The 71,053-nt window shown below is 46.9% G+C and overlaps 1 protein-coding gene across 8 annotated transcripts; it reads left to right on the forward strand.

The window, feature by feature from the left end:
- Nucleotides 1–12,290: 12,290 nt before the first annotated feature.
- LOC103009780 (myosin-3) lies at nt 12,291–34,782 on the forward strand. 8 transcript variants are annotated; one of them, XM_057535995.1, is made up of 42 exons: nt 12,291–12,433; nt 13,022–13,077; nt 13,433–13,461; nt 13,715–13,926; nt 15,673–15,816; nt 16,263–16,419; nt 17,473–17,500; nt 17,867–17,975; nt 18,569–18,661; nt 19,364–19,427; nt 19,510–19,608; nt 20,452–20,555; nt 21,004–21,142; nt 21,568–21,686; nt 21,770–21,919; nt 22,632–22,802; nt 22,898–23,204; nt 23,320–23,390; nt 23,968–24,055; nt 24,130–24,247; nt 24,636–24,759; nt 24,848–24,984; nt 25,070–25,325; nt 25,519–25,761; nt 25,854–26,030; nt 26,140–26,285; nt 26,365–26,455; nt 26,851–27,240; nt 27,339–27,465; nt 28,779–28,897; nt 29,069–29,265; nt 29,636–29,819; nt 30,446–30,611; nt 30,899–31,023; nt 31,534–31,842; nt 31,960–32,163; nt 32,254–32,379; nt 33,255–33,425; nt 33,518–33,622; nt 33,784–33,879; nt 33,980–34,117; nt 34,634–34,782. In XM_057535995.1, exons 4-42 carry the CDS (start codon nt 13,723–13,725, stop codon nt 34,658–34,660), a joined length of 5,823 nt encoding a protein of 1,940 aa, XP_057391978.1. In that variant the 5' UTR covers nt 12,291–12,433; nt 13,022–13,077; nt 13,433–13,461; nt 13,715–13,722; the 3' UTR covers nt 34,661–34,782. The 8 variants fall into 8 exon arrangements, with proteins under 8 accessions (XP_057391978.1, XP_057391976.1, XP_057391981.1 ...); XM_057535998.1 differs by having other exon boundaries at nt 12,315–12,428; XM_057535999.1 differs by lacking the exon at nt 12,291–12,433 and adding an exon at nt 12,741–12,894.
- The last annotated feature ends 36,271 nt before the right edge of the window (nt 34,783–71,053 follow it).

The raw sequence follows: 71,053 nt of genomic DNA on the forward strand, positions 1-71,053 counted from the left end.
AGGCCCCTCTCCCATCCCCCCAGGATGAAACATAAAATGTCCCCCTCCCTGAGTCTAGGGCAGGTTTGAGGATATAGGAAGAAGGGGCAACAGGCAGAATCCTGAGTTGACTATTTACCAAACAACACTAAAAAATTCTGGAAGCTGCTCAGTTACTATGCAGTGACAAATTTAGTTTTCTCCTCTTTGGTGGAAGTGGAGGTTTGTAAATGAAGATAAAATCTGTTAAAGAGAAATAATGGCAATTACATCTTTTCTTTCTCCTGTAGTCTGGGAAGTCGGTACCTGCTTTACAAGGGCAGTCTTGCAGGCGAACAGCGTTGGCTAAGGGCTGCCACAAAGTGGGTGTGCCCGGCGTCCACATCCCTCCCACCCACGTTACTGTGAGGGTAGAATAAATATTGTGACACATCGCAGCCCAGTTCATCCTTTTTAGGGAATGTTGGTGTGTCCTCCTGATGAGAATGGTAAAATCAGAGAAAGGAGGGACCCAAGGGGACCTAGGAGATCAGAGAGACCCATTTCTCAGATGAGGAGACTGAGGCCTTGTGGAGGGAAAAGATGAGCCGAAGTCTCAGGTCAAGGCCTCCCGACTCGCTCCCTCTTACCCCCTGCCCCCTCGGAGAGCGGTAGACACCACTTCTGGCCCTGGCAGCTCAAATGTTTGGCAGAAACTGTTTGCGTTCTTTTTTCTGCCCCCTGTACCTCCCCTCCCCTTCCCCTGCCCATGTTAGAGTAGTCACAATGTTGGGGACAACCCTGCCACCCGCTTTTCCCCAAGGCCTCTGGGTTCCCTCAGGGAAGGTGTCTACCTCCTAAGGAAGGGGCTGGTCAGTTAGGGGCGAGGACGCCCCAGCCCTCTTAGACTTGGGAATAAGGTCTCTAAGTGTGGAGTCGCATAGCGTCAGGGTCGGAAGGAACTGAAGGGATGGTCTAACAGTAGTTCCTAATCAGGGGCCTTCCTCAAAATGACCTGGAGAGCCTTTGGAAAGCCCACACACCCAAGTCTAGCCCCCAGAGATTCTGACTTCACGGGGTTTGGGTCAGGAAACCTCATCTAGTTCAATGACTTTAATTTACGAGAAGTGTCTGAGCATCGCTGGCCCCGAGGCTTCAGCTTCAGTCACTGCTATTTGAGATTCTCCTTAATGCTCGTTCCCTCCAGAACCACCCCACACACACACCCCCACCCCAGCCCTGCTAACTGCGTCCTCTTCCTGCCCTTTTCAGTCACTACCTGGGGAGTATCTGTGCGCTTTCAAATCCATCTCTTCACTACAGAATTCTATCGTTCTTTTTTTTTTTTGCCCACACCCCCTGGAACTCTGAATGGTTAGTTCTCAGCTGCGGGTGTACATAAGTATCCGGGGTGCACTAGATGGGGGAGCCTCACGGACGGCACCCAAACCTAGAGATTCCATTGGTCTGGGGCAGGGGCGGGACTAGGCCCTTTTTTTTTTTCATTCTCCCCCCAGCTTTTTTTTTTTTTTTTTTAAACTTTGGGTTTATTTATTTTATTTATTTATTTTTATGGCTGTGTTGGGTCTTCGTTTCTGTGCGAGGGCTTTCTCTAGTTGTGGCAAGCGGGGGCCACTCTTCATCGCGGTGCGCGGGCCTCTCACTGTCGCAGCCTCTCGTTGCGGAGCACAGACTCCAGACGCGCAGGCTCAGTAATTGTGGCTCACGGACCCAGTTGCTCCGCGGCATGTGGGATCTTCCCAGACCAGGGCTCGAACCCGTGTCCCCTGCATTGGCAGGCAGATTCTCAACCACTGCGCCACTAGGGAAGCGCCCCCCCCCCCCACCAGCTTTTTATTTGAACATTTTCAAACCTACTGAACACAGATTTACCCTTTCCCTAGGGTCACCTATTGTTACATTTTGCTGTATTTGCTTATCTGTGTGTATACATTTCATTTTTTTTGTTTTTTGGCTATACCATTTGAAATTCATTGTATAAGATGCTATCTCCCTAAATATTTCAGTATGAAACATCTAGAAATAAGGTCAATTTTCTACATAGCTACAATTCCCTTTTTACACCTAAGAAAAATAACAGTAATTCTGTCCTTGATTTGTCCCCTTTTCAGGTTTGTTCTTTCTTGTTTCCCTCCCTTCTGTTCTCTTTTCCAATCTAGGATCTAACCAAGGTTCATGTGTTCCACTTGGTTCTATCTTTGTCATCTCTTTTCACCTAAAACATTTTTTAAAAATAACATTGATTCATTTTGAACTATCTAGGCCAGTTTTCTTACAGAATGTCCTACATTCTAGATTTGACTGATGGCTTCTTCATGGTGTCACTGACTTGTTCTTCTCTCTACTTTCTGAGGTTGTGGACAAGGGCTTGAATAGACACAGGTTAAACATCTGGCAAGACTATTTCCCAGGGAATGTTGTGTAGTGCATCCTGCATCATCCTTGTCCATTATTGGTGGTGCTGTTTCCTCACCTGGTTAAAATAGTGAATATCTTCCTCCCTAAAACCCTTTCACCCAGTGGTTTTAGCATCGTTGATGATCCTTGCCTGGATCATCGATTATATCAGGGGTGGCAAAATGATAATGTTCATTTTCTCATTCTGTCTACACTTATTAGTGGCGTTCTTCTATAAAGAGGAAGAGCTTTCCTTCCTCGCTGCCCCACCCCCCGACCCTGTCTCACCTTAGGACTCACAGATTATTTCTTATTCAATGTGTTGATATTTAAATACAGTCATTCTTTCAGATGCTCAAATTGATTCAGATAAACAGGTCCAGTTCAAATTAACATTATGAGGTTTTTCTAACCTTTTATTTTATACTTGTGTCTTTTTTTTTCTCTTAGAGTGAAAATCTTGGTTCTTGTAAGATGAATATATTTATTTATTTGCACTATCTAAAAATATATAAGTTGTTTCACATTTTAATCCAGATTACAACTAATAATTAACCTACTGGGAAAGGTTCCCAATTTCTTTGTACTTCTCTCTCCTCTTTGAATACACCTCATGAAGAATGTACAGGCTACTTTTCAAAATTCACAAGAATTAACTCTTTTCTAAGTGTTGTTATATTATTAATTTGATATGCATTAGGTTTATTTGTGCTTTTTTAAATTTAATTTTAGGAATTGCTTTTTTCCTTCCTTTTTCTTAAAATTTATTTTTGAATAAGCCATTTACATGGTTCAAAAGTCAAAACCATGTAAGAAGGCATTCACTCTCTATGGGGACCCATTTGCTTAGTTTCTGGTTTACCTTTCTTATGTTTCTTTTTTCAAAAATGAGCAAATATGTATAGATATTCTTATATCTTCTTTCTTACACGGAAGTTAGCATTCTGTATACACTGTTCTGGGCCTTTCTTTTTTCACAAACAATATATCCTAGAAATGACTCCCATCTCAGCTTTTAGAGATCATTCTAATTCTTTTTCATGGCAGGCTCACCATATAGCCACATATTCTGTCATGCGGGTAGAGCATAATGTATTCAATAAGTTTTCTACTGCTCAATACTTGGGCTACTTTCAATCTTTTGCTATTATGATAGTGCCACTATAAATAACCTGGCACTTACAACGTTTTAGTATTTGTGGACTTACATCTTAGGGGTTGACTCCTAGAAGCGGTTTTGCTGGGTCAAAGGGAAATTGCATATTTAGTTAGTTTAGTTAGTTTTTTTCTAAATTCCCCTCCATAGCAGTTGCTATGCAATTTTTAACCCACTAGAAAAGTATGAGAGTGTGTATTTCATCACAGCTTGCCAACAGAATGTTTTGTCCAGCATTTGGATTTGTTCCATTCTAATTAGCGAGAAAGTGTGGTTTCAATATGCATTTCTCTTAAAATAATGATGAGCATTTTTTCACATGTTTAAAGACCACCTGTGTATCTTTTTGTGTGAATTTTCTGCTTGTTTATTTGCCACTTGTTTCCATCTGAGGGTTTTTTTAAAAATCCTTCTCAATGTATAAGAATTATTTATATATTAAAGACATTGGCCCTTTGTGATGCAAATTACAGATATTTTCTCCCAATTTGCCATTTTGTCTTTTGCTTTTTTTTTTTTTTTTTTTTGCCATGAAGTTCTTTTTAATTGCTATGATGTTGTCTTAATTTTTTTACAGTTCTGAATTTTGAGTCATAGTTGGCCTCTCCCACTCCCAGATTGGAAAGGAATTCACCCATGTTTTCTTTTAGTACTTATTTCTTTACATTTGGGCCTGATACATTTGTTATTTAATGTGTGGTATGTGTGTGGTATGAGGCATGGATCCAAATTTATCTTTTTCCAAATGGCCATCCAGTTGTCACTCTACCACTTATTAGAGTCTATCTTTGCCCTGATGACTTGAGATGCCCCCTTCATTTTTAATCAAATTTCCATATGTATTTGGGCCTTTTCCTGGCCTTTCTAGTATGTTCCTTTGGTGAGTCTGTCTCTTCATGCATCAGTACAACATCCTGCATTATGTAGATTTTACTGTGTATGTTTTAATATCTGGTAGGATGTCCTGCCTGTGACTTTCCTTTTTTCTGGGTTTTCTTTATTGTGCATGCATGAAATTTAGAATTAACTATTTAGCTCCAGATAAAAAAAAGTTGGTATTTTTATTGAGATTACATTAAATTCATATATTAATCTGGGTATAATTGGCATCTTTATGATGTTAAATCATCCTATCCAATAGCAAGGAAAACCTGTTTTTGTCTTTCAGTATTATTTTAAGGTTTTGCACATATCTTAAGTTTATTCTTTAGTATTTTATCTTATTTGTTGCTAATGGAGTCTTTTCTTCCATAGAAGATCATATCTTTCAGTTGGTTATGCAAATTTTTGTAAACAGCCCCTCGGGTGATTCTAAGGTACAGCCAGATTTGAAAAGCACAACTTTATTTATTTTTTTATTGAGGTATAGTTGATTTATTGTGTTAGTTTCAGATGTATAGCAAAGTGATTCAGATATACACACACACATGTATATATATACTTTTTCAGATTCTTTTCCATTGTAGGTTATTACAAGATATTGAATATAGTTCCCTGTACTATACTGTAGGACCTTGTTGTTTATCTATTTTATATAGAGTGGTGTGTATCTGTTCATCCCAAACGCCTAATTTATCCCTCCCCACCCTTCCCTTTTAGTAATCATAGGTTTGTTTTCTATGTATGTGAGTCTTTTTCTGTTTTGTCAATAAGTTCATTGGTATTATCATTTTTTTAGATTCCACACATAAGTGATATATGATATTTGTCTTTATCTGACTTACTTCACTTAATATGATAATCTCTAGGTCCATCCATTTTGATGCAAATGGCATTATTTCATTCTTTTCTATGGCTAATGGTCCATTGTGCGTATATATACCACATCTTTATTCATTCATCTGTCTTTGGACATTTAGGTTGCTTCCATGTCTTGGCTATTGTAAATAGTGCTGCTATGAACACTGGGGTGCATGTATCTTTTTGAACTAGAGTTTTTGTCTTTTCTGGATATATGTCCAGAAGTGGGGTTGCTGGATCATATGGTAACTCTATTTTTAGTTTTTTAAGGAACCTCCATACTGTTCTCCATAGTGGCTGCACCAATTTACATTCCTACCAACAATGTAAGAGGGTTCTCTTTTCTCCACACCCTCTCCAGCATTTGTTATTTGAAGACTTTTTGATGATGGCGGTTCTGACTGGTACAAGGTGATACCTTATTGTAGTTCTGATTTGCATTTCTCTAATAGTTAGTGATGTTGAGCATCTTTTCATGTGCCTGTTGGCCATCTTCGTGTCTTTTTTGGAGAAATGTCTATTTAGCTTTTCTGCCTGTTTTTTGATTGGGTGGGTTGTTTGTTTGGTATTTTATTTTTGGCTGCGTTGGGTCTTCGTTGCTGCACTCAGGCTTTCTCGAGTTGCAGGGAGTGGAGGCTGCTCTTCGTTGTGGTGCGCGGGCTTCTCATTGCGGTGGCTTCTCTCATCGAGGAGCACGGGCTCTAGGCACTTGGGCTCAGTAGTTGTGGCACACAGGCTCAGTAGTTGTGGCACATGGGCTTAGTTGGTCCGCAGCATGTGGGATCTTCCCGGACCAGGGATCGAACCCATGTCCCCTGCACTGGCAGGCAGATTCTTAACCACTGCCCCCCAAGGAAGTCCCCAGTTGTTTGTTTTCTTGATATTGAGCTGTATGAGCTGTTTGTATATTTTGGACATTAAGCTCTTGTCAGTTGCATTGTTTGCAAATATTTTCTCCCATTCTGTAGGTTGTATTTCTATTTATGGTTTCCTTTGCTGTGCAAAAGCTTGTAAGTTTGATTAGGTCCCATTTGTTTATTTTTGCTTTTATTTCTTTTGCCTTGGGAGACTGACCTAAGAAAACATTGCTACAGTTTATGTCAGAATGTTTTGCCTATGTTCTCTTCTAGGAATTTTATGGTGTCATGTCTTATATTTAAGTCTTTAAGCCATTCTGAGTTTATTTTTGTATATGGTGTGAGGCAGTGTTCTAACTTCATTGATTTATATGTGGCTGTCCAGCTTTCCCAGCATCACTTGCTGAAGAGACTGTCTTTTCTCCATTACGTATTCTTGTCTCCTTTGTCGAAGATTAATCGACTCTAGGTATGTGGGTTTATTTCTGGGCTCTCTGTTCTGTTCTATTGATCCAAATGTCTGTTTTTGTGCCAGTATCACACTGTTTTGATTACTGTAGCTTTGTAGTATTGTCTGAAGTCTGGGAGGGTTACGCCTCCAGCTTTTTTTTTTTTTCCTCAGGATTTCCTTGGCAATTCTGGATCTTTTGTGGTTCCATATAAATTAGGATTATTTGTTCTAGTTCTGTGAAAAATGTCATGGGTAATTTGATAGGGATCACAATAAATCCATAGATTGCTTTGTGTAGTATGGCCATTTTAACAATATTAATTCTTCCAATCCAAGAGCATGGGATAGCTTTCCATTTCTTTGAATCATCTTCAGTTTCCTTTATTAATGTTTTATAGTTCTCAGCGTATAAGCCTTTCACCTCCTTGGTCAGGTTTATTCCCAGGTATTTTTTTTTTGGATGAAATTTTAAAAGGGATTGTTTTTTCATGTTCTCTTTCTGATATTTCATTGTTAGTGTAAAGAAATGCAACAGATTTCTGTATGTTAATCTTGTATTCTGCTACCTTGCTGAATTCGTTTATCAGTTCTGATAGTTTTGTGTGGAGTCTTTAGGGTTTTCTATATAGAGTTACCATGTCATCTCTATGTTTTACCTCTTCCCTTCCAATTTGGATACCTTTTATTTCTTTTTCTTGTTTAATTGCTGTAGCTAGGACTTCCAATACTATGTTAAATAGAAGTGGTCAGAGTGGGCATCCTTGTCTTGTTCCAGATTTTAGCAGGAAGGCTTTCAGCTTTTCACTATTGAGTATTACTTCTGTTTGATGGGTATTCTGTTAGATACCCACAGTATCGGCTGTGGGTTTGTCATAAATAGTTTTTATTATGTTGAGATTTGTTCCCTCTATAACCACTTTGGTGAGAGTTTTTATCATGAATGGATGTTGAATTTTATCAAATGCTTTTTCTGCATCTATTGAGATGATCAGGTGGCTTTTGTCTTTTTTTTTTTTTTGGTTGACATGGTGTATCACATTGATTTGTGTATATTGAGCCATCCTTGCGACCCTAGGATGAATCCAACTTTATCATGGTGCGTGATCACTTCTATGTGTTGTTGGATTCAGTTTGCTAATATTTTGTTGAGGATTTTTGCGTCGATTTTCATCAAAGAATTGTCCTGTAATTTTCTTTTTTGGTAGTGTCTTTGTCTGGTTTTGTATCAGGGTGATGGTGGCTTCATAAAATGACTTTGGGAGTGTTCCCTCCTCTTCAGTCTTCTGGAAGAGTTTGAGAAGGATCGATATAAGTTCTTCCTTGTATGTTTGGTAGAATTCCCCAGTGAAGCCGTACAGTCCTAGACTTTTGTTTGCAGGGAGTTTTTTAAATTACAGATTCTATTTCACTTCTGGTGGTTGGTCTGTTCAATTTCTCCTTGATTCGGTTTTGGCAGCCTGTATGTTTCTAGAAACTTACCCATTTCTAGGTTGTCCAATTTGTTGGCACATAATTGTTCATAGTATTCTCTTACTTTTTTTTTTTTTTTTTTTGGTATTTCTGCCGTATTGGTCGTTATTTCTCCTCTTTCTTATTTTATTTGGGTCATTTCTCTCTAAAAGCATGACTTTAAATGAAAATTCAGTGTCATCCTTCAATTTAAAAGTTATGGCTTAAATATTAATCAACTACCACACCACAAATTGGCCACCTTTCTTCCAAGTTCTCTATTATTATGGAGCCATTTGTTCTCTACTTCCTCCCACTGGTGACCTCCTGGTGATCATTGATTTTTACCTTCCACATCCACATGCACCTGGTGGACTAGTTTGCTTGCCTCCTTCTCCGTGGCATTGTTCAGATACATGCGTTATTCTTCGTTCCTGTCCTCAAATACCCTGGCAAAGCCCTGGGTCATGCCTGCTGTTTATAAACTCCTTTCCTTGGAACGCCCGTCTTCTCCTGTCCCTCTCAAAGCATTCTTCCCGGCTTCAATCATGTTGCTCCAAGCTCCCAACCACACGGGCCCATCAATCTTCTTAATCATCTGCAGACTTAGGACAGCAGCCGCAGCTGCCCCATCTCAGGTATGGGACTCATCTCTTCTTTGCCAGCGACTGTCTCTCAAACCTTCTCTCACTCTCACCTTTAGTCTTCTCCTCTGACTCTCTGTGTGTGGAATCCTCCCTTTTCCTGGTCACCTTTTAGCACCAGCTGTCCCTTTCACTCACAGATTGAGGTTTGACCTTTTTAAAACGTTTGCTCTGATTGACTTCACAAACTTCTGGCTCAGGTCATAATTCTGGAAGCATCCATTCCCAAACTCCTCTCATACGATTAGCGAGGTGGTTGGTAGCATGGCTTTGACATCAAATCCAACTGCATTATAATCCTGGATGTTCAGTGCTGCACTTTGTACTTATCTAGAGGTTTGACATTGTTCATAATGGAAAGGTGGGGAAAGTAGGTGTTTGTCGAATTGAATTAAAGGAGAGTTATGGGCCCTCTCGGCTTTATTTATTACCTAGGGCTCTGGACACCGGTTCAGGACCTCCACCCTTCACCTCACGGGCAGGGAATGGTCTTAGCTCAGAATAACCAAGTTCCCTGCTTCCACTGACACCAAATCCCCCTCAAGCGGGACATGGAGAAGGCACTTGATCCTGGAGGCATCTGCTCCTGAGGCTGACTTCATGCTCTGACAGAGTGCTGTCCTGAGGGCTCCATGTGCACATGTTGAGCAGACATCAAACAGAAATAGAGGAAAATAGCTCAGGAGGAAGCTGTCGGCTCTGACGAGGGGACTCAGTGCTCTCCAAATAGCGCCTCCGGAGCTGCCTGCATTCTTGAGACACTATACATTTTCTTCCAGCGCATCCAGGAATAAACGCAGCTCTCTGTCCAGGCTGTGGGGATTAGTTCTCGCTGGGTGATGGCTGAAAGAACAAGGGCTCCTCCTGTTCCCATAAAGCTGGCTAATAATACACTGGTAAGTCATCTGTCCCCCTGCTGATCAGAGGAGGAATTCCACACCAGCCGAGGGTCCAGTTAGCCCTGAAAGCTGCCTATTTAAGCACCAAGAGGTCTTCTTCTTTAAGATTTCTCCCTCTTTGGATGGAAATCTTTTAAAAACACACACACACATATATATATGCCCCTTCTCCCTCCTCATGTCGATAAAACAAATATCCAATATGATCTGCTCAATGTCATCAGGATAACCAGTCGTACTGTGTGTAACACATGGAAACCTTCAGACAGGGAAGAAAACTTCAAATCTACAGTGTGCTATAAACAGCACTGGGCAGGGCGTGCCTGACATTTTAATATCCTATCAAGTGCACATAAGTAGTCTGTGAGGCAGCTATATCATCCCCATTTTACAGATGAGAAAACAGAGGCTCAGAGAAGTTAGGCACAATGCCTGCCATCACACAGTAAATGAGCGGGCAAGCGGTGGGATTCACACCCAGGCCCGTCCGACTCCAAAGCTCTACAACCCACAGCTGCTGCTGCACGTGCAGTTCTTCCCTCCTGCAGATAATTTTCCAGACAGCCGTACTTTTTGATTCCTGGTATCTAGTTTTAAAACTTTTCTCTGTGGCGGTTATTGTTGTCATTTCTGTCCTCAGAGTTTCTTCTGGAGAGTGGAGCACCCTGCCTAGCTCTGATCCTCCTCCTCTGGCCTTGGGCAAGCTTCCTACCCCTCCTGCCTTCCAGCTCCTCCTATGCAAAAGCAGGCTGACCAGCAAACGACCTCTGAGATCCCCCAGCTGAACACTCTATACCTGCAGGAGGAAGAAGCGTGATGGGAAGAAGGACGACAGGCTGCGTGATTTGGAAAAGCTGGGGTGGAAGGCTGTCGGCATTTCAGAGCTGGGGCTGGGCTCAGTAATGTGACCTGGGGCTGTTCTACAACGAACTCAGAGAAGACCTGTATGGAAAACATCCTTTCAGCTTCCTGGAGGTGGGTATGGATATGGTTATACAGAGAGATGGGTAAACTGGTGACAACAGAAGGTAAAGAGCAAACTGACCCTTTTTCCGTTGCCCACAAAGCCCCTCCCAGCCGTAACTCCAGGTGTTTAAGAAGGAACTGCCAGCACCTCTCCCTGTCCCGTGGCCACCCTGCTACGTCACTGCCCAAGGTGTGGTCAGGGCCCCTCGCACTGTCCCTCAGCCCCATGGGGCTTGCTAACACCTCTGCTCCCACAGGTGACATGTCCCTGTCCTGACCAGGCCTCCAAGGAGATGCCTGGCCAATGGCACAGAGACTTGGACTGATGTCACTGGGCAGGCAGGACAGGACCTCAGGCAGACCACTCCCCTTCAGAACACGGATGCACCCTTTAGGAGGGTCGGGCTCTCTTCTTGGATGAGGAGGGGCTCTAGGGATGGGGGTTTCCGCCCCAGCTGGAGCAGGGAGGTGGCGCGGGGGGGTGTGGCAGGCTGCTGGGGCAAGCGAGCGGGCTCCGCACTTCCTGACTCCCCCGCTGGTGGCCACGCCCCTGCCTGGCCTCCACAGAGCAGGCACGTCATAATGTGCGCTTTGGCCTAAAATCCCCTAAATGTCAAAAACGATTGAGTCACCGTTTATCCTAGAAACCATTAAGGGTCAAGGCTGCATCTTCCGTTTCTTGTGTACCTTCTTGAAGTGCTCTGCATTGGGGCCAGCATACAGTGGGTGCTTAATTAACGTCCCTGCATCTTGGGGACCACAGTCCTGCTCCCCTTGCCCTACCCACACCTCTTCGCGTGGCCTCCGTATCCGTGCCTGTTGTGGGTGCGTTGGGAGGGGCAGCTCTTATTCTCAAGTGGGAACTGCTGACAGGCTTTAAAATTAATGACCATAGGATGCCCGCTGGCCACCCTCCCAAAGATTTGTCAGGAAAAATAGGGAAAAAACAGACATAAAGTAGAAGGGGAAGAAGCTTCATTCTTCTCCGGAAGCTTCATTTTTCCAACCCTGACTTAGAAACAACCACACGTGTTAGACAGCCCCCTCCCATCACCCCGTTTCTCTGCAGGCCATGCCATCCCCCACCCCCCACCCAGGCCAGCAGCTGGTCTTTCCTAATTGGTAACATATCTCAATAACAACAGGTCCTTAAAGCAGCTGTTGCTGTGGATACTGTCTGGCCGGGTAGCTCCCCCATTATTAATTTACTTGTTGGTCTTACTGGCACTTAAGAAAGGATTAAGTTCATAATGATACTAATGAGATAGAAAGTTACACAGTGAAAGGAGGAGGAGGAAGAGGGTCGATGATGTTGTTGTTGTTTCTGGCACGAGTTTTACAATCGCACAGCCCTGTGTTGTGACAAAAGTCTTGCTCAGAACTCCAAGAGGATTGTAATTGTTTTGCCCTTGGCTTCCTCCCTTTTCCCACAGGACAAGATTTCTAAGTACCCGCTGCCCAGGGCTGCACACTGATTTCTGAGCCCGTGGCGCCTGCAGGATGGAGTTAGGCAGGAGCCCCAGCGAGGCTGTCCCATCACACTGAGTGAAGACACCCCGGCCCCAAGTTCAAAGGAAGGCATCTCAAACTTCCAGCTTTCTCCAGTGGGAAAACGGTTATGGGTCCTGCCCGTTTCTATATATACCTCTCCCTTGGCAACGACAAAAAAAGAGTGAGGAAGGAGCTGGTGCTCAGCTTGTGGTGTCGGTCATTCTCTTTCCAAATATAGAGAAGGAATGAGCGGTGGCGTTAGCGGGGGGTATAAAAGCCCGCGGGCAGCAGCCCCTCTGTAGCTGCTCTGTGGGTGGAGGAGAGTCGCAGCGCCCCTCGCTGGCTCTTTTCCGAGTGCGGCTTGGAGGACGCCACCTGGTGCGGGCCTGCCTGGCTTTGGTAAGGTTAGTTAGAGGCGGAGCTGAGCCTCGGGCCCCAACGCCCACCCCGCTGCCTGCAGCACCCGCGTCCTCCTGCCCGCTCTCCCCTCGACGCTCCGTGGGCCACGGCCTGTCACCGCGGCCTGCCCTTCGCCTCTCTGATCTGTGCAGAGGCCAGCGGGGTCGCCGCCTCCCCTGCCCTCACCTTCTCCACCTGCGCTGCATGCCTGGCGGGTGTCCGGCGGCCCCTTTGAGATTTCTCCCTGTTCACAGAAGACAGGGGGCCTGATCCTGGCTTGGAACCACTGGCCTTTTTAACAGGGATTCTGTCCTTCCTGCCCAGTTCTGAATGGGAGGCGCTGCAGACTGAGGAGGGTACCGTGCTGGGCTGGTAGGAGCCAGGTTTGGGGCGGTTGGGGGCTTTTCCTACCTCCGTGGCTCACCTGTGGGTCACGTCCCATCTGCTCCTCCAGCTTGTCTCTGGGGTAAGACTCTTTCTAAGTTATTAGTCCTTTATCCTTATTTGGTTAGTTCATCAGGACCCGATTCAGAACCGACCCAGACACCAGACACTCCCGTGTCCTGAGCTTGCTTTCTGCGTATTTATTGCAGGTCTGATTGCCCACGACTGCTGTTGTCCGCTGTCCTCCCGTGGGTGTGACCCTCAGGTGAGTAAGCAGGTCGGGTCCCTTGGCTCAGAAGTCACCAGGGTACCAGTTCCTCCCACCTCTGATGGCCTGGAGGGTGAGAGCCCTGTAGAGCTTAGACCAGGACAGGTTAGGCTGGAGCAGAGCGGAGAGGAGGCAGCACCTGGGGAGATGCTCTGAGTAGATGCTGATGTCAGATGCTGCTTCTGTTCTCAAAACAGAACGAAAGGAAGCAAAAGCCGGTTTCCTCCTGTGAGGAGGTAGCCACCTTGAGTCAAAAAGGTCCCCAAACTCCTCAGCTATTTGCCATTTAGCACACTCTCTTTGAAGAATGGCGTTTATTTCTGATGGTGTTTATTTTTAAATCTTCCCTCAGCAACAGCTGGGTTTTTGCAGAAGAGGAAAGTGAGTCCTGAGAACTGCACCTGCCTCTAGGGTCCCTTCGCCCGTCCGAGCCCCGGCTAATGGGGGAGCTTGGATTGCATATGCTCCGTGCCCTTTGCACAGAGTAGCTGCTCAATAAATACGTGTGCCTTTGATTTTCCTGGGGGTCGATGGAGGGCAGCCTTGCTCCCGGGGCTCCGCCTTGAAGGGCTCCCTCGGGGGCAGGGCTGGAGCCTGGGGGCAGCAGGGCTCACCTGGTGGGTTCGCCTTCCAGCCGACACCATGAGCAGCGACACCGAAATGGAAGTGTTCGGCATAGCCGCTCCCTTCCTCCGGAAGTCAGAAAAGGAGAGGATCGAGGCTCAGAACCAGCCTTTTGATGCCAAAACCTACTGCTTTGTGGTCGACTCGAAGGAAGAATACACCAAGGGGAAAATTAAGAGTACCCAGGATGGGAAGGTCACGGTGGAAACCGAAGACAACAGGGTAAGCCCCGTCCACACCCTCTGCAGGCCGGCCAGGCCTCTATCTGCTCCCCATGGCTGCCCAGTCTGTGCGTCCGGTCCATACCTGGCCATCTCCAGACGTGGCTCTGGCACCGTAATGCCTCACCTAGCATCACTGCCTTAGCGTCCCAGGTGTCCTCGGAGGAAGCAGAGTGAATACTGGCCTCAGGTTGCACGGTGGGAGAACCACCTGGTTGTGGCTGGCCAAAACAATCCATGTTCGGGTGCTTTTGTTAATGTTCGTGTCACTCTAGGTCAGAGGGGACCAGCCCTGTGCATCCCAGGGGTGTGGAATTGGGAGTCCAACAGTAAGAGGACCTTTGTTAGAACACTCTCCTTTGGTAGCCTAGGTTTCCCCCTAATTCTTCTAGCAATAGCCATCTAACTAAGGAAGTAAGGAAAGCGAGTAAAGGATCCTAGTGGACCACAAGCTCGATGTGACGTAGCAGCCTTCCCATATCATGAAGGCAATGAGCAGTGTAGCCCACTACATTCTGGCCCAGGTACTGTGGGCATGCTGGGAGGAATTGTGGACTTCACTACTCTCTGGAATCTAGACCAGAAGAATCTGGAAATGTTCTAAGAAAAGTTAAAAAAAAAAAAAAAAAAAAAAAAAGCGGGGAGGGATCCAAAAGAGAAGTGTAAAGGAAATAGCGTCATTGGGTTGGATGTGAAGGAAAAAGGCACTGAAATTGTCCTGTGATGCTTGCAAGCACTGAAGCTCCAGATGGCAGCTCTCTGTACATTTCAGATGATGGAGTTAAGAACGGGCTTATGAAGCCACACGGAAACACGGAAGGTAGACCTGATGAATGACAACCTAAGACGTCTAGACCCTCACAGGGAGGGCTGATGGCATGGATGGCTTAAGTGAATCTCTGCTTAAAGGCAGGTTTCCCACCGCCTTGCCCAGAGGCGAGATGGGGAAAATGACCATCTTCAAAGAAGGCCTCAGACAGGAAGGAGGTGAAGGCAGAGCAGGGGAGAGGAAGCTGAGCTCCACGCCCACTATGCCAGGGTCCTCCAGCCCCGCTGGGCACTGGGGCAGGGGGCTTCTCCTCTCGAGGGGAGCACAAAGGCGCCTGCCAGCGCCTGGGACCACCGCTCTGCCTCGTGGTTCCTTCTCCTGGCTTGTAACACTCCAGCCCCAGAGAGGGAGCGGGGCTGGTTCTCTTTCACCAGCAAGGGCCAGAGGGGGTGAACGGGCAAGATGCAGGGTGGGGGCTTGGCAGCTGCTTTTGGAGAGCTCAGAATGCCGGCTTACTCTGGGCACCGGCCTGGTGACCCAAGGCCACCGGCCTCCTCTTCGGTACCTGCCTCAGGAACACCAGTGGACCTGCCGTGTTCCCTGAGTAGACAGCAGAAACCCATGAGCTGCTGGAGCTGGGTTTCGGCCCAGCCGGCATCACGGAGCTGAGAGGTTCCCGCTGGCACCCGCGCCTGCATCATCCCCGCATCCACCCACAGAGACCCTCTTCTCATTTCTGTCATCCTTCCCTCACCTCAGGCCCACCGGAGATGGAAAAAAAAAAAAAAGCCCAAGTAACAGAAACAAATCCCAATCCGTCACCACCACTGCAAGCCGCCCCCAGCCCCGTCTCCCTCCCTGTCAAATGGGCGTTTTCTCCAGCGCCTGCTTCTTCTGATCTGGGCGTGGCAGACAGATAGCTGCAGGGGCAAAACGCACAGAGAAGCCCAGGTGTGCACTGTACCCCTTCCCTTTCAGACCCTGGTGGTGAAGCCAGAGGACGTGTACGCGATGAACCCCCCCAAGTTCGACCGGATCGAGGACATGGCCATGCTGACACACCTGAACGAACCGGCCGTGCTGTACAACCTCAAGGACCGCTACACCTCCTGGATGATCTACGTCAGTGCCCGCGTTTGCTGGGTTCCCGGGACCTCTGCCGGGGCGGGGTGGGGCTGAGCTGCTTGTGGGGGGATGGGCTCTAGGAGGACTGGTGCTGGCTGAGCTGCTCCGCCAAAGAGGGGGAACGAAAAGGAGAAAGGGCAGCGAGAGTGACGCAAGATGAGAAGGTGAGAGAGGAACGGGGCGGGAGGAGAGCAGCTGGAAGGGGGGGCGGGGCAGGCGAGGTGGGTCCGAGGCTGGGGTCCTGGCGCCGGCAACCCCCAGTGGCAGGAGGTCGCTTACAGCCCTCTTGAGTCTCAGCTGCCTCATCTATAAAGAGAAGTCGTATCTTGCCTCCTTTACAAGTTTCTTGTAAAGAAAAGTGAAATAACAAAAAGGCAGAGGGTTTTATGTGTACAGGCACACACCCATGTATACATACATATGTATTTTTTACGCTCCCCCAGACCTACTCGGGCCTCTTCTGTGTCACCGTCAACCCCTACAAGTGGCTGCCGGTGTACAACCCCGAGGTGGTGGAGGGCTACCGGGGCAAAAAGCGCCAGGAGGCCCCGCCCCACATCTTCTCCATCTCTGACAACGCCTATCAGTTCATGCTCACAGGTAGGTTTCCAAGGAGGAAGGCTGGAGGCGGGGGGAGGGCTCAGGGAAGCTGCCACATGATCCTGCACCGCGCCGTCCAGAGTGCAGCCTCCACACAAAGGACAGGAGGGTAGAGGTGCTTAAAAAAGACGAAAGAGGCCACATATTTTAGGGCCTTGCAGGCCCTGGTGAGAAGTTTGGATTTATTGCAAGCATGGGTTACCTCATACGAAACTGACATTTCTGTGGGCCCAAAACAAAGACTGACAATTTCATATGGTTCAGCCTAATCCCGTGAGAAGCCCGTGGCTGGTTGTGAGCGGGGGCTTAACCTCTCTGAGCCTCGTTCTCAAAGAGGGGTCTCTTCAAGCTCCCACGTAGGACCAAACCGGGTATTAGCGGGAAAGGGAACTGTGCAGTGAACTCTGACTGCTGGAGACATGGCGGAAAACTGAGAAGCTCTTTTTATTTTTGTTACAAATTTTTTTCTTGGACTATAGTTGATTTACAGTGTTGTGTTAGTTTCTGGTGTACAGCAAAGTGATTCAGTTATATATATATATTCTTTTTCAGATTCTTTTCCACTATGGTTTATTATAGGATACTGAATATAGCTCCCTGTGCTATACAGTAGGACCTTGTTGTTTATTTTATATACAGTCGTTTGCATCTGCTAATCCCGAACTCCTAATTTATCCCTCCTCCACCCCCTTTCCCCTTTGGTAACCATAGGTTTGTTTTCTACCTATGTGAGTCTGTTTTTGTTTTGTACAGAAGTTCATTTGTGTCACATAATCACACATAGGTGATATCATATGGCATTGGTCTTTGTCTGTCTGACTTCTCACTTAGTATGATAATCTCTAGGTCCATCCACGTTGCTGCAAATTACACTATTTCATTCTTTTTTATGGCTGAGTAGTATTCCTGTGTGTGTGTGTGTATGTATGTGTGTATACACACACACACCCCCCCCACACACCTTCTTTACCCATTCCTCTGTCAATGGACATTTAGGTTGAGGAAGCTCTTTTTATATTGCTATCAACTCTATTTTATTTTTCCCTTTGGCAGATCGTGAAAACCAGTCTATTCTGATCACGTAAGTATCCAAGGTGTAGAGTGTTTTCATAGCTGTGGCCCTTTGTCCCCAGTGCAGAAGGGGAAGATGCCACTCCCTCTGTTTTGTTAATGAGAAAGTACCGAGAACGAAGTCTGTGATGCAAAGATGTGGGGCTGGGCACTGGGGAGAGATGGGCAGGAAGGCCTGTGAGGCCTCAGGAAGCTGGAGCTCCCCATCCAGCCCGCTCAGCCGTGCCGTTCTCCCCCGGGGCCCCTGCCTCTCCGAGTGGTCTCACATTTGTTGGGAGGTGTGTGTCTGCTGTGGCTCAGGTGACATCTTAGGGGGCCAGTTTACACTCACGGGACTTGTTTCTCTGTCTCTCTCTCTTTCGACTGCTCTGAATAGCGGAGAATCCGGGGCAGGAAAGACTGTGAACACCAAAAGGGTCATCCAGTACTTTGCAACAATTGCAGCAACTGGAGACCTTGCCAAGAAGAAGGACTCCAAAATGAGGGTATGGAGAGGAGAAAGGCTTGCTCTGCTTCCACTGCCAACCTTTGTCTTAACTTCAGAACGAGGGGGCACGGGGAGGTGACACCCCACCTCCGCAAGGAAGGGAGAGCAGGCCAGGATTTAAAGTCTCGCAGGACAGCCAGTTCTCCTAGACGACCCAGCGTGTGGTTGATGTTACAGGACCAGATCCTGTGATCGCCTAGAAAACAAGCCTCTAAGCCTCCACTAAGAAAAGTCAGTATGGGAGCAGCTCACATACACCAGAATCACACATACCAATTGGAGAGAACTGTAGTGTCTACTTGCCTTTCAAAACGAATATATTATAACAGTATGAAATGAACACCGATGACCTAACTACCTGGAGAATCAAGGAACTGAAGGGTTAAATTAGGAGGTTTAGGTCAAGACACCCAGCTTGAGCCAAATCTAACAGAATGGCAAGAGTGAGGCGTGCTGATGGTTTGGTTGGGCCCCAGGTTGGAAAGCAGGGCAGGGAGGATCTGGCGACCTGGGGCTGCAGGAGCAAAGGCAGCAGGGGCCGCGGAGCTCACTGTCGCATGTGGCTCTTCCCGCCCCGACTCCCTGCTCCAGGGGACTCTGGAAGACCAGATCATCAGCGCCAACCCACTGCTGGAGGCCTTCGGGAATGCCAAGACCGTGAGGAACGACAACTCGTCCCGCTTTGTGAGTCTGCACCGGCTCAAGCTGGGATCTCCTCTGAGGCCCGCAAGTCGGCGAGGGCCCTGCTTCCGGGAGGCTGCAGTCTTGGGGGTGGACGGTGAAAGAAGGAAACAAATCAACAAGACAGTCTGGGACAAGGATTCCTTGGTAGACAGTGCAGTAAAGAGGGCGTGTGGTAGTGTAACTGTGGGCCGGGTCTCCTTTAGACAGGGCTGGCAGGGAAGCCCTCTTGGTTGGTGGGGGGGCTGGCCTGTGAACCCCAAGATCCACAGGACGAGGACAGGGGACCTCAGTGGGTCCGAGGGGCTGCAGCGAGGCAGGCACCATGAGGGGAGGTGGGGAGCGGTGGTAGGGAGGGACCTGGAGCCTCGGAGTCTGTAGGCCCGGAGAAGGGGTTTGGGTTTCATTCAGGAAGCTACTGAGGGATCCTTTAAGAGGGAAGTGATATGGTGTGATTTGCGTCTTGAACAGAATCTCTCTTACTTTGTTGACCATCTTGGGGGTGGGAGGGTGGGGGAGTGGCGTTTGGAGGCAGTGTGGAACAAGGGGATGGAGAAAGGAGACACAGCCAACCGGAAAGAGGAGAGGGAGAGGAGGACATGCTTCACTTCAAATTACCGGGGAATAAGGTTCCCGTTCACATTCCCCAGGAGATGGGTAGGAACACCTGGAGTCACGGTACACCTGGTCTCCCTTCCCCCACAGGGCAAGTTCATCCGAATCCATTTTGGTACCACGGGCAAGCTGGCCTCTGCAGATATTGAAACCTGTAAGTAGATCCCTGGGATGAGATGATGTCTCGGGACATCAGGGGAGCAGTTTGGAAAACAGTCCTGTGTTTGTGTTCCTAGATCTGCTGGAAAAATCGAGAGTAACCTTCCAGCTGAAGGCTGAGAGGAGCTACCACATCTTCTACCAGATTCTTTCCAACAAGAAGCCCGAGCTCATAGGTGAGGACGTCCCCAGAGGGGCTGGTCTGAGGCATTTCGGCTTTTGGGTGAGTGGACCAAAGAGAGTTGTGTGTATGCACAGGTGACTCAGCAGCCAGCAGAGGAAGCTTGTTTTAGAAATGGGATGCGGCTGTTTTGACAGTGGCATGCCAATTTGAAAAACGCAATCCAATGGACAGTAAAAGACTGAGGCACAATTGCCTTCAGCTCCCGTTTATAGAAACTGGCTGAATGACCAAGCATTTAGTGGTCCTCTAGCGCCCCCCTGGTGTTCTGGCACAGAAACCAACATTTCACCAAATGCTGTGAGGCCAACGCAAAATCAGATGAACAACCAGCTGGCGGATATGCACCCTGCCCTTAGTCCCGCACCTAACAGGGGCCTCGTGCCCTTCTTTGCTCCCTGGCTGTTTGCTCAGCCTTCTGGGCCCAAGCCTGGAAATAGGCTGCAGCTCTTCAACAGGTTTTGGAAAAGACTATGATTCTACCAAATGATCTGTGCTTCCCTCCCCATGGCTCTGTCCTGGCCCACACTCGGCCAGTTTTCCCGATTAACCTTTCCCAACTGACATGGATCTGCGCCCTTTGCACGCAAAGCAAGAGAATTTAAATATTCTGTCTGTGGTTCTTACCCTACATGGCCTGGGCGGGCTGCAGAGTCTTCCCTGGACTTTATATTCAGCCACAGCCTGAGTATCGAGAGACTGTTTAAGAGATTTCTAACTCTACACTCAGCCTGGGCCCCAGCGGCAAAAGTTTCAGCTGAGGACACAGAAGCTGAAAGCCCCTAGTGGATGTTTTCTTTGCATCCATGTGACCTCCTCTAAATGGTCATCATTGCAGAACTGCTGCTTATTACAACCAACCCCTATGACTACCCGTTCATCAGCCAGGGTGAGATCCTGGTGGCCAGCATTGACGATGCCGAGGAGCTGCTGGCTACGGACGTAAGCAGAACGGGGAGAAAGCGGTGGGCGCGGGGCTCCTCGTGAGCAGAACGGGGAGAACGGGGTGGGCGCGGGGCTCCTCGTGAGCAGAACGGGGAGAAAGCGGTGGGCGCGGGGCTCCTCGTGAGCAGAACGGGGAGAAAGCGGTGGGCGCGGGGCTCCTCGTGAGCAGAACGGGGAGAACGGGGTGGGCGCGGGGCTCCTCGTGAGCAGAACGGGGAGAACGGGGTGGGCGCGGGGCTCCTCGTGAGCAGAACGGGGAGAACGGGGTGGGCGCGGGGCTCCTCGTGAGCAGAACGGGGAGAAAGCGGTGGGCGCGGGGCTCCTCGTGAGCAGAACGGGGTGGGCGCGGGGCTCCTCGTGAGCAGAACGGGGAGAAAGCGGTGGGCGCGGGGCTCCTCCTCCATCACTGGGGTCAACCGGCTGACGTGCTGTCCTCCGATGCCAGAGCGCCATTGACATCCTGGGCTTCACCCCAGAGGAGAAATCTGGGCTCTACAAGCTGACAGGCGCCGTGATGCACTACGGGAACATGAAGTTCAAGCAGAAGCAACGGGAGGAGCAGGCAGAGCCAGATGGAACTGAAGGTACCACGTCACCGCGTCGGCCGTGCGCCAGGGCTAGGGGGCGTCCAGCTGAGATCACTCGGGGCCTCTTTTGAAAGCGGTTACTCCTTCTTCTGCCTAGAGAGGTGAACCTCTTCGGGGCTCAGATGCCTACAGGCACAGTTACTGCCCCGTCTGCTGAATCACTAGAATGGTCCTGCTTCAGATACAGTAAGGAGTGACCAGGGTTTTCTGGAACCCAGTGCCCCCTTTTCATAAAATCTATCATATTCTCTGAGTGACTCAGCTCCCACTGGCCATAGGTAAGCAGTTTAGAGACACGGAATGTAAACACACAAAGATGGGCTGAGCTGAGCGTGGAAACATCCGGATGATTTTCAGAGTGGTTCTTCCACTTTGCCAAGCATCAGGGGTTTCCCTTGTAATCAGCCTTCTTTTCCTGCCAGTGGCTGACAAGACAGCCTATCTGATGGGCCTGAACTCTTCGGACCTCCTGAAAGCTTTGTGCTTCCCCAGAGTGAAAGTTGGGAACGAGTATGTTACCAAGGGCCAGACTGTGGACCAGGTAAGTGGCTGCCGCAGGTTGGGAAAGGACGCAGCACCCGACGGCCGCTGCCTCCAGACTCACTGGCTGGTCCCTCCGCACAGGTGCACCATGCCGTGAACGCCCTCTCCAAATCCGTCTACGAGAAGCTGTTCCTGTGGATGGTCACCCGCATCAACCAGCAGCTGGACACCAAACTGCCAAGACAGCACTTCATTGGCGTCCTGGACATCGCGGGCTTTGAGATCTTTGAGGTTTGTGTTACACTCATTTGGCTTTGTGTTGGGGGCTGGTTTTTGTGATCCTATAGGCAAGATGTCAAGGCAGCCCACACGTCACCCAGCATCACATCTTGGAGGAAAACTAGATGGAGGGTGGATCCAGGTAGAAGAGAACGTGGAAGGGTTTGTATTATTTTAAGAGGGAGGAAGGCTTGTGTCAAGTGGAATTTTAAAGACATCCTCAAATGGATAAAAGAAAAAAAAATCAAATGCAATTACTGACAATAGGGAGAGCCAGAAACAGAGAAGAAGTTGACAATAAGCCAACCATGCGATATTTTACATAAATATCCTACTGGCTCTGGGTTAGAAGCATATAGCCATTCATCAAAGCATATATTTGATGTCTGCCAGGTATAAGACTTGCATGTGAAAAAAAGATGAGCTTGTAGTTTGTAGAGGACAACAAGAAGTATGTAAGGCACACAGAAGACCAGCTACAGATAAGGCAGCCCGTGGCCAGCGCCCGGAGAGGCCCAGACCGTGGACTCAGGAGAAGCATCTTCCAGCTGGAGATCAGAGAAGACTCCAAGGACACGTGATCTCAGCTGAGCCCAAGAATGTGCCCGTACCTGAAAGCATAAATGAGCTGGCGAGAGCCCGAGACCATGAGGAGGAAGGCTGATGGGTCTTTGGTTTTGAAAGAAGTCTAACTTTTCATGTGAACATTATGTTTTGGTGTTAGTATAACAGCCTGGAGCAGCTGTGCATCAACTTCACCAACGAGAAACTGCAACAGTTTTTCAACCACCACATGTTCGTGCTGGAGCAGGAGGAGTACAAGAAGGAGGGCATCGAGTGGACGTTCATCGACTTCGGGATGGACCTGGCCGCCTGCATTGAGCTCATCGAGAAGGTACCTGCTGTGTGCACTCAGTAACCGCCCCTCGCCGACCTGCTGCTTGACACTGCAGCTCATACTCACCCCGTATGCACCCTGCCTTGGTCCAGCCGATGGGCATCTTCTCCATCCTGGAAGAGGAGTGCATGTTCCCCAAGGCCACAGACACCTCCTTCAAGAACAAGCTGTATGACCAGCACCTGGGCAAGTCCAGCAACTTCCAGAAGCCCAAGGTGGTCAAGGGCAGGGCCGAGGCCCACTTCTCGCTGATCCACTACGCGGGCACCGTGGACTACAGCGTCTCGGGCTGGCTGGAGAAGAACAAGGACCCCCTGAACGAGACGGTGGTCGGCCTGTACCAGAAGTCCTCCAACAGGCTCCTGGCACACCTCTACGCCACCTTCGCCACGGCAGACGGTAACAGACTGCGCGGGGTGCCTTGGACCCGCACTTTTTCCCTCCACTCAGCCCACGGGACTGGAACAGCTCTGTAGGTCTGCTAACAGCACATGCCGTCTTTTCTTTCTTTCAGCTGACAGCGGAAAGAAGAAAGTTGCCAAGAAAAAGGGTTCTTCCTTCCAAACCGTCTCTGCCCTTTTCAGGGTAAGAAAGATACCAATTTATTTGCTTGTAATTGGTTTAAGTCATCTCAAAATGAGCAACGTAGAGATGCTAAACTTGATTTACTCGAGAATAGTGATGTGGTCTTAATCTGGTTACTGCCACTTAGGGAGGGTGAGTGGCAGTATGATGATACACAGGCAAGGTCTAATGAATGGAGGACCAGAACTGAACTAGCACTTTAAACGGCATCAGCTGGGTGTGCTGGCTGGCCTGGGAGGCGAGTCCTCAGTACAAACTTCCCGACTTGCCTGAAGGACACAGGCAGTAGCATGTCAGGTGCCCAGTGGGGCTGGATACTTCTCTTGAGTTGATTTCAGAGGGCATTTTGTACTTGGTTAGTCTCTGGTGGTTCACTGTGAAGCAAAAGTCTGTTATATCAGTTAGTTGCCTACACTTCTAGCCAAAGGATTATTAAAAGAAAGAGTTTAATATCTTTATTCCTTAGAATTTATGATAAATTTAAAATACATACCTTATTTTTTGGTTACAATATATCTCCGTGTTTGTAAAAGCCTATATAGTAGGCTCACTATCAAATGTAATCTTTTTCTTTTAGGAAAACCTGAACAAGCTGATGTCAAATTTAAGAACAACCCACCCTCACTTTGTGCGCTGTATAATTCCCAACGAAACCAAAACCCCAGGTAAGACACCCGCTGGCTCTGAAGGTGGCACTCAGGTTCTGTGTGAAGCTGACGTTTGTTGCTTCTCTTCTCAGGGGCGATGGAGCACAGCCTTGTCCTGCACCAGCTGCGCTGTAATGGCGTCCTGGAGGGTATCCGCATCTGCAGGAAGGGGTTCCCAAACAGGATTCTCTATGGGGATTTTAAACAAAGGTGTGTAATAAAAATGTTCTATTTGCTTCTTGAGAAGATGTGTAAATGCTGGAACTTGAGAGGGAGAAATACTGGTATGAAAAGACCCGTTTCAAAAGAACAGCTATGGACTCCGTGTAGAATGATTAACCTACCACTCGGCCAAGGTATACAGTTTTCTCCCACATTTTCTCAGGAGCTTATCTGATATACAACACGTCAGAAAAACACCTGGCCTAAGAGTCAGTAGGCCTAGATTCTAGGCCACTATCTGGCCTGTGACCAAGAGCAAGCTTCCTTCCCTCTCTGGACCTTGGCCTTCTTGCCTCTTGGAAGAGAGGCCTGAACTGGTTTCCAAAGTTCATGTCTTTGCTAATAGTCCACGATGTTTCTGTGTCCACAACGGCAGATACCGAGTGCTGAATGCCAGCGCCATCCCTGAGGGGCAGTTCATCGACAGCAAGAAGGCGTGTGAAAAGCTGCTGGCATCCATCGACATTGACCACACTCAGTACAAGTTTGGACACACCAAGGTACTGCATCAGCTCTGACAGATGTTGGCGTGTGGTCCCCGTTAGACTTCTCCAGAAAACTGACTCAAGTCATCCTTCTCCCCTCAAGGTGTTCTTCAAGGCTGGCTTGCTGGGAACCCTGGAGGAAATGCGGGATGACCGCCTGGCCAAGCTGATCACCCGGACGCAAGCCGTGTGCAGAGGGTTCCTCATGCGCGTGGAATTCCAGAAGATGGTGCAGAGAAGGTCGAGCGGGGTCTGTGCTCAGACCTGAGCTCTTTGGGAGAAGTGGAGAGTCTCTCTTAGAAAAAAACTGATGTTTTGTTTTTAGGGAGTCCATCTTCTGCATCCAGTACAACATCCGAGCCTTCATGAATGTCAAGCACTGGCCCTGGATGAAACTATTCTTCAAGATCAAGCCCCTGCTGAAGAGTGCGGAGACGGAGAAGGAGATGGCCACCATGAAGGAAGAGTTCCAGAAAACCAAAGATGAACTCGCCAAGTCAGAGGCAAAAAGGAAGGAACTGGAGGAAAAATTGGTGACTCTAGTACAAGAGAAGAATGACCTGCAGCTCCAAGTACAAGCTGTAGGTGTTTAGGAATTTTTTTAAACTTTCCTTCTAGATTTGATTATTTAAGAAAACGATTTTTGGTGGGAGTTTTGCTTTTTAGTTGCGATGCTTCATAAAGGACTTCATATATAACAAAATACTGGAATGTCACAAATCTTATCTTTTAACCATTAAAGTAAATCGTGATTTTTTTTTTTTTTTTTTTAAGGAAAGTGAAAACTTGTTGGATGCAGAGGAAAGATGTGATCAACTGATCAAAGCCAAGCTCCAGCTGGAGGCAAAGATCAAGGAAGTGACTGAGAGAGCTGAGGATGAGGAAGAGATCAATGCTGAGCTGACGGCCAAGAAGAGGAAACTGGAGGACGAATGTTCGGAACTGAAGAAAGACATAGATGACCTTGAGCTGACACTGGCCAAGGTTGAGAAGGAGAAACATGCCACAGAGAACAAGGTGGTACACTCTTTGTGGGCCCTTCCAGCTTGATGTGGTCAGTGCAAACCCGACTTGATCTCTTCTTATAATTGCCTGTGGCTTCTTCTTAGGTCAAAAACCTTACTGAGGAACTCGCTGGTTTGGATGAAACCATTGCAAAGTTAACCAGGGAGAAGAAAGCCCTCCAGGAGGCCCACCAGCAGACCCTGGATGACCTGCAGGCAGAAGAGGACAAAGTCAGTTCTTTGAGCAAAATCAAGAGTAAACTGGAACAGCAGGTGGATGATGTGAGTAGAGGGTGAGAACCGGGAGGCCGGGGCTCCGGGGCGGGAAGAGCCCCCGAGAATCCTCTGGTGCAAAGCGTTCGTTCTCAAAAGGAAATGGTGCCTTTTGCAGCTGGAGAGCTCCCTAGAACAAGAAAAGAAGCTTCGTGTAGACCTGGAAAGGAACAAAAGGAAGCTTGAGGGAGACTTGAAGCTTGCCCACGAGTCCATATTGGATCTGGAGAATGACAAGCAACAGCTGGATGAAAGGCTCAAGAAGTGCGCCCCGAAACCACCAAGTTCAGATTTCCAGTTCCCAGGTATTTGGTCTTCACACGTTCCGCATTTCCCTTCACAGGAAGGATTTCGAGTACAGTCAGCTGCAAAGTAAAGTGGAAGATGAGCAGACTCTGGGCCTGCAGTTTCAGAAGAAAATCAAAGAGCTACAGGTAGGAGGCGTTGGGGACTTTTCTTTCACACGTGGTCACGTACAGTGGGTGGGGGGTGTCTATTGCACGTCATTAGAGCAAAGCGGGCAGGACCGTGGGTCTCCTTTCTGCTAGGCTGACACGGTAGTGATGAACAGTTTTTCCGTAATTGTAGACAAAGCACATAGTTGAAGTATTTCAAGTCCACATGCAGTTGGAATGGACTATATCCTGGGTGGCTGCTGCAGGGGTAATGCCTGTGTTGAGGCAGGAAAAACTCATGTCAGAGGAAATTCACAGCATTGGTATCGTACCGGGAGCAGTCCAAGAGCTGGTTTGTCTAATGGGAGGGGAAACTAGCCTGGTGTTGACACTGGAAGTCAAGAGTGTCGTGGGACAGCCTGCCCTCCTCACAGGCCCGCACTGAGGAGCTGGAGGAGGAGATCGAGGCGGAGCGGGCCTCCCGCGCCAAAGCAGAGAAGCAGCGCTCGGACCTCTCCCGGGAGCTGGAGGAGATCAGCGAGCGGCTGGAGGAGGCGGGGGGCGTCACATCCACCCAGATAGAGCTCAACAAGAAGCGGGAGGCCGAGTTCCTGAAGCTGCGCCGGGACCTGGAGGAGGCCACCCTGCAGCACGAGGCCACGGCGGCCGCGCTGAGGAAGAAGCACGCGGACAGTGTGGCCGAGCTGGGGGAGCAGATTGACAACCTGCAGAGGGTCAAGCAGAAGCTGGAGAAGGAGAAGAGCGAGTTCAAGCTGGAGCTCGACGACCTCGGCAGCAACGTGGAGAGCGTGTCCAAGTCCAAGGTGCGGGGTGGGGGGTGCCTCATCCTCAGGTGAGGGGGACCCTGCGTCCTTCCCACCTGAGCACTGACTCAGCTTCCTCCCCCTTCTCAACCCTGCAGGCGAATCTGGAAAAAATCTGCCGCACTCTGGAGGATCAGTTAAGTGAGGCCAGGGGCAAGAATGAGGAAAGTCAGAGGAGCCTGAGCGAACTGACCACGCAGAAGTCACGTCTGCAGACGGAGGCCGGTGAGCGACGGGAAATGGCAGGGGCGGTGCCTCCTGGACACCTGGACAGAGGGCAACTGGTCAGAACGAAAGGCAGGGTTTGTTTGGGGGATGATTTCTAAGGAAGCAGATTTTCAGGAGAGAGGCAATCAGAATAACCCACGAAAGCGCCATTTAGAATGTCCCAAAGGAGGAGAGCACTGAAAGTTCAGTAAGAATGAGAGAGGCGTGTACTGGACTGAGGAGGGACTCAGAACACTGCCTGCTTCGAGCGCTTTCAAAATTAATGTAAGCCTGCCTCGAAAAGAACCTAGAGGGCACAAATGGGACTAGGAACCAAGCCCCATGGCTTTTCTACTTCTCGCTGCACATTAATGCAGATTCGTTGTCTGCAGTGGAGCATTTTAAACAGTAAAGAAAGAAACACGGCCAATCTGTGTAGGGTCTTGGTGTGTGATAAAAATATAGGGGAACATTACCCGGGACTTTCACCTAGAAAACATGGCTCCCCCAGCGCTGGTCCTCCAGCCCATCATCACAGGTGAACCAGTCCTTTGTAGCAGCTCGACCAAGACAGTGAGAGAAAGAAGTTCAGGGGCCACTTCTACCATGATCTTGGGAGTTCACCCCTGGAGTCCGAAGGCCTCTCCCCCACCTTCTTTTTCTCTTACCTCTACATAAGCATATAAACCAGAACCACCGTAGCCACCCAAAAATCCAACTTCAAACTACTAAAGCTAGAAGTCCTAAGGAACGCAGCTAAGAGATGCAGTATTTCCCCCAGTGACAAATCAGCAAACAGCTGGAAGCACCAGCCACTGAGAGGTCTGATGGGAGTGTTTAGGTGGTGAGGTCTTGGTTTACAAGTATTCTTAAGTTTTATTGACAAAAGTTACTCCACGCTTCTGGAAGTTTACAACAGTATCTTACCAGGGTGTGCTTTCAGTTTCCTCTTTTTTTTTTTTTTTTTAATATTTTATTTATTTATTTGGTTGCGCCAAGTCTTAGTTGTGACACATGGGCTCCTTTGTTGCGGCTCGCTGGCTCCTTAGTTGCAGCATGCGAACTCTTAGTTGCGGCATGCATGTGGGATCTAGTTCCCTGACCAGGGATCGAACCCGGGCCCCCTGCATTGGGAGCTCAGAGTCTTAACCACTGCGCCACCAGGGAAATCCCCCTTTCAGTTTCCTCTTCATGGACACATCCCTTCGCCGCCAAGGAAGGACCGCACCTTATAATTTACTCTCTCCCCAGATCTCAGCACAGTGCCTTACATACAGTAGGAACCTGGTGAGTGAGTGAATGAAATAAAAATATTTTCCTTCTGGACACAGGTGAGCTGAGTCGTCAACTGGAAGAAAAGGAGAGCATAGTATCACAACTTTCCAGAAGCAAGCAAGCATTTACCCAGCAAGTAGAAGAGCTCAAGAGGCAATTAGAGGAAGAGAGCAAGGTACGTCACTGGCGGGAGTGCTCCCTGACCTAGTCTCCCAGTACCGCCTGCAGAAACAGAAGGCAACTTTACACATAGGTGATGGCAGCGGGAACACACTTGGATTGCATCATGCACACGGCACTAAAATAGTCATCCATTGGGGCCTCTCCTCTGTCCTGACTTTTGCAGGCCAAGAGCGCCCTGGCCCACGCCCTGCAGTCAGCCCGCCACGACTGTGACCTGCTGCGGGAACAGTATGAGGAGGAGCAGGAAGCCAAGGCCGAGCTGCAGAGGACGCTGTCCAAGGCCAACAGCGAGGTGGCCCAGTGGAGGACCAAGTATGAGACGGACGCCATCCAGCGCACAGAGGAGCTGGAGGAGGCCAAGTACACAACTCTATTTGTCTTCAGAACAAACAGAACTCCTAGATGATCGAGTGACAAAAGGCACCGACTTTAGAACTACTCGGGAGTGAATCTGTTACGATGTTTCCCCATCTTTTATGTCTCTTAAGGCAGTTCTGTGCCAGTAGAGGGACCTGGTGTTAGCACATTTCATTGAGACAAACGACTCTGACCTTGGTTAGAGAAAAGGCAGGCTATTGATCACTGATTTTTAGCAGACAGGAAGTTCTCCTGGGCTTATGAAAGGAAATCGGCGTTTGAATCACATAAATGAGTGATTCCAACTTGATGAATAGTGATGTTCAGGAGGATTGAAACTTAAAGCATCTGCTTCTCTTTCATCTTCTTCCAGGAAAAAACTTGCTCAGCGCCTTCAGGATTCCGAGGAGCAGGTTGAGGCAGTGAATGCTAAGTGCGCCTCCCTGGAGAAGACCAAGCAGAGGCTGCAAGCAGAGGTGGAGGACCTGATGGTCGACGTGGACAGAGCCAACTCCCTGGCCGCCGCGCTAGACAAGAAGCAGAGGAACTTTGACAAGGTGCGGGGCGAGCGCCCTGCCGGCTGAGCACCGCGACGCAGGGGCACCTGCTGGCGCCTGACTCCGCCCCCGTAGCAGGGTGACCTCGGGCACGCCCCTGAAACAGAGTGGGAGTGGGATGCGGCTGGAGGTCCCTTTCAAACACTGCCAGTGGAAACGAGCCATGGCCTCCAATGTGTCCAGTCCCAAGCGTTTTTGTTCCCCCACACGGCTCGTCTGTCTGGGGGGCTGATGTGGGAATCCAACTCGGGTCCCACTGCGAGGCTTTGTGGCAGCTTCCCTTTCAGTATGACAGGTAAGGTTGATTTGAAACAAAGTTTTAATGAAATATTTAGAAGTGCAGGGCCATTTTCATATTGGGAAAAGGGCAATTCGGCCTAGCTAATTCCTTCTCAAAGGATCCACTTGCTTTTTATAGAGGGCAGTGGTTACTGACCAGTGACTGATCTTGAGTCAATTTGTGCAACGAAATCTTGGTTAGTCAACAGTCAGAAACAAGGGGCTAGGCAAGCGACTTGGCAGAGGCGGCCCCAATTCTCAGAGCGCTCACCCTCACGGGTGTACTCAGATAGAAACTAGAGGAGGGCAGCTCGTGAACAGAGGCGCCTTCCTCCCCGGTGCTGCAGGTGCTCGCCGAATGGAAGACCAAGTGTGAGGAGAGCCAGGCGGAGCTGGAGGCGTCTCTGAAGGAGTCCCGCTCCCTGAGTACTGAGCTCTTCAAGCTGAAAAATGCCTATGAAGAAGCCTTAGATCAACTTGAAACTGTGAAACGGGAAAATAAGAATTTAGAGCGTAAGCAATTTGTCTGAAATCCTGCTTCATGCTATTGCCAGGGCATGGGGCTGGAGGGCCGTGACTGCAGGACCCAAACGCCTATGCGAGAGTCCGTTACTGCACACACAGGAAGCATGCAGATCCGAGGGGCTGTTTCTGAGTCTCTCTCTATACAGTATCTTATCTCTAGGCAACAGCATCCTTAGAACTGTGATAAACTAGTTAAAAGCATTCGGTTGGTGCTTACTCTGCCTGGAAAACTGCACAGAGAACGTTCCAAGGCAACCGAACCTCTTTCTTTGCAGAGGAGATAGCAGATCTCACAGAACAAATTGCTGAAAACGGTAAAACCATCCATGAACTGGAGAAATCAAGAAAGCAGATCGAGCTGGAAAAGGCTGATATCCAGCTGGCTCTTGAGGAGGCAGAGGTGAGCAGAACGCCGGCGAGGCATTGGCCTGGAACAGATGCTGTGATGGTGGGGCTCCAGCTTGGGAGGCCAGCCGGCCCCGATCTGGGTCTGTAAAGTCACGGTCCTCATGCCGGCTCCTTTCCTATCAAATTGCATGGACTAATACCCGTGAATACCTGTGAATTATCTTGAATTTACTGGAGAAAATCATTACGTTAAAATAGGTCTAAAAATGAGATTTTACAAAAATCTTAGATGAATTTAAAATATCTATAAAGTGCCTTAAGCGCCTAAGAAATGTGATGATTTAAATGTTATTGTTTGATAGTATAATAAAAACAAAGTGCAATGAAACATTCTATTTCTGCACTGAAGGTAAGTTAGGGATTTTTTTTTAAAAAGATAGTTTTGAATATTGTAGAGTTAGAATTACAAACATTCTATTGGAGTTTTTTTGCCCCAAAGAGTAGTGTAGCAGGCTCTATCCCATCACTGGTACTATTTCTGTCTTGTTCTTGTTCTTCAAAGGCCGCTCTTGAGCATGAAGAGGCCAAGATCCTCCGAATCCAGCTGGAACTCTCACAAGTGAAATCAGAAATCGATAGAAAGGTGGCCGAGAAAGACGAAGAGATCGAGCAGCTGAAGAGGAACTACCAGAGGGCAGTAGAGACGATGCAGAGCGCCCTGGACGCCGAGGTGCGGAGCCGGAACGAGGCCATCAGGATCAAGAAGAAGATGGAGGGGGACCTGAACGAAATCGAGATCCAGCTGAGCCACGCCAACCGCCAGGCTGCAGAGACCCTCAAACACCTCCGGAGCGTCCAGGGGCAGCTGAAGGTTTGCGAGCTCCCTGGTGGGAAGCCTCTCCCACCCTCAGACACGCACAGCTGTCGGCTGGGCTCATGGTCCTCAGGCCTCAGCTTCAGCCGGACGTTTCTGTTACTGTCTGGCCAGGATACCCAGCTCCACCTGGATGATGCTCTCCGGGGCCAAGAGGACCTGAAGGAGCAGCTGGCGATCGTGGAGCGCAGAGCCAACCTGCTGCAGGCCGAGATCGAGGAGCTGCGGGCCACCCTGGAGCAGACGGAGAGGAGCAGGAAGATGGCAGAGCAGGAGCTCCTGGACGCCAGCGAGCGCGTCCAGCTCCTGCACACCCAGGTCAGGGGACGGGAGGGGAGGGGAGACGGGGTGGGGGGGGGGAAACCTGTGCTCAGACACGCCTGGGTAACTCCACTCCTCCCGCCCCAGAACACCAGTCTCATCCACACCAAGAAGAAGCTGGAGACAGACCTCATGCAGCTCCAGAGTGAGGTTGAGGATGCCAGCAGGGACGCGAGGAATGCTGAAGAGAAAGCGAAGAAGGCCATCACGGACGTGAGGCTCCTCCCTGCCCTGTGTGGCTGCCAGGATTGCATTTCCTCAAAGCCCCCTTCCTCTCCAACCCATTAGACAGGGTGGGGCCTTCCCAGGGCACATGTGGTGTGAGTTCTGCTCCAGAAGCGCTCCCCACCTCCCCGGGAACTCAGCATGTCTCCTCCCGCACATTTAAATGGTGGACATGAGAAATGATGGAGTGTGGATAAAAAAAGACCAGAAGGGATTATATTCGTTTCTTATGCCCTTGGGAGAGGTATGCTCTTTTTTCCTTCAACGTATGACTGATTCCCAATATAAAAATGAGACCCTCAGATGCCAGGATCCCACCGAATGTCACCTCACAGGAAGCTGGCTTCCCTCCCACCAGCACCCAGCCTTCCTGCTCCAGAGGCCTTGGTTCTGGGCTTGTGGCCCCCACAGCGCCACCTGCTGCTCGATGGAGGGCACAACCTCGTGACGATTCCTCCCTGCTTGCTCAGGCACCCCCAGCTCCCTAGAGGCCTTCCCTTAGCCTCATTACCCCACACCCGTGATGCTAGGTTATGAACTCGGAATTCTCTAAGTCACGGGTTGGTGATAATGGTGATAAGGAAAGAAGGAACTTTCTTGGAGTTGGGGAGGTCCCAAGGAGGCCAGTTTAAGAAAGGGAAGAAACTATTTCCCATCCAGCCCTTGAAGGTTTCCCTTCTTAGCTTATGTTACGTGCCTGGTGCAGCTCTTTTCAGATCCCACGGTGGAGCTGTGGGCTCAGTCATCCCGTCACCTATTGTCCTTTGTCATCAGCATGGCTCTGGTCCTCCGGGTACCCAGATTTCGACAGCCCCAAGCACTTGACCTTGGTCTGCATCTGAGCGGGATGGTGTGCTTTCCAGGCGGCCATGATGGCCGAGGAGCTGAAGAAGGAGCAGGACACCAGCGCCCACCTGGAGCGGATGAAGAAGAACCTGGAGCAGACGGTGAAGGACCTGCAGCGCCGCCTGGACGAGGCTGAGCAGCTGGCCCTGAAGGGCGGCAAGAAGCAGATGCAGAAGCTGGAGGCACGGGTACGTGCAGGACAGACCCCCGCCTCCGCAGAGCCTTCCGGCCTCTCCCGTGCGCGCTCCAGCCCCAGACTAACTGACACACGTTCCCCCAGATCCGAGAGCTGGAGTGTGAGCTTGAAGCGGAGCAGAAGAAGAACGCCGAGTCTGTCAAGGGCCTGAGGAAGTATGAGCGGCGGGTCAAGGAGTTAACTTACCAGGCAAGTGCAAAGAAACCCCACGGCCATTTCCTCTGTGCCGTGCAAACAGCCCCCCGGGTCCTCTCTCCAGACAGCAGGGAGAAATCCTTCAGCCCCAGAGAACTGGGGCCTCTTGCATCCCGCCGGCCCCTGGCTGAGTACTGCCCCATGTTCTCTCTCAGTGCGAAGAGGACCGGAAGAACGTGCTGAGATTACAGGATCTGGTGGACAAGCTTCAAGTGAAGGTCAAGTCCTACAAGAGGCAGGCCGAGGAGGCTGTAAGTCAGCGGGACCCCAGCGCGGCGCCGGGCCTGCTTCTCCCTGTGAGCCCCAGGGAGGCGCTCGCTGATCGTACCCGCCCCGGCTCTTTGCTTTTAGGATGAACAAGCCAACGCTCATCTCACCAAGTTCCGAAAAGCTCAGCATGAGCTGGAGGAGGCTGAAGAACGGGCCGATATTGCCGAATCTCAAGTCAATAAGCTGCGCGCGAAGACCAGAGACTTCACCTCCAGCCGGGTAGGTGGTCCCGCAGCACTGGGTGGGGAGGGCGATGCGGCGGGAGCTGTGGCTCCCGGGGAGGAACCCGCCGTGATGGACGGGACCTTGGAGAACCTTCGACTTTAGAACTGGTCAGTCTCGGGCTCAGGAAGGGAAAGGATTTGCTTAAAGCCACGTAGCTGCGTAGAGCCCGGCTAAACCCAGGTCTGTGAGTCCCAGTAGCACACCGTCCTGAACAGCGGCGAGCGGTTCCTGCGTGGGTTCGGGCGCCCTCTGCCGGCCGGCCGCCGTCTCTGCGCTCACTGTAGGCGTAGGTTTCTAGATCCCTGGGCTGTTCTGAGGACCAGGCTCTCAGGCTGTGCGGTGACGGCCGCCACGTCTGCACTCGTGTATCCGCCTGCGATCCAAGGAATATCCCGTGTCCCGCTGAGGAGACAGACAAGCAAGCAACCCCAGATGCTCGCTGGGAGGGGGAGTGGCCGGAAATGCGGCTCTGCCATCTGACAGAACTCAAAATGCCCACTTTCTCCCCAGATGGTGGTCCATGAGAGTGAAGAGTGAGTGATCCTACGCTGGAACAGGACAGAAAATATGCGAAATATGTATTTTCATGGTTCCTGACCCTTATACTTAATTTCCATGTGATTGCTTTTCACATGCAATAAATTTTGCTTTGTTTTCAATTTGGGGCTGTGTCATTCTATTTGTTTTCTCTTCCCGGTGTGGAAATGGTTCATTGGTGGTATTTATGCCCGATGTTGAAATCTCGGTATGCAGATGGCTTGATAAAGTCATTTGGCCTATTTTCAGGTGCATGTATGTGGGGACAGGGAGAGATTGCTTTTGGTTTAAATTTGAGATTAGGGTAGAAATAAAAAGTACTCACTCCTAGGTTAACCACTGCTTTGGTGGGAGGAAGGGGAGATTGTCCAAAGAGTCATCTCCCACTATGACATGAGGGAAACACGAAGGTTTGATTCCGGAAAGCCCCGTCTCAAGTTGAATAGGGTTTTAAGGCAGAGGCCAGAGTCCCCCTACATCTTCTCAGGGAACTACCCTGGAATCTCGTAAAAGTTTGTCGTCAGGCAGCGCTCCACACAAGTGCTGTGCTAACTACTAGGAATATACAAATGAGTTAAATAGCGTCTGGTCCCTCCAAGAACTCGGGGTAAATCTACCACTGAGGTGCTGAGAAAACTGGACAGCTACATGTAAAAGAATGAAATTAGAACACTCCCTAACAAACACCATACACAAAAATAATAAACTCAAAATGGATTAAAGACCTAAATGTAAGGTCAGACACAATAAAACTCTTAGAGGAAAACACAGGCAGAACACTCTATGACCTAAATCACAGCAAGATCCTTTTTGACCCACCTCCTAGAGAAATGGAAATAAAAACAAAAATAAATGGGACCTAATGAAACTTAAAAGCTTTTGCACAGCAAAGGAAACCATAAGCAAGATGAAAAGACAACCCTCAGAATGGGAGAAAATATTTGCAAACGAAGCAACTGACAAAGGATTAATCTCCAAAATATACAAGCAGCTCATGCAGCTCAGTATTAAAAAAAAAAACAACCCAAACCAAAAATGGGCAGAAGACCTAAATAGACATTTCTCCAAAGAAGATATACAGATTGCCAACGAACACATGAAAGGATGCTCAACATCACTAATCATTAGAGAAATGCAAATCAAAACTACGATGAGGTATCACCTCACACCGGTCAGAATGGCCATCATCAAAAAATCTACAAACAATAAATGCTGGAGAGGGTGTGGAGAAAAGGGAACCTTCTTGCACTGTTGGTGGGAGTGTAAATTGATACAGCCACTATGGAGAACAGTATGGAGGTTCCTTAAAAACTAAAAATAAAACTACCATACGACCCAGAAATCCCACTACTGGGCATATACCCTGAGAAAACCATAATTCGAAAAGAGTCATGTACCACAATGTTCATTGCAGCTCTATTTACAATAGCCAGGACATGGAAGCAACCTAAGTGTCCATCGACAGATGAATGGATAAAGGAAGATGTGGCACATATATACAATGAAATACTAGTCATCCATAAAAAGAAACGAAATTGAGTTATTTGTAGTGAGGTGGATGGACCTAGAGTCTGTCATACAGAGTGAAGTAAGTCAGGGAGAGAAAAACAAATACCGTATGCTAATGCATATATATGGAATCTAAAAAAAAAAAAAGGTTCTGAAGAACCTAGGCAGAAGGACAGGAATAAAGATGCAGACGTAGAGAATGCACTTGATGACACGGGGAGGGAGAAGGGTAAGCTGGGACGGAGTGAGAGAGTGGCATGGGCATATATATACACTACCAAATGTAAAATAGTGGGAAGCAGCCGCATAGCACAGGGAGATCAGCTCAGTGCTTTGTGACCACCTAGAGGGGTGGGATAGGGAGGGTGGGATAGGGAGACGCAAGAGGGAGGGGATATGGGGATATACGTATGCATATAGCTGATTCACCTTGTTATACAGCAGAAACTAACACACCATTATAAAGCAATTATACTCCAATAAAGATGTTAAAAAAAATTAAAAATTAAAAAAAAAATGTCTACCACTGAGTTCTTGGCTCAGTCTGCACTGTTTCAAAGCTGCGCAACAGAAAATCTCACCCCTTATCAAGGGTAAACCTGTCTTTAGCATAAGGGAAAATACAGCAGGAAGTCAGAAAACTACCTGGACGACCTACTACCGGAAACAGCATCTTCAAACGTAGAATCATTTGTTCATCGTTATCAGAAATAGTTGTCAAGTTCCCCTCTTTATCTGATTCTAGGCGATTAGATGACCCAGCTTGACTCAGGAGGTGTTAAAGGCCCAGGGGAGTTCAGCGCCTCCTGGGATTTGTCATTCTACAGAAAGAAGGCCACTATGGATGTCAGATTTGGCCTATCAGTGATTTCAGATAATTTTACCTCAAAGACCACATCTCTCTGATGTGCTTTCAATGCTTTCTGGCAACAATGTGACTAGAAAGTGTGTGTCCTCCTGGTGGTGGCTGTTACTGAGAGGAAATCACAGCAGTGAGAACAAGCCTGGTCCCGACCCTGGCCTGAGGCTGGGCCCAAAGGGCTGCAGTTGCTCTGAGCCTCTCAGTCTGTACAAGGACAGCTATCGGCTGCCTTCTGGGGAAAGTGGGGGATAGAAAAAGAAAATGAAGCTTCTCATTACAGAGGTATTCAAACTGGTAGATGAAGAATGAATGAAAGACCTGGCATGTCACCACTGTAATATGAATTATGAACCCCTGATGAATTATGGCTACTAGCGTCACAAAAATAAGACAACCGGACATGACACGCCTCCTGACAGAAGTATATACACCACTGCCCAGGAAGAATTCCTGCCAGCAATCTAACAGGGGTCTGATCAAGACCCTAAATGTGTCCACCAACTTACAGGAAGAGCAGAAACAGACCCAAGATACAACCAATAAACTCCAGGATACGAGGAACTCAACTGAACACAACATCTAGTTTTTTCAATAAATAAATTGCAAGGAAAAATACATTAAAGAAATGGAAGGGGGACTATAGATTAAAGGAGACTTAGACCTACCCACCAATTGCTCTGCTTGGACCTTGTTAGGATACACACATGTGTATCCCATCTGGTAAAATTCGAATACTGACTGGATATTCGATGATGATATGGGATTATTGTTCATTTTCAAGGTAATATTGTGATTATGTTTTCTAAAATAGTCCTTATCTTTAAAAAATACATAATAAAATACAGATAAGAGGGACTTCCCTGGTGGCGCAATGGTTAAGACTCCGAGCTCCCAATGCGGGGGCCCGGGGTTCAATCCCTGCTCAGGGAACTAGATCCCACACGCATGCCACAACTAATGAGCCCAAGTGCCGCAACTAAGGAGGTGGTGCTGCCTGCAACTAAGGAACCCGCTTCCCACAACTAAGGAGCCTGCCTGCTGCAACTAAGACCCGGCGCAACCAAATAAATAATTTTTTTAAAAAAAATACAGATAAGAAAGGAAGAAAGAAAGAAAAAAAGAAGGCAGGTAAGCAGGAACGGCCACCTTTGCAGTGAACTTGTTTCATAGAATTTCAGACAAAGGATTGAAAAAAAGAGGTCCCTGATGCATTTTATGCAGAACTGGGCCACAAACTTGAAAACCTCTGAGACTGTAGGACCTGACACGTCCACACACTGGCAAAGTGCAATATTTCCCATGAAGGTGAAGATGAGGAGATGGGTTCTGGAAGCAATCCATAACTATCTCTTTTAGGCTCTGATTTTGTGAAGGAGAAAATGGAAAAATTCATTTTCTCTGAGTTAATACTGTGACCAACTGTGCCAGTGTTCATTTATTCCACGAAGCAAAGGATGCCCATGAGTATAGAAAATATAAGCCCTCTTACTGTGGAGAGAAAGAAAAGCACGAATCTCATTCCAAATAAGGCCCTACCGTGCCCCACGTGGGAGCAGGTGTGTCTGGGAACGGAGAGGAGGAGGGTGGACTCAGCCCCTGTCCCTGAACTCCTTCCCCGGGCTCTCAGCACCGCATATTGACCCAGTGATGACAAGACAGGACTATCGCCCCGTCCCTGCTTTACAGATGAAGAAACGGAACCACAGAGTAGCTTGCTCGAGGGCAAGATGGCAGAACTGCGATTCTCTCTAGATCCCAAGACTCCTTTACACTACAAAGTGCCACCTACCTGAGCAGCTGGGAAACAGATGCAAGAAATATAATAGCTTGAGGAGGTGGGCTCAGGGGTGAGGGTCCATCAGAACTGGATGGATAAACTCACAGTGTACATGTTTTTCCTTTTGACTGCTGACTATTTCCGTTAACTTCCTCCAGGCCTCCACTATAGCCCTTCTCTTGACCACCAACCCAGCCCACCCCGTCTTCGGAGAGTCTCCCCTCAGACAGGCCAAGTTCAGTAGGAACTTGGGTGGCTTAGCTCATTTGCAATATCTCCTGGTCCTTTTGCACATGAATCCCAAAACAGGATGGCAAAAAAGGGTGAAGGTGCCGCCTTCCGGATAAGTTCTTTGGGTGGAATCCCACTACCTCCAGATTAACGGCCAGTTCAAGTGACTTTTCCTTTTTCTAAATAGACTCACTTTTCTCTTCTATTTTTCCTGGTACTTGGACATAGAATTGATTTTTTCCTCTGTAATTCTTACACTATCCAGAAAACTCTTCCTGGATTCTTTACTGAGCCTCGAATCTCTTGGCAGTAGATTTCTATTTTTTATTACTTTTATAATTTTTTAATTATACAAAAAATACGTGCTCAACACAGGATTTAAAAAACGTATCTGTCAACTCTAAAGAGACCGCGGGCTAGGACTCCTTTATTTGGAAGTGATGAGATCTTGATTTACGATTTGCAGAGGGCCCCCTTCTTAACAACATGCAAGGGATTCAGCTTCTAATAAGAGCAACGTGTCCTCACGGGGGGCAAGTGGCTGCAGCCTGCTGGGGAGGGCAGCCTTCCCTTCCTCCATGCCTGCTCCCCGCGACAGCTGAGAGCTTTAATAAAGCAAAGTGTGCCTGGGAATGTGGGCTGAGGAAGCTGCCCAGAACACAGAGGCCTATTTCCACCCCTCCCAATAATCCCACTGCTAAAAACATCTGAGGCCGAGAGGTCCCGAGGCTGCTTGCTGGGGCTGAGCCGTGATCCGGTTACACTGAGCAAGGCCGAGACATTCCGGAGGCCCTTGTGCCCACACTTGCAGCAGCTGGGGCCCAGGAGGGCACCGATTATTTTTAGCTAAGATGTTTCATGCTTTCCATGGCAGTGAGGGGCAAGAAGCCTGGGCATTTGGTGGCCTTCTCCATGTTTTATCAACTTAGAGGTGGCCCTTAGGAGCCCTGAGGAGGTCCAGGGAGCAGATGATAGTCACCCTTAGGCCACCTTTGTCAAGAACCTGACACCAGCTTGTGGAGAGAAGGAGCATCTCAGATAAAGAAATTGGACCATTGTCATCAGCAGAGGGTTACTCGGTGACCCAGAGACACACAAATAAATGAGATGGAACCTTGAACCGCAAGGACCGTCAAGGAGATATAAATATTCAAATAATGATGATGGAAAACAAATCAAAACAAAACACAGAGGTATGGGAGACTGAGGAAGGTGACTGGGTGACATGCTTTCATAATCAGAGACCAAAAGAAAGTCAATCCCTTTAGCAGTGAGTACAGTGCTCTGTACACAGCAGGTGCTCAATGCATGTGCTGAACTGAATTCCTAGTAAGAAGGGAAAAGAGGTGGGGGACTCTGTGTGCCTGGGGAGAACCAGTTCTTCTGATTTTCTGCTTCTCCTGTCACTAATAAAGACACAATAATAACCCAGAAGCCGGTCTTTACCAATCCGTCAGCAATCCTAACCATACACTTGAATTTCTTGGCTTCCTGAAACGACGGGTGTGGGCACGGCTATCTGTAGCTCACACGGGCTCAGAAGCCTGGAGAGAGAGTCAAGTACCCCCGAGGAGGCCCAGGGGGGCGAGGTGCTGCCGTGTGAAGACCGCGCCCGGTGCGGAGCCGGCATCGCCCCACGCTTTGCCGCTACCCGTCTCAGGTCTGTGGTCTCACACACTGACTCATTCACCTGTCGTTTACCAGCTGCCCACTACGTGCCCAGGAACAGGAAAGAGGCGGACAGAAGTCTCCAAGAAAGCCAGACCAGGAAAAGGGAGAGAGGCCTCCGGCTCTGAGGTCGCAAGTCTGGCGGCACAAACGTTTCCAAATACGGCGCAGCCTCAGCGCGGGGCGGGATTAGCATCGCGGCAGCTGCACCTATTTTGGGCCTGGGGGTCTCTGTCCCCTGGGCAACAGGTGTGGAGACGTGAGGAACAAGGCATTTACGTGGGCTTATTTTGGGGGTTTCCTGGCCTCATGCCCAGGGGTCAGAGCCAGCCTTTCACATAAGGGTCCTCAGCTAGAAACCCAACACCTCCTTCTGTCTCCCTAGGGGCCCACTGGCCTGTCTCCCCTCCACCCCCAGGCTTGCTTGAGACGCCCACCAAGCGGAGTCAAGTCAGGGAGGCAGAGAGAAGTCGGACCCTTCTCGCCACCCACCCCAGTGCTCATGTCCTGGTGCCTAGCGGTGGGGATGAGGGGAACGTGCCTGGGACCAGACACCATTTAGGCTCTGTCCTAAAATGCGCTCTCCAGATCGTTCCCACACCAGCCCATGAGGCAGCGAAGACGGGGTGGTCCCTTTTGGAAAGGAGACTAAAGGACACGAGTTTTTCTCTGTTTAAGTGACTTGCCTTCAGTCCCACAGTAAATCCAGACCACAGAGGGTCTTAGGTGTAGTGTCATGAGTGACCAATAGACATACACTGAGTCAGTGTGACGTGGCCACAATCAACCTCCCAGGGCCAAGAGCGTGCAGCCCACAGGGCCATTCTCGCCTTCCGAGTGGTCCTGAGGGACGCGGCAGCACAGGCGCTGGGAGGTCCCCCGGGAGGACCAGCTGGTCCTGATGTACTCGGAGGGGCCTTGAATAGAGTGTCTTCTGCCACCTGCTTCCCCCCTCCATCCGTGTCTCCCTAGGGAGGGGTCAGAGTGGCAGCACCAACGGGCTGCCCCCAAGCCTACAATCGGTCCTGTCAGCCATGAGGGACCCCCAAACTTCTGGACCCCAAACAGCTCTACAGCTGGGATTCGAATTCCCAACTCTGGTCCCAGGGACATTTCCGCTGCCTGAGTGGCTCGGTGCTGACGCTCAGTTCACGCTCGCTCGACCTGCCCTGCCTTGTAATCCTGAGCAGTCTACTGCCTTCATTTCATCCTCTGAAATATGGGGTTAAAGATGAACACGGGCCGTTTTTGTGGCTCGAGCCATCTCTGTAAGGAAATATTAAGAGTAGTTCCATGTTTTAAATCATCCTGAGCTCCTGAGATAAAAAGACAGTTTGAATATTAATCATTACAGCAAAGGAAGAAGCAATTTTGTCTCTTCCTGCCTTTCATGGTTGCATGGAAACCCCTCCTGGGTTTTGAAGGCTGGTGATGTGAAGATGTGGGATCTGAGGTTCACTCAGGTCACAAGTCATCTGGCCAAAAGATAGGGTTCAAGGCAACCAAAGTCACAGCCAAGTCCACGCAAATTACTCGATAGGGCTTCGTCCTCCCGAGTCCTCCTATTTGAAACACAACTCCAACCTGTCACTGCTCTGCCCAGACGCCATCAGTGTTCCCCTCTGCCTATCGGATGAGCACACACGCCCTGCCTGTGCCCCACGTGCCCGCAAACGTGCTCCTCCCACCCGGCCACCTCCCCCAGGGCCGCCTCCACGAGTTGGAATCCTAACCTATCTCGGGCCCTCTTGGTCCTCTGCACCCACCAGCGGTCATGACCTGAGACCTGGCACACATTTCCGGGGGCATGTTTTTATTCCCTCTACTCTCCCTAAGGAGGAGTTGGGACTTCCTGTCTTCCTCATCTTTGTATCACAGTTCCTATCCCAATACCTTGTATTTCAAACACAGACACACACACACACACACACAGAGCTTCGTCACTGGAAGTACTAGGATGAGAACTAGGAGTAAGGAAATTCCAGTTCCAGTCTGTTTTTTCTTTTAACATCTTTATTGGAGTATAATTGCTTTACAATGGTGTGTTAGTTTCTGTTTTTATAACAAAGTGAATCAGTTATACATATACATATATCCCCATATCTCTTCCCTCTTGCGTCTCCCTCCCTCCCACCCTCCCTATCCCACCCCTCTAGGTGGTCACAAATCACCGAGCTGATCTCCCTGTGCTACGTGGCTGCTTCCCACTAGCTAGCTATTTTACATTTGGTAGTGTATATATGTCCATGCCACTCTCTCACTTCGTCCCAGCTTACCCTTCCCCCTCCCCGTGTCCTCAAGTCCATTCTCTACGTCTGTGTCTTTATTCCTGTCCTGCCCCTAGGTTCTTCAGAACCTTTTTTTTTTTTTTTAGATTCCATATATATGTGTTAGCATACGGTATTTGTGTTTCTCTTTCTGACTTACTTCACTCTGTATGACAGACTCTAGGTCCATCCACCTGACTACAAATAACTCAATTTCGTTTCTTTATTATATGGCTAAGTAATATTCCATTGTATATATGTACCACATCTTCTTTATCCATTCATCTGTCGATGGACACTTAGGTCGCTTCCATGTCCTGGCTATTGTAAATAGAGCTGCAATGAACATTGTGGTACATGACTCTTTTCGAATTATGGTTTTCTCAGGGTATATGTCCAGTAGTGGGATTTCTGGGTCATATGGTAGTTCTATTTTTAGTTTTTTAAGGAACCTCCATACTGTTCTCCATAGTGGCTGTATCAATTTACATTCCCACCAACAGTGCAAGAGGGTCCCCTTTTCTCCACCTCTCCAGCATTTATTGTTTGTAGATTTTTTGATGATGGCCATTCTGACCGGTGTGAGGTGATATACCTCATCGTAGTTTTGATTTGCATTTCTCTAATGATTAGTGATGTTGAGCACACTTTCATGTGTTTGTTGGCAATCTGTATATCTTCTTTGGAGAAATGTCTATTTAGATCTTCTGCCCATTTTTGGATTGGGTTGTTTGTTTTTTTGATATTGAGCTGCATGAGCTGCTTATAGATTTTGGAGATTAATCCTTTGTCAGTTGCTTCGTTTACAAATATTTTCTCCCATTCTGAGGGTTGTCTTTTCATCTTGTTTATGGTTTCCTTTGCTGTGCAAAAGCTTTGAAGTTTCATTAGATCCCATTTGTTTATTTTTGTTTTTATTTCCATTACTCTAGGAGGTGGGTCAAAAAGTATCTTGCTGTGATTTATGTCAAAGAGTGTTCTTCCTATGCTTTCCTCTAAGAGTTTTATTGTATCTGGCCTTACATTTAGATCTTTAATCCATTTTGAGTTTATTTGTGTGTATGGTGTTAGGGAGTGTTCTAAGTTCATTCTTTTACATGTAGCTGTTCAGTTTTCCCAGCACCACTTACTGAAGAGGCTGTCTTTTCTCCATTGTATATTCTTGCCTGCTTTATCAAAGATAAGGTGACCATAGGTGTGTGGGTTTATCTCTGGGCTTTCTATCCTGTTCCATTGATCTATATTTCTGTTTTTGTGCCAGTCTTGATACTGTCTTGATTACTGTAGCTTTGTAGTACAGTCTGAAGTCAGGGAGCCCGATTCCTCCAGCTCCGTTTTCTCAAGATTGCTTTGGCTGTTCAGGGTCTTTTGTGTTTCCATACAAATTGTGCAACTTTTGGTCTAGTTCTGTGAAAAATGCCATTGGTAGTTTGATAGGGATTGCACTGAATCTGTAGATTGCTTTGGGTAGTATGAATTCCAGTCTTAATGTTGCTTCCAGTTTCTTTCATCATCTTGGTCAGCTCACTCTCCAGGTTTTGGGTCCTTACCCGGAAAACGAACGATCTGAACGACCCCAAGTTTCCTAACCGAGGTGGACATCAGGCTGCCTGGTGTACTTTTTTTTTTTTTTTTTTTTTTAAATTAATTAATTTATTTATTTATTTTTGGCTGTGCTGGGTCTTCGGTTCGTGCGAGGGCTTTCTCTAGTTGCGGCAAGTGGGGGCCACTCTTCATCGCGGTGCGTGGGCCTCTCACTATCGCGGCCCCTCCCGTTGCGGGGCACAGGCTCCAGACGCGCAGGCTCAGCAGCTGTGGCTCACGGGCCCAGCTGCTCCGCGGCATGTGGGATCTTCCCAGACCAGGGCTCGAACCCGTGTCTCCTGCATTGGCAGGCAGATTCTCAACCACTGCGCCACCAGGGAAGCCCTGGTGTACTTTTTAAAACACACAGAATTTAGAGTTCTGCCTGGAGAGTCTGATTCAGTAGGTTGGGCTAGAGCCTGGGGATCTGCATTTAAGCCTCCCCTGTTCATTCTAATGATCTCCCTAAAGGTAAACTCTTAAAGCAGCTATTTTAAAATTCAGATTCCTGGTGCTGTGTAATGGGAATACCCTCCCCTAGGGGTACCCAGCACGGAAGAACTAACAGCATCTCAGCAACACTGCCTCACACTTCCCCACCTCCTGGTCCATCTGTTCCCATGCCCCCGGCTGACCCGCTTCCACTGCCACCAGTGCAAGTCCCCAAGCCACGTCTTCCACATGCGTGACAAGCCCTCTTGTGGACAGCATCTGGGCATCTCTGGTGCTCTACCTGGAGTCCCCGCTAGGTGGCACCACTGCTCTGCCGGCCACCACAGTCCCCAGCAGGACTAAAGACCTAAAGTTCTCCAGGGGCCAAAGCTGATGGGTGGCTCTGGCAAAGTGCAGGTGGAAAGTGGGAGAAGACTCCCCCTCTGCCCTTTGTCTGCACTTCGGTAGAGAGACCAGAGCAAAGCCGTGCCACAGTGGAACCAAGGCAAAAGAAAACCCACTAATCCCATCCCGTCTTAATTTAAAATGTTGCTATTTTGTTCATCATGCATTCTTTTGCATTAATTTTGATTTTTAAAATATTGCATTGAAATATTATTAATCTTATTAATGATCGAGTCTTTTGTTGCCTCAAACTGTGCACTCACTCGCCTCACCCTAGTGCCAGCCTGGGCCAGAGCAGCGTGGTTTACGCCCCAGTATCCTGAGGCGCTATGGAAATAGCTGCATCTGCTGCTATGGACGGAGGGCGCCTTCTCTGTGGATCCCGACGCCAGGCTGGGGCAGATCTTAGGGCAGACGCCGGGGTCAGTCCACCGTCATGGCAGGAGCCCAGTTCCTCCCAGGCTAAGGTCTGCCTCAGGAGGCGCCTCAAACTCCCTGTGAATCCACTTCTGCCAGGTCCCCACAGAGTCCTGAATCCCAGAAATGCCACCGCCTGGCCACAAGCCAAAGCCCCTGCTACTGGGGGAGACCCGTCTCCAGCCCCCAGACCTGCCTTCTAGAGGGTTCCCTGCCCTCTGCATGGTCTGGCTGAATTCATTCCCTGAGGGAATCAAATGCCTATCACTCCCTCCTGGGCACTGTGTGGGCTCCTGTTTCCTCTCTCCCTCTTGTTTTGGGGCCGGGGGATCTTTTTATTTTCTCTCCCTTAATGAGCTCTATTCTTTATAGCTTCTGGGGACACCTCTTCTCATGGGCACCCAGGCACCCCCTGCAGAGTACAGTGAAAGCACAGAATGTGAAACAAATTGGCCATTGAACCCACAGAAATGGCAGAGTCAAAGCACTCAGTCACTCCCTCTAGAACTACCTGGGAGTGCTAAAAATCCCCAGACCCAGGCCACACCCAAAAGCAATTAAATCACACTCTGGGGGCGCAGTCCTTCTCCCCTCTCCCACCTCTCACCCTCCAGGCATCAGGAGTCTGTAAGCCCTCTCAGGTGAGAAGATACCAAGCCCAGGGTGAGAACCCATGCATGGAGCAGGCTGGGCCCCTACTGAGCCTAGGCTGCCACCTACAGGCGAGAGCGCACACTGCTGCCCAGTGGTAAGAGGGGCAGACAGACAGCCGAGGCTTTAGGACTGACAGCCCACCTTCTAATGAGTCTCCCCTGCCCCACCAATGAGTCTCCTGTATAAACTTCCCAGAGGCCTCCAGTCAAAGCCCTTGCAGAGGTGTCTCACCTCCAAGAGCCACCATTTTCAGGCGTGGGGCAGCCCCTACAGGTTAGCAACGTGCTTTGACGTGCAGCTGAAACCTGCCTTGAGAACTCTGCTCCCCTGGCCCTGGGTCTGCACCCTGGAGACACACACAGAATAAACCTACCCCCCCCCACGCCCCCCCGGCTCTTCAGGGGTCGTAACACAGCTGCCAAACTCCTTTGGATCCCTGCCTCTCAAGGTGAAAGAGCCCCATTACTTTTCCTACCCCTCCTTCCTGGCTGTCCTTGTCTGGATTTGCTAGACTGGCAACATCCCTTCATCACGGGACACCCAGAATTCAGTCTAAATTTAAAAATATATATAGAGAAGTAATACATATTCATTATAAAAATATGTTAGGGCTTCCCTGGTGGCGCAGTGGTTGAGAATCTGCCTGCTAACGCAGGGGACACGGGTTCGAGCCCTGGTCTGGGAAGATCCCACATGCCGCGGAGCAACTAGGCCCGTGAGCCACAACTACTGAGCCTGCGCGTCTGGAGCCTGTGCTCCGCAACGGGAGAGGCCGCGATAGTGAGAGGCCCGCGCACCGCGATGAAGAGTGGCCCCCGCTCGCCGCAACTAGAGAAAGCCCTCGCACAGAAACGAAGGCCCAACACAGCCAAAAATAGATAAATAAATAAAGGAGTTCCTTTTAAAAAAAAAAATGTTAGCTAAACGTAAAATACAAGTGCCCCCAGCCACTCCATTCCCCTGTCATTCCTGTGCTGGGGGCAGGGCGGGGGTGGGGGGTGGGGGGGGTGGCTACCATTGTTCAGAGGTTGGAAGCACCCATAACTGAAGGTCATATACTTGCAGCAAGAGTGAGACCTCCTCTTTAGCCTCGGTTTATTCATCTGTAACATGTGAATAATTAGAGCACCCTTCCTAGAGATTACAAACTAGTATGACACAAGTAGAGGGCCGAGCACAATGCCTGTAAACACATACTAAGTGTTTACTAAGTGGGAGCTCTTCAGGGCTAACTGAATTATCTCAGACCATTGGTGGAACCAGACAGGCATGAAGTACATTATTTCTCCTGATTATTATACTCACATCACAGCGGGATTGGGTTCATGTAGGTTAGTAAAATAAGTGCCAAAGCCCAAATGCTGAGAGCATCCACTCAGAGGTTGTAAGTAAAAGAGGCTCCCAAAGGAATCTTTTTAAGCCAGTGTGCGTTTGATGGCGTTTACTGCCAGAGGGCAGTGCTGGGTGACTTATGGAGGGATTGCTTCCTGGTCCGTCAAATGCTAACCCACCAAGCACAGCGGCCTGGGGAGTGCCTGGGTTCTGCTTCTCTTGGGTTGAGCCGGCGTGTCCTGTCTGTCCAGGTCTGAGATCAGCAGAGTACCCTGCTATCAGATCATCCAGAGCTGGATGCACCCAGACTCCGTTCTGGTGGCCACCCCGCAATTCAGGGTCACCTCAGTGCTTTCAAGCTTGGATTCTGTTCTTCCCACACTAGGACTTAACATGCACATTTACTTCTCTCCATTTGCTCATCTGCACCCCTGGCAGATCAGTCCTAAATTACAGCATTTCCCACCGGACCTAGCCTGAAGATATTTCTCAGCATCTCATGTCAGAAAGTCGCTACCAACTGCTCAGACTTGACACCTGAGACTCGGTCATTCAGCAGATATTTCCTGAGTCTGCTCTGTGCCAGGCACTCTTCTACTTGTCATCCTTTCCCTGCCCAAGCCAGGCCCGATGAAAGGTTGCTTTCCCTGACATAGACTGAATTTTCTTGGGTCTCCAGATTCACTGTGACTCAGAACTGCTGTCAGCAAGGGTGCCCCAAACTTCTGGGCTTATCCTGACAATGAGCAAAAGATAAGAAGCCACGAAATCTCAAATTCCTGTGACATACTCCTGGTCAGACTGTCATGCTCCTCTGGTTAAATTCAGAATGGTGACAACTCCCTCCCTGCCACCCTGACTCAAGCCCCAAACAGCCCTGTTAAGAGTCTGACCCAGACCAGAAACAGTGCCCCAAGTTAAACTCCCCCTCCTCATGCCATCCTACTGAAAGATAAAGAAAATACTTACAGAGACTCTACTGCCCAGGACAGTTCAGATGTCAAATATCCTCTCTCCCTGTCAAACATGCAAATGCTCTTGGACTTGGCAGACATGTGCCCCGTTGACTTAGGGGCTGCTCTGCCCCACCCTGCCTGGAGGTTTGCGTTCAAGAATGTTTTGATTATGCATGCTCTTAAGGGAAATAAAGGAAGGTGTTCTTTTACAATTAGGCAATTTTAGAGAAAGGGAAGTGGATAAAGTCCTTGACATGAGGGCTACAGGCTATTTGAAGAAAAGGGAGAGGAAAGATACAAGGAATCAAAGGGTTTAACACCGCTGAAACCAGAGAGATCATAAAATACTTGTGGGGGATTTACTGCTAAGGTGGAAATTAGCTGACTGAATGATACAAGATGCTCAAGATAGCAGTGAAAGGAGGGAAGATGTCAGCCTGTTTAATCACTCCAGAAGAAGGAGAGAAACACACCAAAGAGGTTCACATTGGAGTTATGTTATAAGCCCGGGTCAAGAGAAGGCATGAGACTTTGGGTCTCATCTAGTTTTAGGTACTAATGGTCCAACTTTGCAAAAATGGGAGAATCAGAAATGATGGTTAAAACAAGAGTTAAAAGTCACAAGACAAGGTATTCAAGACGTCGCCTAATGGCCTGGGCAACAGAGAGAGTCATGTACATCTTAATGGACCATGGAATGCAAAGGCAAGCGGCCTCCCTGCCTCGGTATTTCTTGAGGTCATCGTAAGCATATTGTCAATAACAATAAGCCTAAATTACCAGGAAAAGGTAAAATACTGTTAACTCTGCTCAGTTTAAGAGGACAGGAACAAAAGACCACATATTATGTGATTTCATTTATGTGAAATGTCCAATAGGCAAATCCATAGAGACAGAACTAGATGAGCAGGAGCTTAATGGGTATGGAGTTTCTTTCTGGGGTGTTGAAATGTTCTAAAATTAGACTGTGGTGATGGTTGCACATCTCTGTGAATATGCTAAATACCACTGAACTTTTAACGTTCAGTTAATGTTGTGGTATGTGAAATGTATCTCAATAAAGCTGTTTAAAAAGAGTATAGGAAGGTATGTAATACAACTTATAAATATTCCATTAGTAATTGCTCCAAACTTCAACAATATAAAGGAATTAGAACCGTTTACCAGGAGAATTCACAGTGTGGAAAATTTCATTCTCAGGCAATGCTGGAAAAATGAGGTATTTCTATGTAGGCAACAGAATTGAATTCAGTAAAGAGATTGGAGAAAGAAAGTACAAAATATACCCTCTAAGAGGATTAAGACTCTTAGAGGAGGGACTCAGGAGATCATACGATCATTCAGATACAATGTCTTATTTAATGAATAAAGAAGTCTAAAATAGGACAAAATGTTAAAAATAAAAAATGATATCTCTTCCTACCCCAGTTCATCAGTACTCTTCCCTGAAGTAATCACTGCTTCCAGTTTCTTACCTATCCTTCCGTAAATGTTCTATTCATGTGCAAGTACCTACACACACACACACACCCCACCCCACACATGCACACCCTATAGTGCAATTAGACTGTGAGTGCAGGAAGAAAAATGGAAATTAATTTTAAGAAAGAGCTTCCTTAATACAAGAGCAAGTCCTTAAAGTTACCCTACCATGTCTGTGTGGTGGAAGCACTTGCTTTCATTCAAGCACACTAACAACCAGGGGCGGCCAGTGGTGGAGCCTGACAGATACGTGCCTGAAATCCAGGATTGGCAACTGACCGGCATGTGAGTGACTCTGAGTGACACTCACATAGCTCATCAAACTGAAACGGAGCAGGACCCTGCGGGGCCTTCCCAGGGACAGACTCCCCCATGTCCCCCACCTCTTGTTTGTAGAAAAGCTTTAGCCTCCTAGACCTTCCCTGACTCTGAAAGAATAAATTTAATCAGAGAAGTGAAAAGAGCAGAAACAAAGGAAAGCAGTCAAGCAAGACAAAACAATAATAGTTTAGCCATATAACAAAGCCAAGGACCTTTAGTTCCTCCTCAAGGGCTGTAGATAACATCCTGAGCCGTGTCCCTGAGCTGTTTTGCAGATACTGAAACCCCCACCAAGTGGAAGAAGTTCACCGCGTGCCGACCACCAGCACGTAGACCCCAGACCGGCTGCAACCAGAAGACTGAGATTCCCAAAACATCTTCCTGTTACCTCATCATCAACCAATGAGAGAATTATGCACAAGCCGGTCACACACCTGCAACCCTCTCCCCCACACTGTCTTTAAAAACCCTTCCGTGAAAGCCTTCGGGGAGCTCGGGTCTTTTGAGCGTGAGCTGCCCATTCTCCTTGCTCGGCACCCTGCACTTTCCTTCAGCACAACCCAGTGTCAGTAGACTGGCTTTGCTGCACGTCAGGAGAGCAGACCCAAGTTCTTTTCAGTAACAGGATCAAAGGCAAACAAACATGTGTAAACATACCCAGAGTTTAGTTTGGACCTGCAGCAGCATGTTTCATACTTTTCTCTAGAAAATTCCAGCACCTATGAACACAAATACATCTTTGTTCTTCTGGAAGCTCCCAAATTATACTATTGGTGGTGGGAGAGGGAGGTGGCATGTAGGGGACCATGGCTGACACACATGTATGGAAGCTCACATTTGTGTGAGAAAAATGAAGCCTTGGCATGAGGCACAGGGAAGGTGGCTAATTCTGCATATTGAGGCCAAATGGTGGTACTACAGCAATCAAGAACATCACAGCAACATGACTATTGGGTACATTTGTAGGGAAAAGGCAAAATGATCAGAAAGCTCAGTGTAAAGGCTGGTCTACAATCAACTATCACCTGAAATATTCGTCTAGCAGGTAATATGCAGCTTAGCACAGTAACAAGGCTATTGCCTTATAATATGGCATCAAGATACAAGGAGGACAGGCCAGGTTGCAAAGTTCCCTTGAAGACTCTTCACCCTTAAAAGTATTTTTAGTCGTGGTAATTGTAGGAGGTGGATGAAGCACTGCAGTCCTCAAACTAAGACAGCTCTCAAAACGTAAGGTCAGCAGATGCCACCCCCGTAAATCAAGCCTGCGAGAAGGACGGGATTAGCTGTCTCAGGACAGCTTTCCAGAAGTAACCTGTCTTGCAGAGTGATCTGAGCAACCTTACTGAGGAGATTAGAGAGCCTGTCCCAAGTATGTCATGAGCAAGCAGCCCAACTCAACACAAAACAATCCGACCCTCGGGAGATGGTGTTGTGGTAACGAACGAGTGTAAACGGCGGGGTGGGGGGGGGTCTGCGTGAGTATTCGAAAAGGGAAAATAGAAGAAGAAAACCTATCAGTGTGTCACCAGCAGGTCCAACAGGCACTCTGATTCTGGATGATTGATCCTGACCCTTTACATAAAAATAGCCTTAAAGAAATGGAGGCCAGGCCATTGGATCATCAGAACTGGATAGAAAAGGCACATAAGAAGGTCCAACTTTTGTTCTGTGCTCACCAAGTAACCTTCTGATCCCATTCACCAGGAAGAGACCACACTGGGACCAAGACTGGTTCCACTTCTTGGATCCAGGAGAGATCCCTTGAGAAACTGATAAACTGGAATTCTGGTACAAAAATCATCTCTTGTGAGTTTGGTTACTCATCTCTGACCATGTGATTAATCCTAGATGCCCTGATAAAGTCACATTCCTGAACTTCGATTTGTCACTCCTTCATACAACATCTACTAACCACCTCCTCCACACCAACTGCTGTGGTAGGAACTGGTGAAACCCAGAGAAAGGAAAGAAAAGAAAGCAGCATTGCCCTGCTCTCAGGGACCTTCCAGCCCAGTGGTGACCCAGGCCTGGACAGTGGGTAAAAATCCCTCTTGTTGTGGCTGAGCCTGAGGGGACAATGAGCGCCCTCTACTGTTACTGAATCAGCACTTACTCTGCATTTATTTTCTATCCATGGGATCAGAAAATCAATTAATCCTAGACCTGGGAGGAACCTCATACATCATCATATCTAGTGGGTCTCAGTCTTGCCTGCCTACAACTACCTGGAGAACCTCATAGACAACACTGAGCTAGAGATGTTAACTGAGTGGGTCTGGAGAGGACGCCAGGATCAGTGCTCAAAAAATCTGCCCAGGGGTTTCAAAGGTAAAGACCGGGCTGAGAATCACAAATTAGTCCAACCCCCATATTTTCCTGCTGGGTAAAAAGAGACTCAAAGAACTGAAGAGACAGGCCCAAATCAACACACACACGAGTGTGATGCCTATGGAAATTCAGGGGCTTATAGCTCTTACTCCAGACTATTATTTGGCCAGGCGATGTCTCTTAAATCTAGTTACCTGTGTATGCTCTGCATAGTATTTGTGACAGACACGTGCACTTTTATGTACTTAATAATTTTCTTTAAAACTAACGATTTTTAAATTTAAATGCTTATTTTAGCCTTGTCCTCAGCAATAAAATTTGTGAAATATGCCTGGAAATTAATAATTACAATGCAACATATTTAGCCATAGGCCACCTGAGTCCACGCTGCAGCACACCTAGGGCAGGTGGCACTCTTTGGGACCCAGAGGGCTGAGGTATTGGCGGCACTGGGAAGCCTCGGGAAGGTCTGGAACAGGTGCTGTACACCTTCACAGCAGGTGCTCACACGGGGTGGGGGCTGAAGAAACCTCAGGTGAGCAAAGGTACCAGGCAGCAACTGGTCCTCGTGGGTCTGTCAGCCCTTGGTGCACTCAGATTGGGAGGCCTGATTCATGACAAGGTTGGTATGAGGCAGGAAGGGGGCAACAACCAGAGGATTTATTTTACCTCTCCTGGAAAGGCCACAGGTCACTTGGAACCAACAGGCTATTAAAATGAAGCTGCCTATCCATCACCTGGAATCTGCTGATGCCCACTCTCTGAAATTGATCTAGAAGGAGGGGAAAATACCATCATGGGATGCCAGTCAAGTAACAGCACAGGGCCATCCTTCAGTCTGGTTCATAACAACTCAGGATTTTAAATTCATCATCCTACTTACCAAGACTTATCTTCTTTTTGAATAAGCTCATTGATCTTGGTGTCTTGTTTAATATATTCCAAATTGATGTGCAATAGTCTGGGAGAAAAGAAAGAAAAAGTAACTTATTCACCAGTCTCCTCTTTAGTTCAGCTTCAGGATGAGTTAGTTATTTGAGGTTTTTGTTTTTCGTTTTTGGGGGTTTTGTTGGCCACATGGCTTGTGGGATCTTAGCTCCCTGACCAGGGATTAAACCCAGGCCCTCGGCAGTGAGACAGCGTGGAGTCCTAACCACTGGACCACCAGGGAATTCCCAGTTCTTTGAGTTCTGACTGACATATTGTTCATAATCAGGACTTTGATATAGAGGTTTCCCAGTTTTCAAATTTGGGAGAGAAGTGGTGAATGGAAGTGGAGAATTCATCCTCAGCTGAGATGAGATGACCCAGAATCATTATTAAAACCAACCTTCCAGAAGAAAACCTAAGACTTTGCACATTTCTCTCTTTTTCTCTCCCTCTTAAATTCTGAAAGGCGTTTCAAGGACCCATCAGTTCCACTGCTAGGACAACCCAGGGATGCACTCTGATTCAAGTGCACAAGAAGACACAGACAAGGATGTTCATTGCAGCATTTTTTACAATGGGAAAAATCAGAAATGTCTTGAATCAATAAGAAAATGGACAAATAAATTGCAGTAGTCATACAATGGAATAGCTATACAGCAATGAAAGTGAAGGAACCATATATTAACTTGGACAAATCTGAAAAAAAAGTTGATGAAAAACAGCAAAAAGTAATTATGTATACAGCAGCAAAATATTTTGGTTTAATTTTAAAATATAAAATAATGGTGCATATTGTTTATGGATACACACATAAAATAAAAGTTTAAAACACTGGACAGGAAGATACAGACCAACTTCAGGGAAATAGCTGCTGCGGAGATGAAGGCAGGGGATAAATAACTGTAGTATTTTTTTATTATTATTACTGTAATTTTTTTTTGGTTGCATTGGGTCTTCGTTGCTGTGCACAGGCTTTCTCTAATGGTGGCGAGCAGGGGCTACTCTTCGCTATGGTGCGCGTGCTTCTCATTGCGGTGGCTTCTCTTGCTGCGGGGCACGGTCTCTAGGTGTGCGGGCTTCATTAGTTGTGGCACACGGGCTCAGTAATTGTGGCTCTCGGGCTCTAGAGCGCAGGCTCAGTAGTTGTGGCACACGGGCTTAGCTGCTCCACGGCATGTGGGACCTTCCCAGACCAGGGATCTAACTCGTGTCCCCAGCACTGGCAGGCAGATTCCCAACCACTACACCAGCAGGGAAGTCCCCACTGTAATTATTTTTAAGGATCTGAAGCAAATATGGAAAGATATTTGTTAAATCTAAATGATGGATCATGGATATTTGTTATTTTCCAGACTTTTCTGTCAGCTTGAAACTTCATAGTTGAAAAAAAGTTATTTAAGCTATTGAAGCTCTGAAGTAAATGCACACATATGAATTCATACAGTGAACATCTGCTCATGAAAGAAAGGCCTATATGGCCCATAGAAGGGACAAATGCCAAACTCAACTTTTGTCAGGGGGGCTGACATATAAAATTGGCAGAAAGGGGCCTCCCTGGTGGCGCAGTGGTTAAGAATCCGCCTGCCAATGCAGGGGACACGAGTTCGAGCCCTGGTCCGTGAAGATCCCACATGCCGCGGAGCAACTAAGCCCGTGCGCCACAACTACTGAACCTGCGCTCTAGAGCCCGAGAGCCACAACTGCTGAGCCCACGTGCCACAACTACTGAAGCCCCCACACGTAGATCCCGTGCTCCGCAACGAGAGAAGCCACCGCAATGAGAAGCCCGCGCACCACAACAAAGAGTAGCCCCTGCTTGCCGCAACTAAAGAAAGCCCGCGTGCAGCAACGAAGACCCAACGCAGCCAAAAATAAGTAAAGTAAATAAATTTATAAAAAAAAAAAAATTGGCCGAAAGGATTTGCTAAATAGTTAAGAAAATACCATTTAATTAACAAAATGTTATACAGTTAAAAAGAGTGAGTGAATTAAAATGTTTTCACTTAATGAAGCAGGCTTTTAAAAAAAAAAACACATGGCAAAATTTTTAAAATTATTTTGAGTTTACTTTAAAAAAATGACAAAAGTAATATACACTCATTTTAACAGGTCGACCGATATAGAGACAGTTTAAAAAGTTGGTAAGTCCCATCTCTTTTTCCAATTTCACCTCCGTCTCACACATTAACCAAGGTTAAAATTTTGATTTATCGCCTCTTTCTCTATAAAATCTTACAAATTATTTTGTGAATTTTTTCAAACCAATTCAATGTTTATAATGGGAAATAATTAATTTTTATCACTGCTAATGCCATCCATAATCATTTTAGAAGAATACAGGAAGTGCAAAAGACCAGAAATGAGGTAAAATAAAAACATTGAAATGGGTGTGCATTTTAACTCACTGCTTGAAAAAATCTTAATACATCTTTAAATTCTGAATCAAAGGTTTAGGACAAACTCCACTTGCCAGCTCAAGGATGGCCAGCTTCGTTTACAATAGTCACTTGCCATGAGGGGACCTTAATGATGACGGCCAGAGCGGTTTCCACTTCAGGCGTGATTTGGGTTGGTAAACCACCAATCATACCCTCAGGTTCAAGGCAGGGCACCACCCTTGTCCCCCGAAGTCCAGCAGGGGGTGTGGTAAGAGGACGTTTCACTCTCCTCCCCCAGGCTGCTTGACCGCCATGGCTCAGCTGGCCCTGCTTCCCTCCTTCCTCGCTCCCACCCTCTTGCCACTGCCCTACTTTCTCCTCTGTCCTCCTCTCCACCAGCTCCCTTGCCCTACTCCTTCCCTTTCTCCAACTGCCCAAGTGTGCATGTCACTCACGTCTTGGGTAACTGGAGCCCTTCCGCTGTCTAGGTCCCTGTTTGGAAGGACATCTCAGCGTTGCCTGGGGCTCCGGGGGCAGCCAACTTCCCACAAAGTTTCATGTCAGTGCAGGAGGCTGACTTAGATTTCCTTATAAGAACTTAACAAGAGCAATTAAAAAAGTTATCTTAGGTGCTGGAAAAAACTCTGCAGAATTGCCCCAGTCCATTTCTGAGCCTTCTATTTCAAAATAAAACTTTCCCCTTTCACAGTTTGGGGGCCTCATCATGGAGTCCTGGAGGATGTGCAGGAAAAAGCTTCAAGGAAATGATTCAAAGGTACAATTCTCTCTCCAAGAAGAGGAAGGCCCAAAGACACTGTGAGATGGTAGACACAGATTTAGGAAACAGGGGAAAAGTATGGACATTTTAGGTAAGAACAATCATTAACCTCTGTTGGTGATGAGCTTCAGAGATTGGGGGTGGGACTTGCCTGGGTAAGTGGAAGGTCCTTTCTCTTCTCTCTCTTTCCTTCCTTCCATAATATCTTTCTTTCTTTTCTACTTCTACTCAATCTTAAATGTTCTTCTCCAAAGCGGGTTATCTGAAAATAGACTGGCATCACCAGCCTTGCCCCAAATGACTGGAATAGGCTTTCCTGGGACAATTTCTGGGGTAAAAAGTCAACAACTCCCATAGAAGGTATAACACCAAGAGTGAACCCTAAAGTAAACTATGGAATCTGGGTGATAATGACATGTCACTGTAGGTTCACTGACTGTCACAAAGGTACCCTCTAGTGGGGCAGCTGTGTGTGTTTGAGGGGTAGGGAGTATATGGGCATTCTCTGTGCTTTCTGCCCAATTTGCTATGAACATAAAATTGCTCCAAAAAGAAGTCTATTAAAAAATTGTTTAAGGTAACAATCACTGCCAGGAAGCAGAAACACATCCCGTACCCCACTGTACAACACAGCTGATTAAACAAACAAAGAAGAAAGGGGAGAGAAACAGGGGTTTTCAAGAGAGTCCCCAGGGTCTAATATCCACAGGCACCTAGTTATCGTGTAGGGTCAAGGAGCCGTGGAGGGAGGACACATTCCCTTGCTTGGTGCCAGGCACCCTTGGCATTATCATTTTACACAGGGAGAGTCAAGAATGTCTTCATAATCCAAGGCTTGGGCTCCCCCTCCTTGATCCCCACAGGGAGAGAAATCTGAGGACACAATGAGCCTGCTCAGTGTCGTCCTGACACTGCAAGTCTGGCTGAGAGATGGGGCCGAAACTGTAAATCCCCGTGGGGTTCTTCTCAGAAACCAAGTGGTGGGGTCATCTAACTTCAATTGATCTACCCGACCCCAGGCTTCTGTACTGACCCGATCAAGGAAACGTTATCATCAATCATGTGTTACTCACCAGGTAGTATATTAATCTTGGATTATCATGAACTCAACATTTGCTGAGTACACACAGTGCCCCAGTCAACGACATTTGTTGATCGTGTCACATATATTCTCTAACTCACTCCTTATGTTCCTTGTTAAGAAGGTGCTTCTCTTACCCCTCTTTTACAGATAATGAAACTGAGGTTTAGGGAGCGTTAACAGTTTTCTAAAACCACAGTTATAGTGAGTTTTGGAGCCAAGAAGAAAAAAAACTCGTCTGACACACACCAAAGCCCATGCTCTTACCTCTTCAATCCTGCTCTCTGGGTCTCAGTAATATTATGGGTAAAAAGGTGTGGGAGATCCCTTCAGGTTTTACTAGCAGTTTACCTGTTTCATAGTGTCCAGAACTGGACTAAGTGAAGACCCTTTGTCTTTCGCCTCTACATGGTAGATCCAGTGCTACCATGTTTCTGTCTAAGGTCAAACTGTACCCCAGGCATTGTCCTCTTAGATAGTAATTGTGAGGTGGTAAAAGGGACCCTGCCATTCTATCCTGTCTCTTCTTCCCACCCTCATCAGTTATATATTAGTATACATACAATATGAAACTCTGACCACTATACCAGGTCAGTGTTGGACCTGACATTTCAAGTTGAATGGTGAAAACAACTAGGTTGTGGGCTGAGAAATACTCAGCCCAGGTCATCTGTTGCTGTGCAAAAATAAAGCTGAGCCCTGAGTTTAGCTTGGCTCGTGAATCACAGGATAGGCTGTGAGCCTACAGATGGCCTCTGCACTTGTATTCAGGTCTGGCCGGCCATCGGCAGTGGTAGTAGCAGCAGAATGGGTTTGCAAACAGGATTGGGCTAAGAATTTTTTCTAAAAAATATCACTCCAAAGGTACCTACTTTTGCTGTTTAGAAAACATTTGACCCCTTGGTAGGGTGAACTGGTGTGTCTTCATACATTGGAAGAAGAGCATCAAAGTGCTTCACCCACTTCCCTATTTGAACAAGTGGCCACTATTTCTACTATTTTATAATCCTATACAATAATACTGAAAAGTAGAACACTGAAAGAATAAATTACACTTAGCATTTCAAAGATGTTTAGAGTAGTTTACACTCCTTACCCTTATACCGAATGCTGACGTAGGCCTATAGTTTCAACTGTTGTGGTTGCTACTGTTGTTTGACAGAGAAGGTATCAGGCAGGCTCATTATTAACAAAGCTTTTGATTATATTCTTTATTAGACCAGATGCTCTTGGAAACTGATCTTACTACAGTATTGCTTCTATGAACGGATGGTCTCAATATGCTAAAAACAACACTCCACTAGGGCTTACTTTGAATGACTGTAGCAGAGGTTTCTCCTTGAGAGAATGCAAGACAAGGGCCAGAAAGGAGCCTTGGAATGACTACAACAATAAACTGAGCAGCATGGAAGGTAAGAGTGCCCTGCTAACATGATGGAATGCTTTATCCACATTCCAAAATCTTAAAAGAGGTGCCAGCTTTGGAATCCTACAGGGGCGAGTGCAGGGACTGGTCACGGCACATTCCCACTGCCACTGGGGTAAAACTTCATATATGGTGACTTCTGGCTGCGCACCGGCTGAGCCATACTGTAGAAATCGCCTGAATTTACTGAGCAGCTTCCAAAAGTCCCAAACATTTGGTAGATGAGATCTCACTCATGTGGACAATGATCCTCCAAAAAGGAAGTAAGTGCCCTGTTCTTATTTCATTGAGTGCACAGTGACACTAAACCACCCAGACATCTTTAGCTAAAGAGAGATGGCTCAGCACGGACCCACATTTAGGAGTGAAGGAGATCTTTGGTCCATTCTGGCTTTGATGCAAAGTTGCCATCAGACCAGAGATAAGTCATTCAGTTACTCAATGAGCAGCCATCCATTCCTCCATCAGTTTGAGTGTGTGGTATGTGCCAATCGCTGTCCTGGTCATGCAAAGTGAGACAGGTGTGGAATCTACCCTCATGGAGATGACAGTCTAGCAGCTGATTGCCTTACTATGTGCTAGATGTTGTAGGGAAATGCAGTCCTCTTATAAAAGTCCTTTTTTTAAAAGGAAACCTATGATCACCCACATGCTAAGCTCCTTCCTGCCTCAAGGCCTTGGCACCTACTGTTCCTTCAACCTAACACTCTTTCTCTGGTTCTTGCATGGCTGGTACCTTTGATCATGCAGACTTCAACTCAAATGCTTTCTCCTCACAGAAACCCTCCCAAGCATCTTACCGAACAACACACATTTGTCAAGCAGCAGCTACAACACAACAAACATTCCACAGAGAAGCCCCTTGTGAGTAGAAAAGAGGAAGTTTTGTAAACACTCAAAGGAGAATGAGAATGGTCATCTGGGTTCATCTGCAAACGCTCCCTGAAAAACTTAGATTGGGATCTGGGTCACGATGAGTAAAGAAAAGATAGACGTGTCTGGGGCCATATGAGGGAGGGTCAGAAGGGCATGAGCAAAGACTCAGAAGCAGGAAGGGGTTTTTTAAAGAGTGGCTGGCTGCGCTCTAGAGCCCATGAGCCACAACTACTGAAGCCCATGCTCCGCAACAAGAGAAGCCACTGCAATGAGAAGCCCGCGCACCGCAACGAAGCGTAGCCCCTGCTCACTGCAACTAGAGAAAGCCCGCGCGCAGCAACAAAGACCCAACACAGCCAAAAATAAATAAATAAATAAATAAATAATAATTTTAAAGAAAAAAGAAAAGAAAAAGAGATCAGATTTGTGGTTCCCAGAGGCAGAGGTTGGAGGAAGGGGCAATTGGATGAAGGCAGTCAAAAGGCACAAACTTCCAGGTATAAGATAAATAAGTACTAGAGATGCAAAGTACAACATGATAAATATAATTCATGCTGCTGTATATTATATATGAAAGTTGTTAAGAGAGTAAATCCTAAGAGTTCTCCACAAGAAAAAGAATTTCTTTCTGTTTACTTCATTTTGCATCTATATGAGATGATGTTCACTAAACTTATTGTGATAATCACTTCATGATGTATATACATCAAATCATTATGCTGTACTCCTTAAACTTATACAGTACTGTATGTCAATTATATCTCAATAAAAGTGAAAGAAAAAATAAAGCAAAAAAAAAAAAAAAAGAGTGGCTGGACCCAAGAGTTCATGGAAGCAAGCAGCGAGCCTGAGAAGACAGGTCAGACCAGCCCATGGAGAGGCTTCAATGCCAGGTGCAGAAAACATTCTCCAAGAGGAGAAGGGACTCAAGAATATTCAGCTGCATCCCTACTGAATAAAGCCCACAGTGCGTTGCTGTTGTTGTTGTTGTCGTTTTAAAGGAGTGACCTTTAAAAAGTCACATTTCTTAGAGAAGTCTACACAGTGTTTAGGCCTCTCGTTTCCTACTTAGAATGCAAGTAAATCAATGAGAAGCTAAGGAAAGGATGAATAAATCCAGCCACAGCCGGCTTCTCCAGGGCTCTCCCAAACCTGCCGCAGTGTGTGGAGCGGTAGGGATCTGCGCTGGGCAAAGAGAAAGTTCAAAGTGCTTCCCCAGAGAAACCATGTGGAAGGCATTCATGGTAAAGGCACATTTAGGGTCAGACTCAGTACATAAGGACTCTAAACCTACCGGCAGCTCCTGGACTTAACAAGAAGTAGGAGACCAGGGAGCTTTCTTATCTGAGAACTGACTCTGCCATTTAACACAGTTTAAAGGACACTAAAAAAAGGGCAAATAAAAACCTTCCTTCTGAGAGGAACCAAGATGGCGGAGTAGAAGGATGTGCTCTCACGCCCTCTTGTGAGAACACCAGAATCACAACTAACTGCTGGACAATCAACGACAGGAAGACACTGGAACTCACCAAAAAAGATAACCCACATACAAAGACAAAGGAGAAGCCACAATGAGACGGTAGGAGGGGCGCAATCACAGTAAAATCAAATCCCATAACCGCTGGGTGGGTGACTCACAGATTGGAGAACACTTACACCACAGAAGTCCACCACTGGAGTGAAGGTTCTGAGACCCACGTCAGGCTTCCCAACCTGGGGATCCAGCAACGGGAGGAGGAATTCCTAGAGAATCAGACATAGAAGCCTAGTGGGAATTGACTGCAGGACTTCGACACGACTGGGAGAAACAGAGACTCCACTCTTGGAGGGCACACACAAAGTAGTGTGCGCAGCGGGACCCAGGGGAAGGAGCAGTTACCCCAGGGGAGACTGAACCAGACGTACCTGCTAGTGTTGGAGGGTCTCCTGCAGAGGCGGAGGCGGGGGGGCTGTGGCTCACTGTGGGGACAAGGACACTGAAAGCAGAAGTTCTGGGAAGTCCTCCTTGGCACGAGCCCTCCCAGAGTCTGTCATTAGCCCCACCAAAGAGCCCAGGTACGTTCCAGTGTTGGGTTGCCTCAGGCCAAACAACCAACAGGGAGGGAACACAGCCCCACCCATTAACAGTCAAGTGGATTGAAGTTTTACTGAGCTCTGCCCACCAGAGCAACAGCCAGCTCTACCCACCACCAGTCCCGCCCATCAAGCCTCTTAGATAGCCTCATCCACCAGAGGGCAGAGAGCAGAAGCAAGAAGAACTACAATCCTGCAGCCTGTGGAACAAAACCACAGTCACAGAAAGATAGAGAAGATGAAAAGGCAGAGGGCTATGTACCAGATGAAGGAACAAGATAAAACCCCAGAAAAACAACTAAATGAAGTGGAGATAGGCAACCTTCCAGAAAAAGAATTCAGAATAATGATAGTGAAGATGATCCAGGACCTCGGAAAAAGAATGGAGGCAAAGATCGAGAAGATGCAAGAAATGTTTAATAAAGACCTAGAAGAATTAAAGAACAAACAAACAGAGATGAACAATACAATAACTGAAATGAAAACTACACTAGAAGGAATCAATAGCAGAATAACTGAGGCAGAAGAACAGATAAGTGACCTAGAAGACGGAATGGTGGAATTCACTGCTGCGGAACAGAATAAAGAAAAAAGAATGAGAAGAAATGAAGACAGCCTAAGAGACTTCTGGGACAACATCAAACACAACAACATTCGCATTATAGGGGTCCCAGAAGGAGAAGAGAGAGAGAAAGGACCCGAGAAAATATTTGAAGAGATTATAGTCGAAAACTTCCCTAACATGGGAAAGGAAATAGCCACCCAAGTCCAGGAAACGCAGAGAGTCCCATACAGGATAAACCCAAGGAGAAACACGCCAAGACACATAGGAATCAAATTGGCAAAAATTAAAGACAAAGAAAAATTATTGAAAGCAGCAAGGGGAAAACGACAAATAACATACAAGGGAACTCCCATAAGGTTAACAGCTGATTTCTCAGCAGAAACTCTGCAAGCCAGAAGGGAGTGGCATGATATACTTAAAGTGATGAAAGGGAAGAACCTACAACCAAGATTACTCTACCTGGCAAGGATCTCATTCAGATTCAATGGAGAAATCAAAAGCTTTACAGACAAGCAAAAGCTAAGAGAATTCAGCACCACCAAACCAGCTCTACAACAAATGCTAAAGGAACTTCTCTAAGTGGGAAACACAAGAGAAGAAAAGGACCTACAAAAACAAACCCAAAACAATTAAGAAAATGGTCATAGGAACATACATATCGATAATTACCTTAAACGTGAATGGATTAAATGCCCCAACCAAAAGACACAGGCTTGCTGAATGCATACAAAAACAAGACCCATATATATGCTGTCTACAAGAGACCCACTTCAGACCTAGGGACACATACAGACTGAAAGTGAGGGGATGGAAAAAGATATTCCATGCAAATGGAAATCAAAAGAAAGCTGGAGTAGCAATACTCATATCAGATAAAATAGACTTTAAAATAAAGAATGTTACAAGAGACAAGGAAGGACACTACATAATGATCAAGGGATCAATCCAAGAAGAAGATATAACAATTATAAATATATATGCACCCAACATAGGAGCACCTCAATACATAAGGCAACTGCTAACAGCTATAAAAGAGGAAATCGACAGTAACACAAAAATAGTGGGGGACTTTAACACCTCACTTACACCAATGGACAGATCATCCAAACAGAAAACTATTAAGGAAACAGAAGCCTTAAATGATACAATAGACCAGATATATTTAATTGATTTTTATAGGACATTCCATCCAAAAACAGCAGATTACACTTTCTTCTCAAGTGCGCACGGAACATTCTCCAGGATAGATCACATCTTGGGTCACAAATCAAGCCTCAGTAAATTTAAGAAAATTGAGATCATATCAAGCATCTTTTCTGACCACAATGCTATGAGATTAGAAATCAATTACAGGGAAAAAAACGTAAAAAAGACAAACACATGGAGGCTAAACAATACGTTACTAAATAACCGAGATCACTGAAGAAATCAAAGAGAAAATCAAAAAATACCTAGAGACAAATGACAATGAAAACACGACGATCCAAAACCTATGGGATGCAGCAAAAGCAGTTCTAAGAGGGAAGTTTATAGCTATACAAGCCTACCTCAAGAAACAAGAAAAATCTCAAATAAACAATCTAACCTTACACCTAAAGGAACTAGAGAAAGAAGAACAAACAAAACCCAAAGTTAGTAGAAGGAAAGAAATCATAAAGATCAGAGCAGAAATAAATGAAATGGAAACAAAGAAAACAATAGCAAAGATCAATAAAACTAAAAGGTGGTTCTTTGAGAAGATAAACAAAATTGATAAACCATTAGCCAGACTCATCAAGAAAAAGAGGGAGAGGACTCAAATCAATAAAATTAGAAATGAAAAAGGAGAAGTTACAACAGACACTGCAGAAATACAAAGCATCCTAAGAGACTACTACAAACAACTCTATGACAATAAAATGGACAACCTGGAAGAAATGGACAAATTCTTAGAAAGGTATAACCTTCCAAGACTGAACCAGGAAGAAATAGAAAATATGAACAGACCAATCACAAGTAATGAAATTGAAACTGTGATTAAAAATCTTCCAACAAACAAAAGTCTGGGACCAGATGGCTTCACAGGTGAATTCTATCAAACATTTAGAGAAGAGCTAACACCCATCCCTTCTCAAACTCTTCAAAAAAATTGCAGAGGAAGGAACACTCCCAAACTCATTCTATGAGGCCACCATCACCCAGATACCAAAACCAGACAAAGATACTGCAAAAAAAGAAAATTACAAACCAATATCACTGATGAATATAGATGCAAAACTCCTCAACAAAATACTAGCAAACAGAATCCAACAACACATTAAAAGGATCATACACCATGATCAAGTGGGATTTATCCCAGGGATGCAAGGATTCTTCAATATACACAAATCAATCAATGTGATACACCATATTAACAAATTGAAGAATAAAAACTATATGACCATCTCAATAGATGCAGAAAAAGCTTTTGACAAAATTCAACACCGTGTTATGATAAAAACTCTCCAGAAAGTGGGCACAGAGGGAACCTACCTCAACATAATAAACGCCATATACGACAAACCCACAGCAAACATCATTCTCAATGGTGAAAAACTGAAAGCATTTCCTCTAAGATCAGGAACGAGACAAGGATGTCCACTCTCACCACTATTATTCAACATAGTTTTGGAAGTCCTAGCCACGGCAATCAGAGAAGAAAAAAAAATAAAAAGAATCAGATTGGAAAAGAAGAAGTAAAACTGTCACTGTTTGCAGATGACATGATACTATATGTAGAGAGTCCTAAAGATGCCACTAGAAAACTACTAGAGCCAATCAATGAATTTGGTAAAGTTGCAGGATACAAAATTAATGCACAGAAATCTCTTGCATTCCTATACACTAGTGATGAAAAATCTGAAAGAGAAATTAAGGATACACTCCCATTTACCATTGCAACAAAAACAGTAAAATACCTAGGAATAAACCTACCTAGGGAAACAAAAGACCTGTATGCAGAAAACTATAAGACACTGATGAAAGAAATTAAAGATGATACCAACAGATGGAGAGATATATCATGTTCTTGGACTGGAAGAATCAATATTGTGAAAATGACTATACTACCCAAAGCAATCTACACATTCAATGCAATCCCTATCAAATTACCAATGGCATTTTTTATGGAACTAGAACAAATCATCTTAAAATTTGTATGGAGACAGAAAAGACCCCGAATAGCCAAAGCAGTCTTGAGGGAAAAAAACAGAGCTGGAGGAATCAGACTCCCTGACTTCAGACTATACTACAAAGCTACAGTAATCAAGACAATATGGTACTGGCACAGAAACAGAAACATAGATCAATGGGACAAGATAGAAAGCCCAGAGATAAACCCACACACCTATGGTCAACTAATCTATGACAAAGGAGGCAAAGATAAACAATGGAGAAAAGACAGTCTCCTCAAAAAGTGGTGCTGGGAAAACTGGACAGCTACATGTAAAAGAATGAACTTAGAACACTCCCTAACACCATACACAAAAATAAACTCAAAATGGATTTGAGACCTAAATGTAAGACTGGACACTATAAAACTTAGAGGAAAACATAGGAAGAACACTCTGACATAAATCACAGCAAGATCTTTTTTGATCCACCTTCTAGAGTAATGGAAATAAAAACAAAAATAAACAAATGGGACCTAATGAAACTTCAAAGCTTTTGCACAGCAAAGGAAACCATAAACAAGACGAAAAGACAACCCTCAGAATGGGAGAAAATATTTGCAAATGAATCAACGGACAAAGGATTAATCTCCATAATATATAAACAGCTCATGCAGTTCAATATTAAAAAAACAAACAACCCAATCCAAAAATGGGCAGAAGACCTAAATAGACATTTCTCCAAAGAAGACATAGAGATGGCCAAGAAGCACATGAAAAGCTGCTCAACATCACTAATTATTAGAGAAATGCAAATCAAAACTACAATGAGGTATCACCTCACACCAGTTAGAATGGGCATCATCAGAAAATCTACAAACAACAAATGCTGGAGAGGGTGTAGAGAAAAGGGAACCCTCTTGCACAATGTAAATTGATACAGCCACTATGGAGAACAGTATGGAGGTTCCTTAACAAACTAAAAATAGAATTACCATATGATCCAGCAATCCCACTACTGGGCATATACCCAGAGAAAACCATAATTCAAAAAGACACATGCACCCCAATGTTCATTGCAGCACTATTTACAATAGCCAGGTCATGGAAGCAATCTAAATGCCCATCGACAGACGAATGGATAAAGAAGATGTGGTACATATATACAATGGAATATTACTCAGCCATAAAAAAGAACGAAATTGAGTCATTTGTTGAGACGTGGATGGATCTAGAGACTGTCATACAGAGTGAAGTAAGTCAGAAAGAGAAAAACAAATATCGTATATTAACACATGGATGTGGAACCTAGAAAAATGGTACAGATGAACCGGTTTGCAGGGCAGAAGTTGAGACACAGATGTAGAGAACAAACGTATGGACACCACGGGGGCAAAACCGCGGTGGGGTGGGGATGGTGGTGTGCTGAATTGGGCGATAGGGATTGACATGTATACAGTGATGTGTTATAAAATTGATGACTAATAAGAACCTGCAGTATAAACAAACAAACAAACAAACAAAAAAAACAACTAATACTAAACTTTCTTTGGGTTATTTGTACGGAAATACGTTAATATAAATGTTTCAGACATTATATGAAATTTCTAAAAATCTTATATGTTCTGGTATAATGTTATAAGTCATAATTCTAGTTATTACTTCAAAATGTATATCTCAGGGACTTCCCTGGTGGCGCAGTGGTTAAGAATCCACCTGCCAATGTAGGGGACACCGTTCCAGCCCTGGTCCGGGAAGATCCCACATGCCGTGGAGCAACTAAGCCCATGCACCACAACTACTGAGCCTGCGCTCTAGAGTCCGCGAGCCACAACTACTGAGGCTGTGCGCCACAACTACTGAAGCCCACACGCCTAGAGCCCATGCTCCGCAACAAGAGAAGCCACCGCAATGAGAAGCCCGCGCACCGCAACGAAGAGTAACCCCTGCTTGCCGCAACCAGAGAAAGTCCGTGCGCAGCAACGAAGACCCAATGCAGCCAAAAATAAATTAATTAATTTTAAAAAATGTATATCTCAGAAATGACTAAAAAAAAAAAAACCTTCCTTCTGCAACCATTTTGAAATAGTGGAAGGAAAACTGATTAAAATTTTAGAAAGAGTGAAAAGATACCCTTTTCCCGACCCTTTCTCCTTTAAAAGCATTGAAGCAAAAAACAAAATCTATTTTTACAGGCAAGTGGAAAACACTGTAAAAGGGTCTGTGTGCATGTAATGGCAGAATGACACGGCAGGACTTATAAAAAGAACCTGATGATCTAAAAGAGCAAATGCAGAGCACTTGAAGCTTCCCTGACACAGATCAGCTTCTGTCTGTGGCTCGGCAAACCATATGCTATATCCACTCACTCCTCAAGGATCACCTGCTCCTTTCCAAGTATTAAGACGTCAGCGAAAATCTACCTTCTGGGGAAATTTAATCTGCCGAAGAAGGGCTGCTGACACTCATAAAAATAGCTGTCAGATGTTATGACTCCTCTGGGACACGGATGCCAAAGAGGGGTCATGGAGCCCAGAGCAGAAAGCAAAGTAGGATCCTCAAAGATCATGCAGGCCAGAAACCCTCAGCCTGAGGTCCAGAAGGCCTGAGCGGTCTATGAGTGGGCTTCAGGGTATCTAGAAATTCCCTGAAATTAAACAAAAACTTTTGTACCTTTGTGGAAGTTAGGGGGAAAACTTTCATCAAATTCTCAGAAGTCATGACCAAAAAAGATTAAGAACCCCAAATTAGTATATTATTGCCACAGATATTTTTTTCACTCTCAAAAATTGTTGGGGCTTCCCTGGTGGCGCAGTGGTTGAGAATCTGCCTGCCAATGCAGGGGACATGGGTTCGAGCCCTGGTATGGGAAGATCCCACATGCCGCGGAGCAACTAGGCCCGTGAGCCACAATTACTGGGCCTGCGCGTCTGGAGCCTGTGCTCCGCAACAAGAGAGGCCGCGATAATGAGAGGCCCGCACACCGTGATGAAGAGTGGCCCCCACTTGCCGCAACTAGAGAAAGCCCTCGCACAGAAACGAAGACCCAACACAGCCATGAATAAATGGATAAATAAATAAATAAATAAAAATAAAAATAAATTGTTTTTCATTGGTCAAGAAACATTTGCATACATAAATCTTAAAAGAAATTTTCTTTTTAATATATTATTTTATTTATTTATTTTTGGCTGTGTTGGGTCTTCGTTGCTGCGCGCGGGCTTTCTCTAGTTTCAGCGAGCAGGGGCTTCTCATTGCGATGGCTTCTCTTGTTGCAGACCACGGGCTCTAGGTGCGTGGGCTTCAGCAGTTGTGGTATGCAGTCTCAGTAGTTGTGGCTCACAGGCTCTAGAGTGCAGGCTCAGTAGTTGTGGCGCACAGGCTTAGTTGCTCCATGGCATGTGGGATCTTCCAGGACCAGGGCTCGAACCCGTGTCCCCTGCACTGGCAGGCCATTCTTAACCACTGTGCCACCACGGAAGCCCAGAAATTTTAAAATTACAGATAAGTTGGAAGTCTCTTTCACACTTCCATTCTAGATCTGTTCCCCTTACTTTTGCCCCGTACGGAGGAAATAATTGTCCTACTTTTCTATGCACTTTCGTAATTATGCACTCACAGAGAAGATTTAGAGCATGTGGGTATGTTTTTCCTAACTTAAATGGTACCATATTTTATATATATTTCTGCAACTTGCCTTTGTGTTCCACAATGTCTCAGGGTGAGTTCCACATGTGTACATACAGAGCCACCCCATTCTTTTTACCTGCTGCATAGTATTCCACAGTAGCTGTGCTGGGGTACTTAGACATTCCTCTACTGATGAACGTTTAAGTTGTTTCCAGCTTTCTCCCATTGCCAGCAACAGCACTATGAATATCTTTGTATGTGTCTATTTATGCACTGATTCAAGTGTTTCTCTAGCAGAGAGGCTGGGAAGAGGAATTGCTTGGTCGTGAGATACGCATATTTTAAGTTTTAAATCAGCTGCCAACCCCCCTCCCAAATATGTTACATTGGTTTATGCTTCTAGTGGAATATGAGAATATGTTTCCTGGCTCCTACTGCCACACTAGATTTTTATCAATCTTTTAAATTTTTACTAATTTGAAAGACAAAAACTATATCTCCTTGTTGTTTTCATTTCTACTTCCCTAATTGTGAGGTTGAGTGCTTTTTCATTTGTTTATTCACTATATGTATTTCCTTTTCAGTGAACTGTCTGTTGCAAGAGCAGTGGTTCTCACATCTTACTATACATCAGAATCATGCGGAGGGTTTAAAACATGATTGCCCCACCCCAGAGTTTCTGATTCAGTGAGTCTGGGGTGGGGCCTGTGAATGTGCATTTCTAAGATGTTCCCAGGTGATGCTAATGCTGCTGGTCTGGGGACCAGACTTTAAAATCATCAAACTAGAGAAACTGCCTGGGCCTTGTACTTCTCTTTTGTTCAGTCTCAACCCTGGTTGCACATTAGAATCATCTGGAAAGCTTTATAAAAGTCCTGGCTCCTGAGTCCCACTCCAGACTACTTAGGTTAGAATGGTCTCCCCATCTGTTTTTTCTTTTTTTATTGTTGTTTTTTAAAAAATTATTTATTTATTTGTTTGTTTATTTATTTATTTATTGGCCATACCACACAGCTTGCGGGATGCTCCCTGACCAGGGATCGAACCTGGGCCTCGGCAGTGTAAGCCTGGAGTCCTAACCTTTAGGCCACCAGGGAACTCGCCCATCTGTATTTTTTAAAGATTGCCAGGCAGGTCTGATGTTCAGCCAGGAGTGAGGACCACTGCTGGCTGACACTAGTGCTCTGAAGGAGGACAAGGTCCTTCATTCTATTTCTCCGCAAAGAGCATAGATCCTAGTGATACAATGCTTTGCCTGAGGCCGTCTCAAAACGTTCTTGCCCTGTGTGGCAGTGAACTC

The sequence above is a fragment of the Balaenoptera acutorostrata genome, chromosome 20, assembly GCF_949987535.1.
Source record: "Balaenoptera acutorostrata chromosome 20, mBalAcu1.1, whole genome shotgun sequence".
Taxonomy (NCBI): Eukaryota; Metazoa; Chordata; class Mammalia; order Artiodactyla; family Balaenopteridae; genus Balaenoptera; species Balaenoptera acutorostrata.

What these genes read in the sequence shown, in the direction of transcription:
- LOC103009780 (XM_057535995.1), top strand. Translation starts at nt 13,723, where the DNA reads ATGAGCAGCGACACCGAAATGGAAGTGTTCGGCATAGCCGCTCCCTTC. An exon ending in ACACCTCCTGGATGATCTAC is followed by an intron (nt 15,817 to 16,262) that starts GTCAGTGCCCGC and finishes ACGCTCCCCCAG; the next exon opens with ACCTACTCGGGCCTCTTCTG. An exon ending in AATTAGAGGAAGAGAGCAAG is followed by an intron (nt 28,898 to 29,068) that starts GTACGTCACTGG and finishes TGACTTTTGCAG; the next exon opens with GCCAAGAGCGCCCTGGCCCA.